Genomic DNA, 72,089 nt, shown 5'->3' with positions numbered 1-72,089 from the left:
CCAACAGAAGACAGCGAGTGGTAGTAGAAGGAAAATATTCTGCCTGGAAGTCAGTGGTGAGTGGGGTTCCACAGGGCTCTGTCCTTGGGCCTCTACTGTTTGTAATTTTTATTAATGACTTGGATGAGGGGATTGAAGGATGCGTCAGCAAGTTTGCAGACGACACAAAGGTCGGAGGTGTCGTTGACAGTATAAAGGGCTGTTGTAGGCTGCAGCGGGACATTGACAGGATGCAGAGATGGGCTGAGAGGTGGCAGATGGAGTTCAACCTGGATAAATGCGAGGTGATGCATTTTGGAAGGTCGAATTTGAAAGCTGAGTACAGGATTAAGGATAGGATTCTTGGCAGTGTGGAGGAACAGAGGGATCTTGGTGTGCAGATACATAGATCCCTTAAAATGGCCACCCAAGTGGACAGGGTTGTTAAGAAAGCAGATGGTGTTTTGGCTTTCATTAACAGGGGGATTGAGTTTAAGAGTCGTGAGATCTTGTTGCAGCTCTATAAAACTTTGGTTAGACCGCACTTGGAATACTGTGTCCAGTTCTGGTCGCCCTATTATAGGAAAGATGTGGATGCTTTGGAGAGGGTTCAGAGGAGGTTTACCAGGATGCTGCCTGGACTGGAGGGTTTATCTTATGAAGAGAGGTTGACTGAGCTCGGTCTCTTTTCATTGGAGAAAAGGAGGAGGAGAGGGACCTAATTGAGGTATACAAGATAATGAGAGGCATAGATAGAGTTGATAGCCAGAGACTATTTCCCAGGGCAGAAATGGCTAGCACGAGGGGTCATAGTTTTAAGCTGGTTGGAGGAAAGTATAGAGGGGATGTCAGAGGTGGGTTCTTTACACAGAGAGTTGTGAGAGCATGGAATGCATTGCCAGCAGCAGTTGTGGAAGCAAGGTCATTGGGGTCATTTAAGAGACTGCTGGACATGCATATGGTCACAGAAATTTGAGGGTGCATACATGAGGATCAATGGTCGGCAAAACATTGTGGGCTGAAGGGCCTGTTCTGTGCTGTACTGTTCTATGTTCTATGTTCTAAGTTCCACACAGACAGTTGCCCGAGGCTGGAATCGAACCTGGGTCCCTGGTGCTGTGAGGCTGCCGTGCTAACCACTGAGCCACCGTGCTGCCCGAGTTTAGAAGAATGAGGAAAGATTTCACAGAAGCCAATAAAATTCTAACAAGCCTAAATACAGGAAGGATGTTGTCAGTGACCAGGTAGTCAGAGCTGAGGGGCATGGGCTAAGCTGTTAAGGACTGAAATGAGGAAACCTTTTCAAAAAAAAAAGAGACTGGGGACCCTGTGAAATTTGCTGCCACAGAAATCAGTTAAGGCCAAACACTGATACTGATAATGATGATGATGATATGTATAGTTGTGAGGGCTTAAGGGATCAAAGGGTATGAATCTCAAGTGGGAAGAATATGAGTAGAATGATCAGCCATGATCAAAGTGGCTATCAGAGAAGGATCGAAAGCTACAATGGCCTGCGCCTGTTCCTATTTTCTATGTTTCTAATATGGTGAAGGTGGAATAAGAACAAAATGATTACAACTGACACAAATATCAGCACAACCTTATCACCACTGGATGAAAATCCTGTAACTCCTTACCAAACAGCAACATGGGAGCTACTTCACCATGTGGATTGCAGCAGATCAAGAAGGTGCAGCGCAATTTTGAAAGCTTCTGGAGTGGCTGCTCTGTCTATCATTTTCAATCCAATTTTCAAGTTGTTGAATGCTGTGAGAAAAGTAATAGAGTATGAAGCTGCCCTCCCCTTTAACCTGTACTCACTGCTTGTGGCTCTCATGGAGGACCATTTCATTCCGGATATCCTTCCCAGTACGCATGCTCGGTGGCTGAACGACGTTGAATGACCAATAGCAAGCAAGAGGCGGAACAGGAAGAAGGCACCGGACATGCTTGTTCTCAAACCAATTAGAGGACGAGGCCACAATTCTGAGGGAGGATCACCGGGCCCGAAACGTTAAACTCTGCCTGATCCTTCACAGATGCTGCAGACAGGCTGAGCTTTTCCAGCAAAACAAAGTGTGGGGCTGGATGGACACAGCAGGACAAGCAGCATCTCAGGGGCACAAAAGCTGGTGTTTCGGGCAATTTTAATGCAGTTCCCATGATCTCGGAGCTTTTCCAACAGAGATAGTAGGAACTGCAGATGTTGGAGGATCTGAGATAACAAGGTGTGGAGCTGGATGGACACAGCAGGACAAGCAGCATCAGAGGAGCAGGAAGGCCAACGTTTGGGGCCTAGGCCCTTCATCAGAAATGGGGGAGGGAAAGGGGGCTCAAATAAATAGGGAGAGAGAGGGAGGTGGATAGAAGTTTTATTTGTTCTGGTGAGGTGAGTTTCATTGACAAGACCAGCATTTATTGCCTCTGTCTAATTCCCATTCAGAATATGATGGTGAAACCCAGGGGCACTAACAGATATGTTTCATGGAGAAGTACAGGATTCTGAGCAAGTGACAGTGAATGGACAATGATAAATATCCAAACCAGGATGCTGTGTGGCCTTGGACAGCGTAATCCTCAACATTTGATGCTCACAACATATGGAAATTGTAACACTGCATTTTCTGTTTTCAAAAATTAAGATCAGAGAGTCATTCAGTAAACAAACAGGACCTTCAGCTCAGCATGCCAATTCCAGTCAAACAAACAAAACTAAATTAATCACACTTACCTTGAAGCCTACAGCCACTAGGCTCTGGCATTTTGAATGCTCCTCCAGCTGCTTCTCAAATGCTGAGTTATCTTGAATTATCTGTGACCTGAGATTTTGTTTTTTTTTAATGCATGAACTGCGTTTTGCAAATATATCCCACAACATCAAAGACAGTGATTAGCTCGATAGATCATTACAAATGTCTACATTACTTTATAATCTTCGGGAAAATCAGACTTTCTTTTGAATCCATTTGGGATTTTAATGTAGCTAGATCAGCCCTAATTGACCTTGAAACCTTCCAGCCCGAATTTCACCAAATTGGAAATGTCGTGGACACTGAAAAAGGTTACTTCAGAGTACAATGGGATCTTGATCAGATGGGCCACTGGGCCAAGAAGTGGTAGATAGAGTTTAATTTGAATAAATGTGATGTGCTGTGTTTTGGAATTCAAATCAGGGCAGGACTTATACTCTAAATGGTAAGCCCTTGGGGAGTATTGCTGGAAAATGTGTCCTGTTAGTGGGCGCATAGTTCCTTGAAAGTGGATTCAGAGGCAGCTAGGATAGTAAAGAAAGAATTTGGTGCACTTCCCTTTATTGGTCAGTACATTGTGTATCGTAGTTGGGAGGTCCTGTTGCAGCTGTACACTGGTTAGGCCACTTTTGGAATATTGCATGCTATTCTCTCTCCCTGCTATCGGAAGGATGTTGTGAAACTTGAAAGGGTTCAGAAAAGATTTTTAAGGGTGTTGCCAGCGTTGGAAGTTTTTAGCTGTAAGGTGAAACTGAATGAACATTTACCTGGAGATTCGGAGGCTGAGGGGTGACCTCACTGATGTTTGTAAATTCAGGAGGGGAATAGATAGGGCATCCAGACAAGGTGTTTTCACTGGGGTCGGGGAGTCCAAAATTAGACGGTGTGGGTTTAAGGTGAGCTGGAAAATATTTAGAAGGGACCTCAGGTGTAACTTTTTCACACAGAGGCTGGTGTGTGTGTGGAATGAGTTGCAAGGGGAAGTGCTAGATTTTGGTACAATTACAAGATATGAAAGGATGGGTATGTGATTCGGAAGGGTTTAGAGGGATATGGGCCAAATGCTGGCAAATCGGACAAGATTTATTTGGGATATGTAGTTGGCACGGACGAAGTGAAACTGAAGCCTGTGTTTCCGTTCTTCACAACTTTATGACTCTATGATTTGGTGAATTTCTGATGAATAGTTACATGCAGGATATTTGTTGCTGGAAGTTGATTATCTCATTGAATATCAAGGGAGGGCTTTTGGATTGCCTCCTGTTGGAGATAATTCCTGCCCGGCAACATTGAAGAACTGTTCTTGTTAGCCATTCATCAGCTAAACCTGAATGGTGCCACATCTTTTGGAATAACGACATAGACGACTGCAGTAACTGAGGACCATGAAATGGTGCTGAGGACTCGTTTCAGTACAGTTGGGATGCAGATGTTGTAATCTCCTGTCAATATGGTCTATTAGTTTGTGAGCATTCACAATCCTGGCTCAAACAGAAACATTTTCTTTGGCAATGCATATTCGAGTGACACAAACATGGAACCGGATCATGGAAACAGCACCGGAAGGGAGTGGAGGTTAAGAACTGGCAGGAAAATGAATACATCATCAAAATATGCACAAGGGAAGAAGGAGTTTATTGTTCTTTTGAGGAATGACACTATAACAGCTAAAATACATTATTCTAATGAAGGGAAAGCTGTATCCATTTTATTGGTTTCATTAAAATAATGGTGATAAAAAGCTGGAATAATCTGGCACTGACCATTTGAAAAAAGCTGGATGTTTTCCGAGATAGCTGGGCTGTCCCAGGTTGAGTAAGTGCTGATACTTTATGAGAGATGCGGTTTTGAAAAACTTTCTGAACACAGTTGATGGAACAGACAAACAAGTGCCATTGGCTAGTACTTCGGAATATATCAGACCTTTCAATGGCTGCTACCACATCGAATCAGACAATTGAGAAAAGACTCATTGAGACTGCACCGCCTGGTGCTGATCCAAATGCTTTTTATAGTTTGGCATGTTACCTGCCTCAGCCATCCTCCTAAGCAGTGCATTTCAGACACCAAATAGCCTCATCACAATCGGACAAATATCTCCTGACAGAATTGGAAGTCCATACTGAAAATTCTTCGGAATTTTGTGAGGACAGTGAGCACAGTGTTCTGTACTTTCGCTCTTTATTGTTTCAGCAGGTGTTCCAATATCATTTGAAGTGAGATCAGAGTAACTTCCCATGCCGACCATGCTACTTCACTCATTATGGCATCATGGACCCAAAGCAAAAATGTGATCAATGCAAATTGGAGACAATCCTGCACAATCTTGGAACCACTTATAAACAGCTCTGTGTGTACTTCTGCACCACTTGGATTGGAAGCGTTTCAGGAAGGCAGCTTCATGTTACGTTCTCCAGAGCCACTGGTGATGAAAAATAAACATAGCCTTTGCTCGTGCCTGCTAAAATCCATGGATGAGTGTGTCTTATTAAGAATATCAAGATACTTTATGGTTTCAAAGTTGAGTCTAAAGTCTTGGAAGGTAAGACTTTGCCAAATGAGTGTAAGCCCAGCAACATCAGAAGCATGGCATGACATTGAGGTAAGGATCCTCATCATTTTCAATCAGAGGACTGATCATGCGATATCAGTGCCACTGAGGTCAAACCATTCTTGGCAATTTGTCTCAATGCGACATGGCATCAATATTAGGGATCTTTAATATAGAAACTTTGCAATGTCTCCTTTAATGATCATTGACAAATACTTGAAGGCCAACTCAAATGGCAGCTTTGTTGTTCTGGTCCAGATCAGACAAATTGTGACAGTCCAAAAGAAAGAAAAGAAATTCTGGAATGTCACTTATCCAGTCCAGCAGCATCTGTAATATGACTTTTTCAGAACAGTTTCATAACAGACTAGATATGTTAACTCAAAACCTGTCTCCAGATGTTGCCTCATCTGTGGTGTTTCTCCACCAATTTCTGTTTCTGTTTCAAATTTCCATAATCTCCAGCATTTTGCTTTTCTGGAGGGGCCCAGCTTGGTGAGATTTTGACAGTATCATCCATTTCTGTTTCCGTTAGTGTCATTGTGCCGATTACACTCATCATGCCCCAGTGTCTGTTTCTTCTTTTAAGTTCCAAAAAAATTGCGAATATCATCCTAAATGCATGAATATCTGGATATCAATTTTGATTAAAAGTAATTTTAGAGGCAGCTGCACTTCATGAGACAAGAGAAATAGATTACTCATGACGGCACAATCCGTGCCCTTCACTGAAAGCATCTCCCCTCAGGCTCTGAAAACTTTTCATACAAATCTCAGAATATTTACAGCAAAGCTGTGGTCACTCAGCCCATCATCTCTGTACCGGCTGGGGATGAACTATATTCCTAATATTATTATTATGTCATCTCGCGATACACCTAACATTTTGAAATCTTGATCTGCTCTTAATTTTGAATATCCTGGGCATACCCCATGATTAAAAAGTGTACACATAATACATAATTTCCTCCATCACATTTAAAGTTATCGTACTATGATCATATTGTTGTTTGGCACTCCGTCTCCCAAGTATAATGTATTGACTTGCTCTGCTTTGCATTTCATTCTGTCTGTCAGAATAAGTGCTAGTTAAATACTGGTGACATTGGGATATCACTGTCCTCCTCTCCAGTCTCTACAGCCACTGCCCCCATTCCTCTCTGTCTCTGAACCATTGTCACATTCATTCTGTCCCTGACTATTTAGTCCATGCTCTTTAATGAACAACATCATTGTACACGCTGCATTTGATTTTAGTTTTGGTCAATTGAATCAAGAAATGTAAGTGTTACTGCTTTAAAGCACATAACTTGCAATGAAGAACTTTGCATGTTGAAGATACATTGTTGTTTTACTACAGCAGCGAGAAAACCACACTTACTCTGCAAGATCAGCCTGACTATGCCCAGCAATTTTTTTTGTTGTTGTTGGCTGTGTCAGAGTAATCAGCACAGTAATAACATTTTGATTGTGTTTTTTTTTGGAGGGGGAGGGTGTTGGTGCAGGTGGTTACAGCATTGCACATGGACAACAGGGCAGAGCCATTTAGCCTAAAAAATGAAAACATCCATCATTCTCCCTCACGACAGACGTCGTTAGAGCAATTGCTCATGGTATATAAGACCTATCGCCAACGATATTAACATGCAATCCAGTCCAGTTTTAATTGTGAACTGAAGGCTCACTGAAGGTGTATTGAAAGGGGTTAACTGGAACTGTTTGTTCGGTGACTGTGATTGATGTCAGTCTCCATGGATTCGAACTGTGTCACAGGAGGCTTTCCCTCTCCTATTACTCAGGGGCTCCATTCAGTGTGTTATCCCATAGTATAAGTGAGACATCAGCGACAGCACTAACAGGGATCAGCAGCTGCAGAGAGAGGGGGCGGACAGATCAGAATCTGAGAACAATGGACTGGAATGTTACAACAATGGATCAGAATCTGAGAACAATAGACGGGAATGTTACAACCTTGGATCAGAATCTGAGAAAAATAGACTGGGATGTTAGAACAATGGATCAGAATCTGAGAACAATGGACTGGAATGTTACAACAATGGATCAGAATCTGAGAACAATAGACTGGAATGTTACAACAATGGATCAGAATATGAGAACAATAGACTGGAATGTTACAACAATGGATCAGAATCTGAGAACAATAGACTGGAATGTTACAACAATGGATCAGGATCTGACAACAATAGACTGGGATGTTACAACAATGGACAGGAGTTTATCCTCGGGTCTTTACTTTCTTACCAACTATAGGACAACATTACCATATCGGATACTAGGTCTACTGTGGGTTATTCAGGCTGGTTACTATCCCATTCTTGCTATTATTGGTGTTCCTGGTAAGTCTCTCTATCTCTGTCCAGTCATTACTTCCATAAAGTATATTCAACTTTATTGTTGTTTCTGTTGCCTACATTTGGAAAAGATGGAATCTATTATCTTCAGTTTAATTAAAACCTCACTTCATTGTCCATGAATTTCAGACTCATCCTTCACAAGCATCTGAGAACAAGAATTGTTCGCATCATTGAAGGCCTTTATTGATTTATGTTTCGCTATTGTCTCCATCGCCAAACCTGTCCAACACCAGCTCCATAAAACCCCCACTCTCCCCCTCTGCCTCTGTACTGTTACTGAATAAACCATTATCTATGACGTGGTAAAATTCAGACTTTATAGTTCCAGCTCTTTTCTGACCAGTCTTCTAAGTTATAAATAATTTGATCACACCCTTTGTTCTTGTTTCTGAAGTAATTAACGATAAGAACATCATGTCAGAGCAGTTAAGTCACTCAGCAGGTAATTCCAGAGACACAGGTTATTATTCTAAAGATACTGTTTCAAATCACACCACAGTTGGTGGTAGAACTTAAATTCTAATGATAAGAATTGTAAGGAAAGTGAATTTCAGTAATAACAACCATAAAATCACCAGCATTTTGACTAAAAAACCGATCTCATTCCACTGATCTCCTCTGATAAAGAAATTTTGGTCTGAATTCAAACCCACAACAATGTGTTTGGCTCCAAACTGCCTTGTGGAATGGTCACAGTTAAAGGTAATTAACGATGGTTAACATACGCTGCTCTTGCCAGTGATTCTGACATCCCATGAAAAAAAAAACGTTGAAATCAAAGAAAGAAAGATGTCAGAGATCTGAAACAAAAAGAACCAAAGTGCTGACAGAAATGAACAGGTTTGACAGGCTTTGATGAAATGTAAACAGAGTTAGCATTTCAAGTTCACTGAACAGACATCAGAACTGAAATCAGTTGGTAACTATTGTGATTTATTTTGTTGACAGGGATGTTTGTTTTGAAGGGGAGAAGGAATGAGTTGAATAAATGCTGAAAGATAGAGCTAGAGGAAAACAAGAAACAAAGAAAGGGATTGTTGATGATCAGGTGGGATGGAAATAAAATGTGAAATAAATTACATTTATTTTTCACCTTTTCCCATATTCCTGAATGTCGTGCCCATGTAGATATACTTCGAAGTCCCTGTCTGAAATAATTAATGTCCCCTCAGTCTGTCTTCCCTAAGTGTGGTCATTTTCACTTATTCATTAATGGGATGTGGGTGTGACTGGCTGCGCCAGCATTTATTTCCCTTTCCTCGTTGCCCTTGAAAAGATATCTGTGAGCTGCTTTCTTGAATCACTATAGAGCACGTGCTGTACATTGCTGGTAAATAGGTCTGTCCTGTGTCATTTCTTTGAGACTTTGTGGTGATTGATACAAGTGAGTGGCTGGCTTGGCCATTCCAAAAGGCAGTTGAGAGGTAACCACATTGCTGTTGGTCTTGAGTCACATGTAGGCCAGACCAGTTGAGGGTGGCAGATTTCCTCCCTTGAAGGCCAGGTGGGTTTTTCCCAATGATCAATGATGGCTTAATAGTTTCATCATTCCATGTAGTTCATTGAATTCAAATTCCACAATTTGCTGTGGTGGGATTTGAATCAGGGTGTGGGTCATTACCTGGATCCTTGGATTAATAGACTAGAAAGAATACCACAAGGTCATCTCATCCCCAGTCACCTCCAGCAGCAATAGTGGTGTTGCTGCTATCACGACTGTGGTACAGAAAATTGTGCAATTATATTATCAACAGCTTCTATTAAGAGCAGACTCATTAATATTTCAGGCCACTGCGACTGTGTAGAGATATGACGTTTATCAGCCAGGAAAATAAACTCAGGAGAGGAAGGCATTTCCAACACTGAGAGAGTACACGATGTATGCATCAGGGAGAGGGCAGTACTGACAAAGGGCATCAAGGGAACTGGTTTCATTCTAGAACTTACTCAGAGATAGTAGGAACTGCCGATGCTGGAATATGAGATTAGGTATAGAGCTGGATGAACACAGTTGGCCAGGCAGCATCAGAGAAGCAGGGAAGCTGATGTTTCGGGTCTGGGCACTTCATCCAGCTCTTCACATTGTTATCTCATTCTAGAAATTTCTTTGCAGCAGTGGGTGACTTATCCATCATGTGCCAGAGTGCCGACCTCCAATATATTCACGACATGACAAATGCCAGCCCTGCCTGGTGTAGTGAATGTGATGTTCTGTTTCCATGAAGGGAGGAACAGAAACACTTGCAGAAATAGCAGGGAACACGGTGAATAGTGAAAATGAGGAACTGTGGGAAATTCAAATCAAATTTTACTCTGAGATAACTTGCTTCATTGTTCATTACATCACCAATTTTAGTGTCATCTGCAAACTTACCAACTATACGTCCTGTTTTAAAAGTGAAATCATTCGAGAATGACAAAAACAATGGCCCAGCACTGGTCCTTGTAGCACACCATTGGTCACAGGTTTGCATTTTGAAAAGCACTCTGTCACTGTGCTTTGTCTTCTTCTTTTGAGCCAATTTTTATTCAAATTGTTCATTCTCCCTGTATTCCATGTGATGTGACATTGCTAACCAGTCCACCATGTGGAACCTTGTTGAATGTTTGACTGAAACTGATATAGACAACATCTAACACTCTGCCTCCAGCAACCCTTCTCGTCATTTCTTCAAATTTAATCAAGTTATTGAGACACAATTTCCCAGGCGCAAAGCCATGTTGACTGTCCTCAATCAGCCCTTCCCTTTCCAAATACATGTAAATCCTGTCCTGAAAATCCCCTCCAACAATGTGCCCATCACTGATGTCATCCTCACCAGTCTGCAGTTCCCTAGCTTTCCCTGATCACCTTTCTTAAATAGTAGGACCATGTCAGCCAACTTTCAGCCTTCCATCACCTCATCAGTGGCTATCGATGATACAAATATCTCAGCAAGGGGCCCATAAGTCAGTTCCTTAGGTTCCCATAAATGCCGAGGATATACTTGATCAGATCCTCATGATTTATTCATCTTTATGCATTTTAAGGGTCAAGCACCACTACCTCCGTAACGTGGACACTTCTTACTGTTTATTCCCGAGTTCCCTCAGGTTCATATGCTTTGAACAGAAAGCACAGATACAAATTGTTCATTTTAGTAACTCACTCATCTCCTGCGGTTCCACACAGAGGCAACCTTGCTGATTTTTAAGGGGCCCCATTCTCTCCTTATATACTCTTTTCTCCAAAATGTATTTGCATAAATCCTTTGACTTCTCCTTAACCCTATTTACTGAAACTCTCTCATGACCACTTTTTGCCCTCATGATTCCCTTCTTAAGTATACTCCAACTGTCCTTTGCCTCCTGTAGGGATTCATGCAATCCCCGCTGTCAATACCTGATACATGCCTCCTTCTTTTTCTTGATCCGAACCTCAATTTCTCGAGTCATCCAGCATTCCCTGCACCTATCAGCCTTGCCTTTCATCCTAACCAAGTGTACTGTCTCTGGAATTTCGTTATAAATTTGTGACGATTTCCCATTGCAAGCCATCCCTTTACTTGCGAATATCACTCAGACCAACTTTTGAAAGTTCACGGCTAATATCGTTCAAAATGACCTTGCTGAAGTTTAGAACTTTAGCATTTAGATCAGGTCAATTATTTTTCATACTTATTTTAAAATGAATAAAATTATGGATTTTTTTTGCCCCAGAGTGCTACCCCACTGACAACTCAGTTACTTTCCCTGCCTTATTCTCCAAGAGTACGTCTAATTCTTTCTTTAACCTTCTCTTGGAAGTACCTCCATATGCTGAACAAAAAAAATTTCATGAACATACACAAAAAACCCTCTTTCTATCCAATTCTTTCACACTATGGCAGGCTCAGTCTATTTTTGGAAAGTTAAAATCTCCTACCGTGGCCACCTTATTATTTTTACAGACAACTGTCATATCCTTACAAATTTGCTTCTCAATTGAACCACTGACTGTTTATTTTTGTGGTGGGGAGTACAATTCCAACAATGTGGTCAACACTTTCTTATTTCTCAATTGCACCCAAATAACTTCATTGATCACACTCATAGGAATATCCTCCCTAAGTACAGCCAGAATGTTATCCCAAATCAAAAATGCCATCGCCCTTCTTCCCCACCTCCTTTGCAACCTTTTCTACCTGTCTGATAGCAGCTATCCGTTTGAACATTAAGCTGCCATGACTGTCCATCCAGGAGCCACATTTCTGATAGCTATGTTATCCCAGTCTCATGTCACTAACCTTGCCCTGAGATAACCTGCAATACTGTCAGACCACGTGCATTGATATAAATGCACTTTAACTTATCAGACCAACCTCATTCTCTGCTTTGCTCCAGCCTGCCTTGCCTATTTGACTTGCTTTTTTTAAAAAAAACTCCTGCACCAGACTCGGACTGCTCCCTTTTCTCACAATGTCGCTTGATCCCTCCAGCATATCCATCTGCACCAACCCTGCATCCCACCCTCATCATCTTGCCAGTTTAAATCCTCCTGGATGGCTATAACAATTCTCACTGCTAGAATATTAGGCCACTTCCCATTCAACTACAATCCATCCTCCTTGTAAAGTTCACTTCAACCCGGAAGAGATTCCAAATATCCAGAAATGTGTATCCTTTCCCCCATATCAACTCCTCAGCCCCGAGTCCATCTGCTCAATCTTCTCTATTCCAAACCTCACTAGTTCGTGGCACCAGAAGTAATCCAGTTATTACTGTACTCACCAACCAACTTTCATACATCCTTCCCTAATTTCCCACGTTCTACCCTCAAAATCTCATCCATTTTCTCGTCCTATGTTGTTAGTTCCAAAGTGTACAACAATCTCCTGTTTGTCTGTCGAGCCATTGAGAATATTATATACCCTGTCCAAGACATCCTTAACCCTCACACTGTAGGCAACACACTATCCTGCTGTCTTGCAGTTGGCTGCAGAAACGTCTGCCTGTGTTTCTGCCTTGACAGTTCCCTGAAATCAATCACTTGGAACCTGATGTAACCCTCATTACAGTAGAGACAGTATGGCTACCAGAAACTTGGCTCTGAGTGCTATATTCCTCCGAGAGTCTGTCACGCCCGAATTCCCCAAAACAGCATAATCGTTTGAGATGGAGATGGCTACAGGAGATTCCTGCATTGCCTGTCTACCCATCCTACATTTCCTACAAGTAACCCATCAACCTCACTGTATCTGCAGTTTTTCTACCCCTGGAACAGATATTCATAAATAGAAAGCGGGACATAACACCAGCGCTTCGTCGGAGGCTCACTGATGATGTTACCTAGAATGGTGACAAAATATCTGAAAAACTAACCTTCCAGCTCAGCGAGCAAACTCACATCCAGAACCTCAACCTGAGCTACAGATATTCATCACATTCCCTCGTTTATGTAAATTCCTCTTTGCCTCCAGCTACTGCTGTAACTGATCCATGCAATCTGGTATCATTCACAGAACATTACAGTGCGGTTCAGAGCCTTCAGTCCTCGATGTTGCACCAACCTGTGAAACCAAACTGAAGCCCATCTAACCTACACTATTCCCTTATCATCCACTGTCCCTCCTAACCATCAGCAAGTGACATTAAAGTAACCGTTCTGAGGAATGGTCACCGGACCCTAAACATTAACTCTGTTTTCTCCTTCACAGATGCTGCCAGAGATGCTGAGTTTTTCCAGTGACTTTGTTTTTGTTCTGACGTTAAAGTCACATGTGTGTACCATTAGCAATGGCACCAGGAGAAACCACATGGAGCAGTCTGTCTGTGCATTCTCTGCTTCATTGGTTTGTCATGTTGGACCATCAATGACATCCTTCTGTTTCTGTTTATGTGGCTTGAGGGTCGGAATGGCCGACTCCTGGTCCCACGGAAAAGGTTTCAGGACCTGATTGGATGACCCCGGTACCTGTTTAACAGCTCGATGTGCTGATTAGACTCCTTGTCTTCCTGTGTAATAGGCAGGAGAGTGTGAATGGGCTGTGCCTCTTATTTCCCAATAGTTTATTGGGAGTAAAGGGTCAGAGACAATATCTATGTGAATGATTAAGGAACAGTAAGGAAGAGGGGACAGTGGCTGTGCAGACTGGACAGGACTAATGTGATATCGCCCAGTAGGTAATTTCTTCTTCATAGACGGAATAAAACAAAACGCAGAGAAAGAAACTGAATAACTTTTGCTGAAGGAATGGAGAGTGACAATGTCAACTAAACACGATAGTTTGAAATGGATTGGAGGAGAAATGATTTTATATACTGTTTAATCTGTGTGTGTGTGCAGATAGGTAAGATTGTTGAAATCTCATTAATTAAAAGCTCATTTGTATTTTGCACTGCACCCCCACACCCTATGTTTTCTGTCACCGCTCCTCCACTTCTTTCAAGATATTCAAAAGATAATTTTCCAATAGTTTTCAGTTCTGAAGAAGGATATCGCTGGACTTGAAACCTTAGCTCTGTTTCTCTGTCTCCACTGATGCATCCAGGCCTGCTGAGTTTCTCCAGAAATTAATCAGCGCTCATTGAATTTTCAACAAAACAAAGAACTGTGCATGTTGGAAATCTGAAACAAGAAGAAAAAATGCTCGAGAAACTGAGAGCTTTAAAAAGGCATCACTGGATCCAACAGCTTGACTTTGATTTCACTCTGTGGACACTGCCAGACCTGCTGAGTTTCTTAAGCAATTTGTGTTTTCGAATAAATTCTAAAAACATGTGTCAATGTTACTCAAACACCCTGTCCAACATGGACCACCATTCACTGAGAGGTGAGTGGCAGTGCAAAGTGCACAAATGCATTGGTTCCAAACGACATAACGCTGGCATCACTGACACTGCAGAGCTCTTAATCATGGTCAGGGAGAGAAACATTCTCTTTAAAAACCTTCCTACAGTGTGGAAACAAGTCCTCCAGCCTAACAAGTCCACACTGACCCTCAGAGCATCCTATCCAGACCCAACCCCCTATTGCCCAGCTAATCTACACATCCCTCAACACTATGGGCAATTTGGCATGGCCAATTCACCTAGCCTGCACATCTTTATTCTGTGGGTGGAAACCAGACCACTTGGAGGAAACCGGCACAGACACGGGGAGAACATGCAAACTCCACACAGACAGTCGCCTGAGGGTGGATTCAAACCGACATCCCGGGTGCTGTGAAGCAGCAGTGCTAACCACTGAGCCACCCTGCCACCCGAAGATACTGGAAGGGAAAAGGCTCACGTGAATATAGAACATAGAACATAGAACATAGAACAGTACAGCACAGAACAGGCCCTTCAGCCCACAATGTTGTGCCGACCATTGATCCTCATGGATGCACCCTCAAATTTCTGTGACCATATGCATGTCCAGCAGTCTCTTAAATGACCCCAATGACCTTGCTTCCACAACTGCTGCTGGCAACGCATTCCATGCTCTCACAACTCTCTGCGTAAAGAACCTGCCTCTGACATCCCCTCTATACTTTCCACCAACCAGCTTAAAACTATGACCCCTCGTGCTAGCCATTTCTGCCCTGGGAAATAGTCTCTGGCTATCGACTCTATCTATGCCTCTCATTATCTTGTATACCTCAATTAGGTCCCCTCTCCTCCTCCTTTTCTCCAATGAAAAGAGACCGAGCTCAGTCAACCTCTCTTCATAAGATAAGCCCTCCAGTCCAGGCAGCATCCTGGTAAACCTCCTCTGAACCCTCTCCAAAGCATCCACATCTTTCCTATAATAGGGCGCCCAGAACTGGACGCAGTATTCCAAGTGCGTTCTAACCAAAGTTTTATAGAGCTGCAACAAGATCTCACGACTCTTAAACTCAATCCCCCTGTTAATGAAAGCCAAAACACCATATGCTTTCTTAACAACCCTGTCCACTTGGGTGGCCATTTTAAGGGATCTATGTATCTGCACACCAAGATCCCTCTGTTCCTCCACGCTGCCAAGAATCCTATCCTTAATCCTGTACTCAGCTTTCAAATTCGACCTTCCAAAATGCATCACCTCGCATTTATCCAGGTTGAACTCCATCTGCCACCTCTCAGCCCATCTCTGCATCCTGTCAATGTCCCGCTGCAGCCTACAACAGCCCTCTACACTGTCAACGACACCTCCGACCTTTGTGTCATCGGCAAACTTGCTGACCCATCCTTCAATTCCCTCGTCCAAGTCATTAATAAAAATTACAAACAGTAGAGGCCCAAGGACAGAGCCCTGTGGAACCCCACTCACCACTGACTTCCAGGCAGAATATTTTCCTTCTACTACCACTCGCTGTCTTCTGTTGGCCAGCCAATTCTGTATCCAAGCAGCTAAGTTCCCCTGTATCCCATTCCTCCTGACCTTCTGAATGAGCCTTCCATGGGGAACCTTATCAAATGCCTTACTGAAGTCCATATACACCACATCCACAGCTCGACCCTCATCAACCTTACTAGTCACATCCTCAAAAAACTCGATAAGGTTTGTAAGGCATGACCTACCCCTCACAAATATGTTAAAGGGTTTTGAGGAATGTGACAAATTGGACGCGTGACACCATGGAAAGACCCTCAGATGAATGAGAATATTAAAATGGAAGTGTTACCACATCAGAAATCAGAGTAGGTCACTGCGTACCAGGGCGATGGGAACTCAGTCTGAACCGGGGGACATTACATTGCACTTATTGCAGCTCAAAACTGGGCATTTATGTGGTGATGTAAACCACAGCAGCAGCAGCAGAAGCAGAATTGTATTCCACCAGAATCTGTGACTCTTTGTCCCGGATAATCCCTCAGTCTATGGTTCCCATGAAGCTGGTCAATGGTTCAGTGACAAGTGCAGGCAAACACGCCGGGGTCAGAACCATGTGTACCTGAAACTGATGCCAGTCCATTATAAATGCCAGATCTGGCTGCTTGCATTCCAAACAGCAGAACTAATGCATTACAGAGAGGGTGAAATGGTTGCAAGATCAACAGACCCAACTATCCTGCTAGAGCCAGTCATAAATGGTGATGGGGGCAGTAGGAGCTGCCGATGCTGGATTCTGAGAGAACAAGGTGTGGAGCTGTAGGAACACAGGAGGCCAGGCAGCATTGGAGGAGCAGGAAAGCTGACCTTTCAGGTCTGGATTCTTCTTCAGAAATGGGGGAGGGGAAGCGGATACTGAAATAAATAGGGGGGGCGGCGGATGGAAGGTAGATAGTGGAGCAGACTGGTGGAGAGAATTTGGACAGGCCAAGGATGCTAGGATGAAGCCAGGAAAGGTGAGTATAGGTAGGGAGATGTGATGAGGGTTGGTCAGTGAGGAGGGAGGGGTGAGTGAGTGGGAGGAAAAAGGACAGGTCAAGGAGGTGAGTGGGAGGCCTGGTTTTGGGATGACGTTGGGGTGGGGTGATTCTGAATCTTGCACAGTCCACATTGATACCAGTGCGTAGTAGGATTCCCGGGGTGCTGTTCCTCCAGTTTTCGTTGTGGCACTGGAGGAGGCCCAGGATGGACATGTCGTCCAAGGAGTGGGAGAGGGAGTTGATGTGATTCGCAACTGGGAGGTGTTGTTGTTTGTCATGAACCGAGCGTACATGCTCCACAAAGCTGTCTCTGAACCTCCGCTTGGTTTCTCCAATGTCCAGGAGGCCACATCAGGAACAGCAGATACAGTATATCACATTAGTGGATGTGAAGGTGAGCATCAGTTTAATGTGGAAGGTTTTCTTGGGGCCTGGGATGGGGGTGAGGTGGGAGGTGTAGGGGCAGGTGTAGCACCTTCTGCGCTTTCAGGCAAAAGTGCTGGGTGTGGTGCGACTGGTAGAGAGTGTTGAGCGAACAAGTGAGTCATGGAGAGACTGATCCCTCCAAAAGTAGGATAAGGGTGGGGGTGGTTAATATATCCTTGGTAGTGGAGTCAGATTGCAGCCGGTGGAAATGGTGGAGAATGATGCATTGAATCTGCAGGTTGATCTGGTGATACGTGAGGACAATGGGAATTCTGTCTTTGTTTTTATTGCAGGGATGGAGTGTGAGGGCCAAGGTGCGGGAAACGCAAGAGATGCAGTTGAGGGTGTTTTGACTACTGTTGGGGGAAAATTACTACTCTTGAAAAACGAGGACATCTGGGATGTCTGGCAGTGGAATGCTTCTTCTTGGGGGCAAATGCGGCAGAGGTGAAGGAATTGGGAATAGGGAGTCACATTCTTGCAGGAAGGTAAGTGAGAGGAGGTGTCGTCGAAGTAGCTGGGGGAATCGGTGGGCTTTAAATAGATATTAGTTTCCAGATGGTTAACAGAGATGGAGACAGAGAGGTCCACGAAGGAGAGAGAGGGGTCAGAGATGGTTCAGGTGAACTTAAGTTTGAGTTGGAAGGTGTGAGTAAAGTGGATGAACTGTTCAGTCTCCTTGTGGGAGCACAAGGCAGCACTGATACAGTTATCGATGAAATGCAGGAAGAGGCATCGGATTTTGCAGTGTAGCTGTGGAAGAGGTACTGTTCCACGGAACCTACAAAGAGACAGGTATATCTTGGGCCCATGCGGGTCCCTCTGGCCACCCCTTTCGTCCGTAGGATGTGTGAGGAGTTGAAGAAGTTGTTAAGGGTAAGGCCGAGTTTGGTTCGGTGGACAAGGGTATCAGTGGAGGGCAACAGGTCGGCCCTCGGGAGAGGATGAAGTGGAGAGCTTTTTGGCCATCTGCATGGTCAGTTAAACAGCTCCCGAGAGGAGAGGGTTCCAGAAATATCCCCATTCTAACTAATGGAACAGCCCTGCACATCAGTGCAACCTCAAAGATGTAGTGTCCGCACCATCTTCAGCCAGAAGTATCGAGTTGATGATTCACCTCACCGTCCAAAAATCAGATATGAAAAAGATAACTGGCCCTGATGCCATTCCTAAAATAGGACTGAAGGCTTGTGCTGCACAACAAGCTGTGCCCCTGGGGAAGCTGTTTCGTTCCAGCTCCAGCTCTGACACCTACCTGGCAATGTGGACAATTTAGCAGCTATGAGCAGTTTCCTAAGAGGAGCATAATTGCAATCTGACCAATTGTCATGCCCTTAGTCTCTATCTATTCTCCTCCTGACTTTATAAATCTCAGTAAGGTCACCCTTCAGCCTCCGAATCTCCAGTCAAAAGCCTATTCAGTTTCTCCCTGCAGCTCAAACCGTCCAACATTCTTATAAATCTTTTCTGAACCTTTTCAAGTTTCACAAAATCCTTCCGATAGCAGGGAGACGAGAATTGCATGCAATATTCCAAAAGTGGCCTAACCAGTGTACAGCCGCAACAGGACCTCCCAACAACTACATGCAATGCACTGGCCAATAAAGGCAAGTTGTACCAAATGCAACAGGAGTAGGCTCCCAACTTTAAGGGCATTTAAATGGTCATTGGATAAACATGTGGATGATAATGGAATAGTGTAGTTTAGATGGACTTCAGATTGTTTCACATTTTGGCACAACATCGAGGGCCTAACGGCCTATACTACACTGTAATATTCTATGTTCTATGTTAAATGCTTTCTTTACTATCCTATCTATCTCTGAATCCACTTTCAAGGAACCAAGCGCCTGCACACCAGGACTCATTGCTCAGCAATACTCCCCAGGGCCTTACCATTTAGAGTACAAGTTCTGCCCTAATTTGATTTCCAAAATGCAACACCTCAGATTTACTCAAATTAAACTACCTACCATTCCTCGGTCCATTGTCTGGAGAATTGACTTGTGGTCCATCCCGTGCGCTCTCCGGTCCCCAGTCCCTCGCACCCTCCCTCCCCGTTCCTCACTCCCTCGCTCGCTCCCTCCCTCCCCAACACTCCCTCCCTCCCACCTCACCATCCGACATCCCACTGCCCAGTTCCTCCCTCCTTCACCTTGTCTTGTGCTCCCTCCTCCTTGCCCGTCTCTCTGTCCCTCCCTGTCCATCGCTCCCTCCCTCCCCAGCCTTGGTCCCTCCCTCCCGTTGGTTGATCATTCCCTCCCCGTCCCTCACTCCCTCCGTCTCCCTGTCCCTCGCTCCCTATCCCTCGCTTCCCATCCCTCACTCCCGGTTCCTCACTTACTTGCTTCTCATCCCTCCCTCTACGCTCTCTGAACCTCCCCCATGTCCATCGCTCCCCTTCCCTTGCTCTTGCTCCCGCCCCCTCCAACCCTGTAACCTTTTTCAGTGTCCACTACATTTCCAATTTGGTGAACTTCTAGCTGGAAGTTTTCAAGGTCAATTAATGCCGGTCCAGCTACACTAAAATCCCAAACGAATTAAAAAGAAAGTCTGATTTTCCAGAAAAAAATATTGATTTATAGAGCTAATTGCTGTCATTGATATTGTGGGATATATTTGCAAAATGCAGTTCATGCATAATATGAAAGAAAAAGACAAATCACAGCTCACATCACAGATAATTAAAGATAACGCAGCATTTTTTGAAGCAGCTGGAAGAGCACTCAAAATGCCATACTCAGTGGCTGTAGACTTCAAGATAAGTGTGATTAATGTAGTTTTGTTTTTTTGATTGCAATAGACATGTTGAGCTGAAGGTCCTGTTTTTATGCTGAATGGATCTCTGACCTTAATTTTTGAAAACAGAAAAAGCAGTCTCACAATTTCCATGTCAGCTTTTGTGCTCCTGAGATGCTGTTTGGCCTGATGTGTTCATCCAGCTTCACACTTTGTTATCTTGGATTCTCCAGCATCTGCAATTCCCATTATCTCTGATCACAATTTCCATATATTGTGAGCGTCAAGTGATGAGGATTACAATCTCCAAGACCACACAGCATCCTGGCTTGAATCTATATCATTGTCCATTCACTGACACTTCTTCAGAATCCCGAACATCTCCATGAAACATATGTTGGTGAAACCCAGGGACACTAACACATTCTGAATGGAAATTAGACAGAGGCAATAAATGCTGGTCTTGCCAACAAAAGTCATCTCAACAGTACAAGTAAAAGTAATCTGTACTATTAAAGACATATATTCAGCCCAATCTGTTTACTAAAGTCGTTTTATTGAGATTTTAACTTTGTTCTATGTCTCTGATCTTGCTGAAAAACCATGAAACTTTCCTGAGTATTTTCATAGTGTCGTTTAAAAATCGTATTTGGAAGTTCTACCCATCGTTCTGAAAGGCAGAGCCTTCGTGGCCATTTGAAAACTTGGATCAGGAGTAAGTGATTAGAAAAATCAAACCATGCCAGCCATGTGGTGAGCTCTTGAATGATGTGGCCTCAAATAAATGTTCCTCTCCACCCCTTATAACATTGGTGTGTTATTCTTAGTCAAGAATCTGTCTGACTCTCCGTTAAGAATATTCAATGATTTATCCTCCATCTCTCTCTGGAAAGACTTCCATAAACACACAATCCTTTGAAAGGGTAAAAGAAATAAGTCGCCATTGTCTACCTGAGATATTCTCCAGTTTACAGTCCATCCACTGGTGGTAATCTCTTGACAAATGGAAATATTGTTTCAGCATTCAACTTGAAAAGACTGCTCGGAATATTTTGTGTTTAAACAAGGTCATGTGTCATTTGCCTAAAGTCCAATAAATCCAGGGTCGGTCTGGTCATGATTTCCTCTGAAGATAAATACTTCTCACAGGAATCACTTCAGTCAATCATCTCTGGATGGCTTCTGATTTCATCATGCACACAGCCTAATGCAGTCTCACAATTACCCTGAAAATGTGTCCAGAAACTGCCCTCTTCGGCCTTGAGACTGCTTGACCATGTCCTGCAGCAAATCAGGTACTAAAGCCACATTACCTTCCTTAGTACCAGCCTACGGAAGTAGATCATCCCCATGGGACTACAGTCCACATTCAAGCCTTCCCAATTTGTCCCCAAGCGTGACAATGTCTACATCCAGAACATGAAGACACTTCAGAAGCATCTTTCCCTGCGACTCCTGAAACACACACTCGCAGGAATGTGACGACAACTCCAGGCACTGCAATCCAGCCTACCCCAGCTCACAGCCTCCCTCTCTCAGACATGCAAAGGACCTCTCCTGTTTTTTATTCTTTGTGGCATCCAGAACCTGAACTCACAATTCTACTCAGCTTTAGTGGCACAAAAAACCGTAAGTACAGTAAACCTCCTGGTGCCTACAACCCAAAACGGGCTTCCTCCACCTCCCAAAACCCCAACCCTACCTAAGAACTGCCCCACAATGTGCCCGCCAACATTGGCCATGTGGCCACTCTTGTAGCAACCAGGGATGACGTCACATCCTCCGCTGCAGGATACACCGTTTCCGGGACAGCGAATGCCACCGCCGCCACTTCCGAGTCCAACACTCCGACCGTCACCGCTGCTGCCTCCTCCTACGCCGCTCCGCCCACCACCAACGCAAATGGCGCTCCACCCACCACCGATGCAACTCCGCCCATGCCAATGCAACTCTGCCCACAGCCGACGCAACTCCACCCACAACCATCTGCGATGTCACTCTGCCCACAGCCTCCACAGCCAGCAGCTCCAGAGGAGACAGAAACACTGAGCCCTGTCGAGTCTTCACCATCCCCACAGACCTCCCCCTTACTGAGGACAAACGGTCAGTCCTCAGTAAGGAGCTCACCTTTGTCCCCCTCCACCCACACATCAATCAGTACCGGTCACGCTTGGATGTTGAGTAGTTTTTCTGCCGCCTCTGCCTCCATGCTTACTTCTCTAACCGTGAGCCTAACCCTCCCTCTACTGATGTCTTCATTCACCTCCAATGCACCCCCTCCTCCTGGGCACCATCCGAAGGTCCTCTACCCTCCCTTGATCTCTTCATCGCCAACTGCCATCGTGACATCAAACGCCTCAACCTCTCCATCCCTCACACTCACTCCAACCTCTTCCCTGCAGAACGTGCAGCCCTCCACTCCAATCCCAAACTCACCATAAAACGCATGGACAAGGGAGGCGCAGTTGTAGTATGGCGCACTGACCTCTACATCGCTGAGGTTACACGCCAACTCTCCAACACCACCTCCTACTGTCCCCTTAATCATGACCCCACACCCGACCACCAAACAATCATGTCCCAAACCATCCACAACCTCATCACCTCAGGTGACCTCCCACACACAGCCTCCAACCTCATCATTCCCCAACCCTGCAAGGGCTGCTTCTATCTCCTTCCCAAAATCCACAAACCTGCCTGCCCTGGTTGACCCATTATCTCTGCCTGCTCCTGCCCCACCGAACGTATCTCCACCTACCTGGAATTCATTTTATCACCCTTAGCCCAGGAACTCCCTACCGATGTCTGTGACATCACCCACACTCTCCATGTCCTACAAAACTTACAATTCCCCAGTCCCCAACACCTCATTGTTGCCATGGACGTCCAGTCCCTATACACCCGCACTCCCCATACAGATGGCCGAAAGGCCATCGGCTTCTTCCTATCCCGCAGTCCCAACCAGTTCCCCTCCGCTGACACCCTCATCCGCCTTGCTGAAACCGTCCTCACCCTCAACTTCTCGTTCAATTCCTTCCACTACCTACACACAAGGGGCGTGGCCATGGGTACCTGCAAGGACCAAAACTGTACCTGCATGGACCCAAGCTGTGCCTGCCTCTTTGTAGGTTATGTGGAACAATCCCTCTTCCATACTTACACGGGCCCTAAACTCCACCTCTTCCTCCATTACAGTGATGACTACATCGATGCCACCTCATGCATCCACGAGGAGCTCAAACAGTTCATCCTATTCACTGACACCTTCCACCACACCCTTAGGTTCACCTGGACCATCTCTAATGCCACTCCCTCCTTCCTGGGCCTCTCTGTCTCCATCGCCGGCAACCACCGAGAAACCAATATCCATTTCAAGCTCACTGACTCCCACAGCTATCTGGAATACACCTCCTCCCACCCACCTTCCTGCAAAAATGCCATCCCCTATTCCCAATTCTGCCACATCTGCTCTGAGAATGAGGAATTCCAACCCCTGTACATCTCAGATGTCCTCGTTTTTCAAGGACCGCAACCTCCCCGACTCAGTGGTCGAGAACTCCCTCGACCGTGTCTCCCACATTTTGCACAACTCATCCCTCACACCCCGTCCCCACCCTTATCTGCTTTCCGGATAGACTGCTCTCTCCGTGACTCTCTTATCCGCTCCACACTCTCCTCCAGCTCCACCACACCCGGCACTTTTCCCTGCAACCGCAGAAAGTGCTCCACCTGCCCCTACACCTCCCTGCTCACCTCGATCCCAAGCCGTACATCTGCTAACGTGGTATACTGCATCCGCTGTTCCCGTTAATGGCTCCGCTACATCGGAGAAACCAAGCAGAGGCTTGGGGACAACTTTGCAGATCACCCATGCTCGGTTCACACTCAACAACTCCACCTCCCATTCTGCAAATGACATGTCCATCCTGGGCCTCTTGCAGTGCCACAACGATGCCACCTGAAGGTTGCAGGAACAGCAACTCATATTCCGCATGGAAACACTGCAGCCCAATGGTATCAATGTGGATTTCACAAGCTTCAAAATCTCCCCTTCCCCACTGCATCCCAAAACCAGCCCAGCTCGTCCCCGCCTCCCTAACCAGTTCTTCCTCTCACCTGTCCCCTCCTCCCACCTCAAACCACATCCCCATCTCATACCTACTAACCTCATCCTGACCGCTTGACCAGTCCCTCCTTCCCGACTGACCTATCCCCTCCCTACCTCCCCACCTACACTCACCTTTACTGGCTCCATCCCCGCCTCTTTGACCTGCCTGCCTCCTCTCCACCTATCTTCTCCTGCGCAGCAGCAGCTACGCACTGATGATGTCTTCTCGACTGGAGACGAAACGTTTGCAATTCATTTGCCAAACTCGGGGAACAAACCAACAGCCAACTACCTTCTCCTCTCTCCATCTTCAGTCCGCCTCCCCCTCTCTCCCTATTTATTCCGGAGCCCTCTCCCCATCCCCCTTTTCTGATGAAGGGTCTAGGCCCGAAACACCAGCTTTTGTGCCCCTGAGATGCTGCTTGTCCTGCTGTGTCCATCCAGCTCCACAGCTTGTTATCTCACACTCTCCAGCATCCGCAGTTCCCATTGTCTCCCCCTGATTGGTGGAAGAATAACCCCGCCCACCCGACGCACGAATGACGTGACCAAAAACAAAGCCCAGCGGGGCCGGCAGCTTCTGTGACGGAGTAAACAGAGTTTACGTTTCCGGTCTGGTAACTACTTCGAACTGGGCCCTGCCCTTGTCCTCTGATTGGTTGGAGGAGAAGCATTTCCAGTGCCTTTTCTGTCCCGCCTCTTGCTTGCTATTGGTCGTTCGATGTCAAACCGGCGTATTCTGCTATGGAGCATGCGCACAGCTCATTGTGATTGTGAGCATGCGTGGTGGGTGCGATATCCGGAATGAAACGTTCCTCCATGAGAGCCACAAGCGGTGAGTCCAGGTTAAAGGGGAGGGCAGCTTCGGTGTTGTATTCCAGCAAGAGGGCTGCATGATTGCTCAGTTTAGGTCTCAGGTCCCAAACAGGGGTTTTCTGGTGCTGCGTGTCGGTTGCAGAGAGCCTCAGGCTCCCTCCCTGAAACAGGCCTAGACTGTCCTGTGAGAGGGAAGGTCCTGTCAGCTTTTACCCTGTCAAGCCACTTCAGAATGTGATTACAACGATGAGAGGTGTTCTCAGTAAAGCAGTACTCCAATGTGCACTCACTGGTTAGAGGTCTTTCCACTGCGTCCTGTGTTAGCCCCCTCGCTGAGTTTTTAAAAAATCATTTTAGTTTAAATCTGAGAGTTGAACGGTGACGTCTGGGCTGTGAGCAGCAGTTGTGCAAAAAAAAGTACAAAATCAATTATTGGTTCCTGAGGCCAGGCCTGGAAGTTAATTGCAGGATGTTTCTTATTCAAAAACTGTGTCAACTCTTTTGGCCATTAATAAGGTCAGCATCTGAGAACTGGTGCCAGCAAGTCTGGGAGAGAATGTGGTCAAACAGAAGGACTTTAAAACTGGGCCAAATGCACATCTTTGACGCTGAGCTGGCTGCTGGTGTGACAGAGGCTCAGAGAAAGACCACAGAGTGGAGGGAGAGAGCTGAACAGGGTGGGACCGTGTGGTTTGGATATTGGGGTTATTCTTCGCCCATCACCCCACCACAAAATCCAGCCAGTTGTTTCTCTCATTGCCACTCTTCCCCGACTTTACCCACTTCTGTACCTCCAGCCCCTATCCCAGCCCTTGCTTCCCCCAGTATCAGCAAACTTCCAAAGATATTTCTGACATACTATGTTCCTTTTCTCAGGGCATTTAACAACTTGAAAACTGGATTGAAAGGAAGAGACAGAGCAGCCACTGCAGAAGCTTCCAAAATCACTCTGCACCTTCTTGAACTGCTGCAATCTGCATAGTGAAGCAGCTCCCATGTTGCAAATTGGTAAGGAGTTATAGGATCGTCATCCAGTGGTGATAAGGCCGTGCTGTTTTTTGTGTCTGTTGTCATCATTTTGTTCTTATTCCACCTTCAACAGAATAGAAACAGGCGCAGGCCTTTGTAGCTTTTGATCCTTCTCCGCTAGTCACTTTGATCATTGTTGATCATTCTGTTCAGCCTCTTCCCACTTTAGAGCCAGACCCTTTGATCCCTTAAGCCCTGACAACTATACATATCATCATCTTCTTGGAAACATCCAGTGTTCGGCCTTAACTGCTTTCTGTGGCAGCAAATTTCACAGGGTCACAGACTATTTTTTTTTATTTCCTCATTTCAATCCTTAACAGCCTAGCCCATGCGCCTAAGCTCCGACTCCCTGGTCATTGACAACATCCTTCCTGTATTTACCTAGGATTTTATTGGTTTTTAAACACTGATTCACCCTTTATCACAACTGGCTGGTGCCTCATACCATTTTAACTTCTTTCATTTAATTACATGACCCAAGTCTCAGAAACAACAATATCACCCTTCAGCTTTGGTGAAGAATTCTATACTATTGTGGTCACTCATCCTTAAGGGCCCGTACTCAACTCGATTGTCAGTTATTCCATCCTCATTGTACAAAACCCATCTGCTTCTTCAACATGTTGATTCATAAAATTGTACCATATAGACACTAAGGATCCCTCCTGCACTGTACTGCAACAGTTGTGATTTGGGCAATTTATAAGTAGGTTGCAGTCACCTGTAATTAAAGCCATACCTTTATGCCTTATATCTCTCAATTCCACCCTAATGCCTTCCCTAATATTACTGCAGCTTGGGGTCCATATGCAGCACTAAGGTCATTTTCTGTCCATTGGTGTTTCCCAGCTGAACCCAAACAGACTCTACTTCAATGCACCCTATATCCTGGCTCACATCAGTTTCCTGTTTTAATCAGCAGCTCCTGACAAATCCTTTTCCCTCTTTCCTGCCCAATCCATCTTCCTCAGACAACCCACTGATTCCAGGTTTCAATCTTGTAAACCTCCTCTGAGCCACTTTGAATAAACGAACAGAAGACCAAAACCTGCATGTGGTATTCGAGATTTGGTCGGACCCCTTCCTTGTACAAATGAAGCTGAACATCTTTTCATTGATGATTATTTGTTGTCATAATAAGGGAGATGGCCTAGTGGCTTTCTGGATTTCAGAGAGATCTTGATCAATTGGGGCAATGGGCTGAGGAATGGGAGATTGAATTTTATTTGGATAAATGTTTGTTCTATCAAAACGCAACACTCCACAAGGGCAGGACTTGCACAATTAATGGTTGGGCTCTGGGTAGTGTTGCAGATCAGGAAAAAACCTCGGGTTTCAGGTACATCATTCTTTGAAATTTGCATCACAGGTAGACAGGGTGGTTCGGAAGGCATTTAGCGCACTTGTCTTCATTGCTCAGGAGTTGGGAAGTGATGATGGCGAGTCCTCTTCTGGAGGACTGTGTGCTGCTCTGGTCATCCTGTTGTGGGAAGAATATTGTTAAACTGGAGAGGGTTTGGAAAAACTTACCAGGATATTGCCAGGAATGGAAGGGGTGAGTTATAAAAATACGCTGAATTGGCGGGAACTTCTTTCACGGGAAGGTAAGAGGTTGAGGGATGACCTTATGTAGGTTTAATAAAATAATGAGACACACAGATAAGGAATAACAAAGGTCTTCTCTCTCAGGTGGGGGATTTCAAAACCAGGGGCATATTTTTAAAATGAGAGGAGAAAGATTTTAGAAAAGGCATGACGGGCATCTTTTCGTTTTATAGAGTGTTCAGTGTGTGGAATGAACTGCCAGAGGAAGTGATGGATGTGGGTAGTTATGATGTTTGAAAAACATTCAGATAAGGACATGAATTTGAATGGTTTAGAGCGAATATGGGCCAATTGCAGGAATTTTTTTAAATAAGGAAAACATTGCTGCTATCACTAGAAGAGATGTTTCTGAAAAATCATCCCATGAAAACATATGTTGAAATTAGAAATAAGATATAAGAAAGGAACAATCATCTGATGGGATGGTACCATATGCTTCCTAATAGTCAGAGGGAAATTGAGGAACAAATATGCAGAGAGATCTCAGATATGTGTAAGAATAAGGTTATAATAGTTGGTAATTTTCAGTTTCCAAACATTTACTGGGGCTGCCATAGTGTTAAAGGTTTAGATGGTGAGTATTTTCTGAAATGCGTTAAAGAATTTTCTCTTTATCCATAAAATCGATGTTCCTATGAAAGGAAAAGGCGTAGCAAGTGACTGAAGTGACAGTACAGGGAAACTTTGAGTCTTGTGACGGAATTACTGTCAGTTTTAAAACAATTATGGAACAGGATATGCCTTCCAGAAAAAGAAAAAGCTTTAACAGGAGTAAGGCAAATTTTAATGCTGTAAGAAAAGAACTTTCAACACTTCTGAGGAAGGATTAACAGACCCACAACATTAACTCTGATTTGTCCTTCACAGATGCTGCCAGACCTGCTAAGCTTTGCCAGCAGCTTCTGTTTTTATAATTTTCAAAAGTTGACATGAGTAGACGGCAGGTATAAGGATGTCTGATAAGTGGGGGGGCTTTCAAAAATGTGACAATTCAGAGTCATTATGTCCCTGTTAGAGTGAAAGGTAAGGCTGGTAGGATTAGAGAACAATGGGTGAAAAAAGATACTCAGGTTTTAGTCACGAATAAAAAATATATAAATTAGTAGATATAAATAAAAACTCGGCTCAAATGAATCTCTTGAAAGTGTAAACAGTGTCAGGGGCATTCTTAAACAGGAGATCAGGATGGCAAAAAGGCAACATGAAATTGCCTTGGTTGATAAGCTTAAGAATAATTCCAAGAGTTTCTGCAAGTGCATTAAGAGCAAGAGAGCACCGAGAGAGCAAGCAGGGCTCCATAAAGATAAAAGAGGTCAACTCTGTGTTTAGCATCAGGGGAGGAGAGAGATTTGAATGGAATATATTGCATCAGGTTTTACTGTTGAGAAAGAAATGGAGGGGGGACAAGTCAGGGGTAGAAATATTTTGGTTTGAAAACAGTTCACGGAGATGGGGGAGATTTTTAATGAATATTTCTCCTCAGTGTTTACTAAGCAGAGAATCATGGCTGCTAAGGAAACAAGGGAAGCAAGTGGGGATGTTTTGGACCATTGAGGTGGCGTTTGCAGCCTTAAAGCACGTTAAGGTTGATAAGTCCACTGGATCTGAAGAAGTCCATCTTTGGACACTGTGGGAGGCTGGGGAAGAAATTGCAGAGACCGTTGCAGAGATTTTTCCCTTCATCTTTTCTCATGACTGAAATTCCAGAAGACTGGAGGGTGGCTAATATTGCCCCATTGGTTAAGAAAGGTAGCAAAGACCAGCCAGGGAACTACAGGCCAGTGAACCAGTGGTAGACAAGGTATTGAAGATGATATTCAGGGAGTCCATCAACCAAAGCTGGGATATTCAAGATATGATGAGGGATAGTCAGCATGGATTTGTGCACAGGAATCATGTCTGACAAATCTGTTCAAGTTTTTTGAGGAGGTAAGCAAGAGGATTGATGAGGTTAGGGCAGCGAATGCTGTCTATATGGACTCTAGTAAGGCCCTTAACAAGGTCCCATACGGCAGCCTAGTCATGAAGGTTCGGTTGTGTGGGATCCAGGGAGAGCTAGCTCATGGGATTCGAAATTGGGTCGATGGTAGGAAGCAAAGCGTGATGGCTGAAGGTTGGTTCTCGGACTGGAGGCCTGTGGCTAATGGTGTGCCACGGGGGTCAATACTGGGATCTTTGTTATTTGTCCCGAACATAAATGATCTGGATGTGAACGTATATGGCATGATTAGTAATTTTGTATCATCTGCAAACTTAAGAGGAATCGCTGAGGTATCAAAAATTACAGGCGGATTGTGATCAGATGGGGAAGTGGGCTGAGGATTGCCAAATGAAATTCAATACAGCTAAGCGTGAGGTGTTGGCCTTTGGAAAGTTAAGCCAAGGTAGGAGTTAAACAGTGAATGGTAAGGTTCTGAGGAATATTGTGGAGCAGAGAGACCAAGAAGCACAAGTACATAGTTGGTGGAAAGCACCATCACAGGTAGACAGGGTGGTGAAGAAGGCATTTAGCATGCTGGCCTTCTTCGGTCGATGCATTGCATATAAGAGTTGGGATGTTATGTTAAAGATGTGCAGGTCATTGGTGAGGCCACACTTGCAGTGTGGTGTACAGTTTTGGTCACCCTGTTACAGGAAAGGCATAGTTAAACTGGAAAATGTGCAAAGAGGAGTTACAAGGATGTTGCTAGGAATAGTATGCAAGTTCTAAGGAGAGGTTGGCCAGGATTGGACTTCATTCCTTGGAATGGAGGAGAATGAGGGCTGACCTTACTGAGGTGAATTAAAATCATGAGGGGCATAGATAGGATGAATGCATATAGCCTTTTTCCCAGGGATTGGGAATGGAAACCTGGAGTGTATAGATTGAGAGGGGGCAGATTTCAGAAGGACGTGAGGGGCAACTTCTTCACACAGACAGTGGTGCATATTGGGAATGGGTTGCCAGAGAAAGTGGTTGAGACAGGCACAATAGAAACGTTTAAAACACATTTGGGTAGGTACATGGATGGAAAGTGTTTAGAGGTGGACATGGACCAAATGCAGGCAGTTAGAAATTGCTGAGTGGGCACCATAGTCAGCACAGACCAGTTTGGGCCGAAGGGCCTGTTTCCATTCTGTATTACACTCTGACTTTAAACCTCCAGGTCCTGCTCTAGTGCATCAAACCATGTTGTGGGAAGTTAAAGAGAAAACATGGGGCCCCTTTGCAGAAATATTTGTGTCATCTATAATTACGGGTGAGGTGCCAGATGACTGGAGAGTGACTAAAATTGTGCCTTCGTTTAAGGGATATAAGCAGAAGCCTGGGAAATACAGACCTGTGAGCCTGACTTCAGTTTTGGGTGCGTAGTTGAAGGTAATTGTGAAAGGTAGGATTTATGTATTTGGAGAGTCAAGGAATGATTAGTTGATTGAGTTTTTTGGAGAAGGAGCAAAGAAGATGATTGCGGGCGGAGTGGTTGATGTAGTTTATTTTGACAAGAGTAAAGCCTTTGACAAGGTTCCACAAGGTGGACTAAGTAGGAAGTTAGATCGTATGGGACTCGGGGGGAGCTTGTCAACTGGATACAAATATGGCTTCGTGACCGGACACAGGGACTGGTGGTGGAGGGTTGTTTATCAGACCTGAGGCCTGTTCCCAGAAGTGTTCCACAGGGATCAGTGCTCGCTCCAATTTTGTTTGACTTTATATAAAAAAGCGATTTAGATGAGAATAGTAGAGACATGGTCAGTAAGTTTGCAGATGACACCAAAATAGGCAGGATAGTGGACAGCGAAGTAGGCTGTCCAAGATTACAAGGAGATCTTGATTTATAGGGTTAAGAGGCTGATGAATGGCAGGTGGCGTTTAATTTGGATAAAGGCGAGGTATTTCATTTTGGTAAAACAAACATTATCTGTACTCGTACAATTAAAAGTAGGGCCTTGGGGTTAGTGTTGTCGAACAGAGAGACCTCAGGGTTCAGGCCCTTAATTCAGTGAGGTTGGCGTCACATGTAGAAAGGGTGGTTAAGTCGGTGTTTAGCCTGCTTGCCTTCACTGCTCAGACCTTTTGAGTACAGGAGTTAGGATGTTATGTTGAAATCGTGCAGAACATCAGTGAGGCCTCTTCAGGAGTAATGTGTCCACTTCAGATCTCCTGTTCTTCGAAGGATATCATCAACCTGGGGAGGATTCAGCAAAGATTTAGCAGGAAGTTGCCAGGAATGGAGGTTGAGAATCATGAGGAGAGGCATGATCGGTTGAGGCATTTTTCCACTGCAGTCTAAGAATGGAGGGGTGATTTATATGTTTATAAAATCATGAAGAGTACTGATAAGGTGAATGGAAGGTCCCTTTTCATTTGGGATGGTGATTTCAGGACTAGGGGGGCTGGAGAAAGCCAGCTGAAATGTTCACTCTCCATGTCTGAATCTTGACGGTTCTTATTGCCAGACTATTTGACGTAGGGCCAAAGAGGTGGAGGTTAGGTGATGCTTCTCGTGGCTGGGTTAACTTTCTACTCTGGGTGGCTTCATGCTACACTTACAATCTATAGGTTGCCAGTACTGGAGGGTATGAGTTATGAGGAGAGACTGGGACTTCACTGGAAAATAGGAGGTTGAGCAGTGACTTTCGAGAGGTTTATAAAATCGTGAGGGGTATAATGTGAACAGCAAGGGTCTTCTCCCTTGGATAGGGGAGTCCAAAACTAGAGGGTATTTTTTAAAGGGAGAGGAGAAAGATTTAAAGGGCAGGAAGGGGGAGCTGTTTCAAACAGAGGGTCGTTTCTATGTGGAATGAACTGCCAAAGGAAGTGAAAGATGCAGGTATACTTCCAATATTTAAAAGACATTTGTACAGGTACGTGAATAGGAAAGGCTGAGAGGGATATGGACCCAACTCAAGCAAGTGGGACTCGTTCAGTTTGGGAAGCCTGGTCGACATGGACAAGTTGTAACGAAGGAGGCTAAAGAACTCAGAAATAAATTTTTGATATTTTGAAAGTAGTTCATATTAGATGAGATGAAGTGCAAAATGTCTCAGAAAATATAAAGGTGGATAAATCTCCAGTACCTGATCTAGTGTATTCCAGGACATTGTGGGAAGTAAGGGAGGAAATTGCAGAAATATTCGTATCATCTATAAATATGGGTGGGTGTGAGATGACTGGAGAGTGGCTGATATTATCCCTTTGTTTTAGAAGGGATGTGGGAGAAGCCTGAGAACTATAAACCTTAGCCTAACACTGGAAAACAGGGACAGAGTTAGAGTAGGTATGGATTTAAGAAAGGGAAATCATGTTGGACAAAACTGCCGGAATGTTTCAAGAATGCGCCATTTAGAGTTGAAAAGGCAGTGGATGTTGCTTATGTTGGCTTTGAGAAGGCATTCAAAAAGTATTCAACAGAAGAGATTAGCACGTCAATTTAAAGCATGAGAGATTGGGTATTCACAGGGATACAGAACTGTTTGGCACACAGAAACAGTCAGAATAAACAGTCACTTCTTGTATACCAACCAGTGACCAGTGTGTAACTGTGGCCCATGGTGGATCCCAGGTATTCATACAATCAATTAGTTATTTAAATGAGGAATGTGTCTCAGTTTGAGATTATCCAGTTGGATTACAAAACTAGGAACACACAATTCACTGACAGTAAGGATACAGGTGTAGCAGGGGGTGAAGAAGGCAAATGGTATTTTGACCTGCAGAGTTAGAGCATTTGAGTACTGGAGCAGGGATGTCTTACTGAAATTGTACAGGATCTTAATGAGACCACACCTGGGATGCTATGTGTAAATTTGGAATTTTTATCTGAGGAAGGAACTTCTGGCTATGGAGGCTGTTCACAACAGTTGATCAAACTGATTCCTGGGATGGCAAGACTTACATATAAGGATAGGATGGATTGGTTAGGATGACATTCACTGGAGTTTAGAAGAACAAGGAAAGATTTCACAGAAACCAATAAAATTCTAGGTAAATACAGGAAGGATGTTGTCAATGACCAGGGAGTCGGAGCTTAGGGGCATGGACTAGGCTGTTAAAGGATTGAAATGAGGAAACAAAAAAAAAATACGGGGACTGGTGACCCTGTGAAATTTGCTGCCACAGAAAGCAGTTAAGGCCGAACGCTGGATGTTTCCAAGAAGATGATGATATGTGTAGTTGTTGGGGCTTAAGGGATCAAAGGGTCTGGCTCTAAAGTGGGAAGAGGCTGAGTAGAATGATCAGTCGTGATCAAAGTGACTAGCGGAGAAGGATCGAAAGCTACAATGGCCTGCACCTGTTCCTATTTTCTATGTTTCTATTCTGTTGAAGGTGGAATAAGAACAAAATGATGACAACAGACACAAAAAACAGCACGGCCTTATCACCACTGGATGACGATCCTATAACTCCTTATCAATTTGCAACATGGGAGCTGCTTCACTATGCAGATTGCAGCAGTTCAAGAAGGTGCAGAGTGATTTTGGAAGCTTCTGCAGTGGCTGCTCTGTCTCTCATTTTCAATCCAGTTTTCAAGTTGTTGAATGCCCTGAGAAAAGGAACATAGTATGTCAGAAATATCTTTGGAAGTTTGCTGATACTCGGGGAAGCGAGGGGTGGGATAGGGGCTGGAGGTACAGAAGTGGGTAGTGTTGGGGAAGAGTGACAATGAGAGAAACAACTGGCTGGATTTTGTGGTGGGGTGATGGGCGAAGAATAACCCCAATATCCAAACCGCACGGTCCCACCCTGTTCAGTGCTCTCCCTCCACTCTGTGGTCTTTCTCTGAGCCTCTGTCACACCAGCAGCCAGCTCAGCGTCAAAGATGTGCATTTGGCCCAGTTTTAAAGTCCTTCTGTTTGACCACATGCTCTCCCAAACTTGCTGGCACCAGTTCTCAGACGCTGACCTTATTAATGGCCAAAAGAGTTGACACAGTTTTTGAATAAGGAACAACCTGCAATTAACTTCCAGGCCTGGCCTCAGAAACCAATAATTGATTTTGTATTTTTTTTAGCAGAACTGCTGCTCACAGTCCAGACGTCACCGTTCAACTCTCAGATTCAAGCCAAAAATTATTTTTAAAAACTCAGCGAGGGGGCTAACACAGGACACAGTGGAAAGACCAGTGAGTGCACATTGGAGTTCTGCTTTACTGAGAACACCTCTCATTGCTGTAATCACATTCTGAAGTGGCTTGACAGGGTAAAAGCTGACAGGACTTTCCCTCTCACAGGACAGTCTAGGCCTGTTTCAGGGAGGAAGCCTGAGGCTCTCTGCAACCTACACGCGCACCAGAAGACCCCTGTTTGAGACCTGAGACCTAAACTGAGCAATCACGCAGCCCTCTTACTGGAATACAGCACCGAAGCTGCCCGCCCCTTTAACCTGTACTCACCGCTTGTGGCTCTCATGGAGGAACGTTTCATTCCGGATATCCCTCCCAGTACGCATGCTCCATAGCTGAATCCGCCGGTTTGACATCGAACGACCAATAGCAAGCAAGAGGCGGGACAGAAAAGGCACCGGAAATGCTTCTCCAACCAATCAGAGGACAAGGGCGGGGCCCATTTCGAAGTAGGATCACCGGACCCGAAACGTCAACTGTGTTTACTCCGTCAGAAGGGGGAGGCGGACTGAAGATAGAGAGAGGAGAAGGTAGTTGGCTGTTGGTTTGTTCGCCGAGTTTGGCAAAAGAATTGCAAACGTTTCGTCTCCAGTCGAGAAGTCATCATCAGTGCGTAGCTGCTACTGCGGAGAAGAAGATACGTGGGGAGGAGGCAGGGATGGAGCCTGTTAAGGTGAGTGTAGGTGGGGGGGCAGGTAGGGGATAGGTCAGTCGGGAAGGATGGACTGGTCAAGCGGTCAGGATGAGGTTAGTAGTTAAGAAATGGGGGTGTAGCTTGAGGTGGGAGGAGGGGACGGGTGAGTGGAAGAACAGGTTAGGGAGGTGGGGACAAGCTGGTCTGGTTTTGGGATGCAGTGGGGAAGGGGAGATTTTGAAGCTTGTGAAATCCACATTGATACCATTGAGCTGCAGGGTTCCCAAGCAGAATATGAGTTGCTGTTCCTGCAACCTTCAGGGGGCCCACGATGGACATGTCATTTGCAGAATGGGAGGTGAAGTTGTTGAGTGTGAACCGAGCATGGGTGATCTGCAAAGCTGTCCCCAAGCCTCCGCTTGGTTTCTCCGATGTAGCAGAGCCACAACGGGAACAGCGGATGCAGTCTACCACATTAGCAGATGTGCAGCCTGGGATCGAGGTGAGGGGGGAGGGTTAGGGGCAGCTGGAGCACGTTCTGCAGTTCCAGGGAAAAGTGCCGCGTGTGGTGGGGCTCGAGGAGCGTGTGGAACAGACAAGAGAGTCACAGAGAGAGTAGTCCATCCGGAAAGCAGATAAGGGTGGGGACGGGGTGTGAGGGATGAGTTGTGCAAAATGTGGGAGACACGGTTGAGGGAGTTTTTGACCACTGAGTCGGGGGAGGTTGCGGTCCTTGAAAAACGAGGACATCTGAGATGCACAGGGGGTGGAATTCCTCATCCTGGGAGCAGATGCGGCGGAATTGGGAAGAGGGGATGGCATTTTTGTAGGAAGGTGGGTGGGAGGATGTGTATCCCAGGTAGCTGTGGGAGTCAGTGGACTTCAAATCGATATTGGTTTCTGGGTGCGTGCCGGAGATGGAGACAGAGAGATTCAGGAAGGAGGGAGAGGCATTAGAGATGGTCCAGGTGAACTTAAACGTGGGATGGAAGGTGTCAGTGAAGTATATGAACTGTTTGAGCTCCTCGTGGATGCATGAGGTGGCGTCGATATAGTCATCTTTGTAATGGAGGAAGAGGTAGAGTTTAGGGCCTTTGTAAGTATGGAAGAGAGATTGTTCCACATAACCTGCAAAGAGGCAGGCACAGCTTGGGTCCTTGCAGGTACCCATGGCCACCCCCTTTGTCTGTAGGTAGTGGGAGGAATTGAAAGAGAAGTTGTTGAGGGTGAGGATGAGTTTGGCAAGGCGGATGAGGGTGTCAGCGGAGGGTCACTGGTTGGGTCTGCGGGATAGAAAGAAGCGGATGGCCGTTCGGCCATCTGTATGGGGAATGCGGGTGTATAGGGACTGGATGTCCATGGTAAAGATGAGGTGTTGGGGATTGGGGAATTGTAAGTTTTGTAGGAGACGGAGAGCGTGGGTGGTGTCACAGACGTAGGTAGGGAGTTCCTCGGCTAAGGGTGATAAAATGAATTCCAGTTAGATGGAGATACGTTCGGTGGGGCAGGAGCAGGCAGAGATAATGGGTCGAGCAGGGCAGGCAGGTTTGTGGATTTTGGGAAGGAGATAGAAGCGGCCGTTGCAGGGTTGGGGAATGATGAGGTTGGAGGCTGTGGGTGGGAGGTCACCTGAGGTGATGAGGTTGTGGATGGTTTGGGCGATGATGGTTTGGTGGTTGGGCGTGGGGTCATGATTAAGGGGTCAGTAGGAGGTGGTGTTGGAGAGTTGGCGTGTAAGTTCAGCGATGTAGAGGTCAGTGTGCCATACTACAACTTCGCCTCCCTTGTCCATGGGTTTTATGGTGAGGTTGGTATTGGAGCAGAGGGCTGCACGTTCTGCAGGGAAGAGGTTGGAGTGAGTGTGAGGGATGGAGAGGTTGAGGCGTTTGATGTCACGATGGCAGTTGGCGATGAAGAGGTCGAGGGAGGGTAGGGGACCTTGGGATGGTGCCCAGGAGGAGGGGGTGCATTGGAGGTGAATGAAGGGATCAGCAGAGGGAGGGTTAGGCTCACGGTTAGAGAAGTAAGCATGGAGGCAGTGGCAGCGGAAAAACTACTCAATGTCCAAGCGTGACCTAATTGATTGATGTGTGGGTGGAGGGGGACAAGGGTGAGCCCTTTACTGGGGACTGATCGTTTGCCCTAAGTACGGGGGAGGTCTGTGGGGATGGTGAAGACTCGACAGGGCTCAGTGTTTCTGTCTCCTCTGGAGCTGCTGCCTGTGAGTGGAGTGACGTTGGAGATGGTTGTGTGTGGAGTTGCGTCGGCAGTGGGCAGAGTTGCATTGGCATGGGCGGAGTTGCATCGGTGGTGGGTGGAGCACCGTTTGCGTTGGTGGTGGGAGGAGCGGCGTAGGAGGAGGCGGCAGCAGCAGTGACGGTAGGAGTATCCTCAGTGTCTGTGGTGTTGGACTCGGAAATGGCGGCGGTGGCATTCGCTGTCCCGGAAACCGTGTATCCGACGGCGGAGGATGTGACGTCATCCCTGGTTGCTCTGAGAGTGGCCACATGGCCAATGTTGGCGGGCACATTGTGGGGGAGTTCCTGGGCAGGGTTGGGGTTTTGGGAGATGTAGGTTGCCCGTTTTGGATGGTAGGCACCAGTAAGTTCACTGTACTTATGGTTTTTTGTGCCCACTAAAGCTGAGTAGAATTGTGAGTTCAGGTTCTGGATGCCACAAAGAATAAAAAACAGGAGAGTTCCTTTGCATGCCTGAGAGAGGGAGGCTGTGAGCTGAGTTGGGCTGGATTGCAGTGCATGGAGTTGCCGTCACATTGCTGCGAGTGTGTGTTTCAGGAGTCGTAGGGAGAAACACTTCTGAAGAGTCTTAATGTTCTGGATGTAGACATTGTCACGTTTGGGGCCAAATTGGGAAGGCTTGAATGTGGACTGTAGTCCATCGGGGATGATCTGGTTCCGTAGGCATGTACTAAGAAAGGTGATGTGGCTGGAGTACCTGGTTTGCTGCAGGACATGGTCGAGCAGTTTCAAGGCTGAAGAGGGCAGTTTTTGGACACTTTTCCAGGGTAATGGTGAGACTGTATTAGTCTGTGTGCATGATGAAATCCAAAGCCATCCAGAGATGATTGACTGAAGTGATTCCTTTGAGAAGTATTTATCTTCAGAGGAAATCATGACCAGACTGTCCCTGGATTTATTGAACTTTCGGCGAATGAAACATGATCTTGTTTAAATGCAAAATATTCCGAGCAGTCTTTTCAAGTTGAATGCTGAAACGTTATTTCTATTTGTGCAAGAGATTACCACCAGTGGATGGACTATAAACTGGAGAATATCTCAGTTAGACAATGGTGACTGATTTCTTTTACCCTTTCAAAGGATTGTGTGCTTATGGAAGTCTTTCCAGAGAGAGATGGAGGATAAATCATTGAATATTCTTAAGGGAAAGGCAGACAGATTCTTGACTAAGAATAACATACCAATGTTATAAGGGGTGGAGAGGAACGTTTATTTGAGGCCACATCATTCAAGAGCTCACCGCATGGCGGACTTGGTTTGATTTTTCTAATCACTTACTCCTGATCCAAGTTTTCACATGGCCACGAAGGCTCTGCCTTTCAGAACGATGGGTAGAACTTCCAAATACGGTTTTTAAACGACACTATGAAAATGCTCAGGAAAGCTTCATGGTTTTTCAGAAAGATCAGAGACATAGAACAAAGCTAAAATCTCAATAAAACTGCTTTAGTAAACAGATTGGGCTGAATATATGTCTTTAATAGTATAGATTACTTTTATTTGTACTGTTGAGATGACTTTTGTTGGCAAGACCAGCATTTATTGCCTCTGTCTAATTTCCATTCAGAATATGATGGTGAAACCCAGGGACACTAACATATGTTTCATGGAGATGTTCAGGATTCTGAAGAAGTGTCAGTGAATGGACAATGATATAGATTCAAGCCAGGATGCTGTGTGGTCTTGGAGATTGTAATCCTCATCACTTGATGCTCACAACATATGGAAATTGTGATCAGAGATAATGGGAACTGCAGATGCTGGAGAATCCAAGATAACAAAGTGTGAAGCTGGATGAACACATCAGGCCAAACAGCATCTCAGGAGCACAAAAGCTGACATGTTATGGAAATTGTGAGACTGCTTTTTCTGTTTTCAAAAATTAAGGTGAGAGAGCCATTCAGCATAAAAACAGGACCTTCAGCTCAACATGTCTATTCCAATCAAAAAAACAAAACTACATTAATCACACTTACCTTGAAGTCGACACCCACCAGGCATGGCATTTTGAGTGCTCCTCCAGCTGCTTCAAAAAATGCTGCGTTATCTTTAATTATCTGTGATGTGAGCTGTGATTTGTCTTTTTCTTTCACATTATGCATGAACTGCATTTTGCAAATATATCCCACAGCATCAAAGACAGCAATTAGCTCTATAGATCAATATTTTTTTCTGGTAAATCAGACTTTCTTTTTAATTCGTTTGGGATTTTAGTGTAGCTGGACCGGCGTTATTTGACCTTGAAAACTTGCAGCTCGAAGTTCACCAAATTGGAAATGTAGTGGACACTGAAAAAGGTTACTTCAGAGTACAATGGGATCTTGATCATATGGGACAATGGACCAAGGAATGGTAGGTAGCTTTAATTTGAATGAATCTGAGGTGTTGCATTTTGGAAATCAAATTAGGGCAGAATTTGTACTCTCAATGGTAAGGCCCTGGGGAGTATTGCTGAGCAATGAGTCCTGGTGTGCAGGTGCTTGGTTCCTTGAAAGTGGATTCAGAGATAGATAGGATAGTAAAGAAAGCATTTAACATAGAACATGGAATATTACAGTGCAGTACAGGCCCTTCGGCCCTCGTTGTTGAGCTGAAATGTGAAACAATCTGAAGTCCATCTAAACTACACTATTCCATTATCATCCACATGTTTATCCAATGACCATTTAAATGCCCTTAAAGTTGGGAGTCTACTCCTGTTGCATTTGGTACAACTTGCCTTTCTTGGCCAGTGCATTGCGTGTAGTTGTTGGGAGGTCCTGTTGCGGCTGTACACTGGTTAGGCCACTTTTGGAATATTGCATGCAATTCTCGTCTCCCTGCTATCGGAAGGATGTTGTGAAACTTGAAAAGGTTCAGAAAAGATTTATAAGAATGTTGCCAGGGTTGGAAAGTTTGAGCTGCAGGGAGAAACTGAATAGGCTTTTGCCTGGAGATTCGGAGGCTGAGGGGTGACGTTACTGAGATTTATAAAATCAGGAGGAGAATAGATAGGGTATCTAGACAAGGTGTTTTCAGCGGGGTGGGGGAGTCCAAAATTAGAGAGTGCATGTTTAAGGTGAGCTGGAAAAGATTTAGAAGGAACATGAGGGGTAACTTTTTCTCACAGAGGGAGGTGAGAGTTTGGAATGAGCTGCAAGTGGAAGTAATGGAGTTTGGTACAATTACAACGTTTGAAAAGATGGATATATGATTAGGAAATGTTTAGAAGGATACACGTCAAAAGTTAGCAAATGGGACAAGATTTATTGGGGATATGTAATTGGTATGAATGAAGTGAGCTGACGCCTCTTTCCATTCTTCACAACTTTCTGACTCTATGATTTGATGAATTTCTGATGAATAGTTACACACAGGATATTTGTCACTGGAAGTTGATTGTCTCATTGAATATCAAGGTGGTGCTTTTGGATTTCCTCCTGTTGGAGATAACTCCTGCCGGACAACGTTGAAGAACTATTCTTGTTAGCCATTCATCATCTAAACCTGAATGGTGCCACATTTTGGATTAACGACATAGACTTTTGCACGAACTGAGGACTGTGAAACGGTGCTGAGGAATCGGTTTCAGTACAGTTGGATCAGTAATATTTTAGCCCCCTGTCAATATGGCCTGATTGTTTGTGAGCATTCACAATCCTGGTTCAAACAGAAACATTCTCTTTGGAAATGCATATTCGAGTGGCACAAACATGGAACCAGATCATGGAAACAGCATTGGAGGGGAGTGGGGATTAAGAACTGGCAGGAAAACAAATACATTCTCAAAGTGTGTACATGGGAAGAAGGAGTTTATTCTTCTTTTGAGGAATGACACCATAACAGCTAAAATACTTTATTCTAATGAAGAGAAAGCTGTATCCATTTTATTGGTTTTGTTAAAATAATGGCGATAAACAGCTGGAATAATCTTGCACTGACCATGTGAAAAATCCTGGATGTTTTCAGAGACAGCTGGGCTGTCCAACGCTGAGTAAGTGCTCATACTGTGTGAGTGATGCTATTTTGAAAAACTTTCTGAACACAGTTGATGGAACAGACAAACAAGTGCCATTGGCTCGTACTTTGGAATATATCAGACCTTTCATGGCTGCTCCCGCATAGAATCATTTAATTGAGAAAAGGCCCATTGAGACTGCACCACCAGGTGCTGATCCAAATGCTTTGAAAGTTTGGGATGTTACCTGCCTCAATCACCCTCCTAAGCAGTGCATTCCAACATCAGTTGAAGTGAGATCAGAGTAACTTACCATGCCAACCATGTTACTTCACTCATTGTGGCATCAAGGACCCTGAACAAAAATGTGATCAATGTAAATTGGAGACAATCCTGCACTGGTAATGTCCTCGACTGGACAATGGGAAAATCAATCTCTGAAAGTTGTCATTCAAGCCACTTGTCATCCTGGATAGGCACTAAATTGCTGTTCCTTGACTGTAATGTATTGAAAAAAAAATCCTGGAATCCCTAACAAACAGCTCTGTGTGCACGGCTGCAGCATTTGGATTGGAAGTGTTTCAGGAAGGTAGCTTGCTGTTACTTTCTCCAGAGCTATTGGTGACGACAAATAAACTCAGCCTTTGCTAGTGCCTGTTAAAACCCATGGTTGAGTGTGTCCTATTAAAAATATCAAGGTTTGTTATGTTTTCAAAGTTGAGCCCAAAGTCTCAGAAAGGAAAGACTTTTCTGTTTGAGTGTAACCCCAGCGACATCAGGAGCATGGTATGACATTGAGTTCAGGATCCTCATCGTTTCCAATAAGAAGACTGATTGTGCGATATCAGTGCCACTGAGTTCAAACTTTTCATGGCAATTTATCTCAATGTAACATGCCATCGATACTTGGGAACATTATTAAAGAAACTTTGCAATGTCTCCTTTAATGACCTTTCACAAATACTTGAAGGTCAACTCAAATGGCGGCTTCACTGTTCTGATTCAGATCAGACAAATTGTGACAGTCCAAAAGAAAGAAAAGAAATGCTGGAATAAAAATTATCATGTCTAGCAGCATCTGCAATATGACTTTTTCAGAACAGATTCATAACAGACCAGATCTGTTAACTCAAAATCTGTCTCCAGATGTTGCCTCATATATTGCGTTTCTCCACTAACTTCTCTTTCAGGTTTCCTTAATCTCCGGAATGTTGCTTTTCTTGATGATAGGTCCAGATGTTGAACTTGGTTATATTTGGACAATATCGTCCATCCCTGATTCTGAGAGAGCCATTGGACTGGCTACAGGTGTATTACACCAGTGTCTGTTTCTTTATTAAAAACATTCTGTGAATGTCGTCCTCAATGCAGCAATTTCAGGAAATCGATTTTGATTGAAAATAAATTTCCAAGGCAGCTGCACTTCATGAGATAACAGAAATAGATTATTCATGACGGCACAATCCGTGCCCTTCACTGAAAGTGTTTCCCCTCAGGCTCTGAAAACTTTTCATACAAATCTCAGAATAATTACAGCAAAGATGGAGGTCACTCAGCCCATCATCTCTGCACCAGCTGGGGGTGAACTATATCTCTACTATAATTATCCTGTAAAATCCCGATACACCTAACATTTTGAAGTCCCAAAATGTCAGCTTTTCTGCTCCTAAGATGCTGCTTGGCCTGTTGTGTTCATCCAGCTCGAAACCTTGTTATTTTGAAATCTTTGTCGGCTTTTATTTCTGAATATCCTGTGCGTATATGAACAATTTTATCATTCTGCATACACCATGATTAAACAGTGTTTACAAAAAATATAGTTTCCTATTACATTTAAAATTATCATGGTGTGTTCAGATTGTTGTTTGGCATTCCATCTCTCAAATATAATCTGTTTTCTTGCTCTGCATTACATTTCATTCCATCTGTCAGAATAAGTGCTAGCTAAATACTGGTGACATTGCGATATCACTGTCCTCCTCTCCAGTCTCTACAGCCACTGCCCCCATTCCTCTCTGTCTCCGAACCAATGTCACATTCATTCTGTCCCTGGCTCTTTAGTCCATGGGCTTTAATGAACAGCATCATTGTACACACCACATTTGATTTTAGTTTTGGTCAATTGAATCAAGAAATGTAAATGTTACTGCTTTGAAGCACATAAACTGCAATGAAGAACTTTGTATCTTCAACAATACAATGTTGTTTTATTACAGCAGTGAAAAATCCACACTTTCTCTGCAAGGCCAACCCAATTTTGCTCAGCATTTTTTTTGTACAATCAGCACAGTAATGACATTTTTTTTGTGGGCAGGTAGTGTATTGATGCAGGTGGTTACAGCATTGCACGTGGACAGCAAGGCAGAGCCACTTAACCTGCAAAATGAAAACATCCATCATTCTCCCTCACCACTACATCTTTAGAGCAATTGGTGATGGAATATACGACAAATAGCCAATGATGTTAACATCCGATCCAGCCCAGTTTCAATTGTGAACCAAAGGTTCACTGAAGGTGTATTGAAAGGGGTTAACTGGAACTATTTGTTCAGTGACTATGATTGATGTCAGTCTCTATGGATTCTAACTGCGTCACAGGAAGCTTTCCCTCTCCTATAACTAAGGCGCTCTATTCAATGACTTATCCCATAGTATAAGCGGGAGCATCAGCGACAGCACTAACAGGGATCGGCAGCTGCAGAGAGAGGGGGTGGAGAGATCAGAATCTGAGGACAATAGACTGGAATGTTACAACAATGGATCAGAATCTGAGAACAATAGACTGGAATGTTACAACAATGGATCAGAATCTGAGAACAATAGACTGGAATGTTACAACAATGGGCAGGGGTTTATCCTCGGGTCTTTATTATCTTACCGCATCTTGGTCAACGTTACCACTTCGAATACTAGGTGTACTGATGATTATTCAGGCTGGTTACTATCCCATTCTCGCTGTTGTTGGTGTTCCTGGTAAGCCTTTCTATCTCTGTCCTGTCACTACTGCTGAAAGGCATATACAACTTTGTTGCCGTTTCTGTTACCTGTATTTGGAAAAGCTGCCAACAACTATCTTCAGTTTCAATTAAAACCTCGCTTTATTGTCCATGAATTTTCGACTCATCCTTCACAAGCATCTGAGAACAAGGCTTGTTCACAACATTGAGGGCGTTTTTTGATTTATGTTTTACTATTGTATCCATCAACAAATTTGTCAAACACCAGCTCCATAATATCTGCACTCTCCCCCTCTGCCTCTGCGCTGTGGCTGGATAAAACGTTATCTATGCCTTGGTAAAATTAAGACTTTATGGTTCCAGCTGTCTTCTGACCAGTCTTCCAAGTTACAAATAATTTGATCACACCCTTGTTCTTGTTTTCAAAGTAACTAGCGATAGGGACACCATGTTAGAGTAGTTAAATCACTCAGCAGGTAATGCAGAGACACTGGTTATTACATGATAGATACTGTTTCAAATCCTACCACAATTGGTGGTAGGACTTTCATTCTAATGATAAGAATTGTAACCAAGGCCAAATTCACTAATAGCAACCATAAAACCAGCAGCAATTTGTCAAAAAAACCTATCTCATTTCACTGATCTCCTCTGGTAAAGAAATCTAACGTTACTACCCGGGCTGGATTAAGGGTGAATTCAGACCCACAAAATGTTTCTGGCTTCAAACTGTCGTGTAGAATGGTCACAGCTAAAGGTAATTAATGATTGGCAAAAGAAGCATTTGATGACCATGATTTCGTCATCCCGTGAAATTTATTTAAAAAAAAGTAAAACCAAAGAAAGAAATATGTTAGAGATCTGAAACAAAAATAAATCAAAGTGCTGAGGAGAGTGAACAGTTTGGCAGGCTCTGATGAAATAAAAGCGAAGTTAACATTTCAAGTCGACTGAACAAACATCAGAACTGAAATCTGCTGGCAAATATTGTGATTTATGGTGGTGACAGGGATATTTGTTTTGAAGGGGGAAGAAATGAGTTGAATAAATTGAGAAAGAGACAGCGAGAGAAAAATATTAGCAAAAAAAGGGATTGTTGATGATCAGGTGGGATGGAAATAAAATGTGAAATTAATTACTTTTGTTTGCCTTTTCCCATATTCCTGAATATTATGCCCATGTAGATATACTTCTAAGTCCCTGCTTAAAGTAAGCTGTGTCACCTCAGTCTGTCTTTCCTGAATGTGGGCATCTTCTTTATGCATTAATGGTTTGTGGGTGTGACTGGCTGGGCCAGCATTTACTTCCCTTTCCTCGTTGCCCTTGAGAAGGTGTTTATGAGCTTTTTTCTTGCATCTCTACCGTACACATGCTGTATATTGCTGTCAATAGGTCTGTCCTGTGTCATTTCTGTGAGACTTTGTGGTGATTGATATAACTGAGTGGCTGGTTTGGTCATTCCAAATGGCAGTTGAGAGTCAACCACATTGCTGTTTTTCTGGAGTCACATGTAGGCCAGGCCAGGTAAGGACAGCAGATTTCCTTCCCTGAAGGCCATTAGTGTGCCAGGTGTTTTTTTTTCCCCAATGATCAATGATGGCGTCATAGTTTCATCATTCCAGGTATTTCAATGAATTCAAATTCCACAATCTGCCACGGCGGGATTTGAATTGTGGTGTGGGTCATTACCTTGGTCTTTGGATTAATAGTCTAGAAATAATTCCACAAGGCCATCTCATCCCCAACATCCCCTGTCAACTCCAGCAGCAATAGTGGTGTTGCTGTTACTGTGACTGTGGTACAGAAAATTGTGCAATTACAATGTCAACTGCTTCTATTCAATGTGGGCACATTAAAATTTCAGTTCATTGTGACCGCGCAGAGATATAACGGTTTATCAGCCAGGAAAATCAACTAAGGAGAGGAAGGCATTTTCAACACTGAGAGAGTGCGCCATGTATGCACCAGGGAGAGGGCAGTACTGACAATGGTCATCAAGTGAACTGGCTTCATTCCAGAACTTCCTCAGAGATAGTAGGAACAGCCGATGCTGGAATCTGAGATAACAAGGTGGAGAGTTGGATGATCACAACAGGCCAGGCAGCATCAGAGGTTCAGGAAAGCTGATGTTTCGGGATTTGAAAATGTTAGGTGTATATTCTGGCTGGGAGGTTTGCTGGTGTCACTCAGGAGGATTGAAATTAGCTTGGCAGGGGTGTGGGAATCAATGCAAAGTGAATGGACTGAAAGGGAACTGGAGAATAGGGCCAGTAAGACTCAGAGAAAGAACAGTCTGGGAATGGTTGCTGATCAAAGCGGATCTAGTAGACTGAAGTTCACCTGTTTCAATGCAAGAAGTGTAGGACAGGTAGGGCAGAAGAACTTGGAACTTGGATTAGTACTTAGAGCTACGATGTTGTTGCTATTACAGAGACTTGGTTAAGGGAGGGACAGGATTGATCGCTTAACGTTCTAGGATACAGGTGTTTCAGGCAGGATTGAGGCAGGTAGATAATGGGTGGGGGAGTTGCACTACTTGCTAAGGTGAATATCGCAGCTGTACCATGGGAGGACACCTCGGATGGCTCACACAGCGAGGCAATATGGGTAGAACTCAGGAACAGGAAGGGTGCAGTCACAATGTTTGGGGTTTACTATAGGCCTCCATACAGTCAGCAGGAGATAGAAGAACAGGTTTGTAGCCAGACTTTGGCAAAATGTAAAAGTAACAAGTTTGTTGTTGTGGGTGATTTTAACTTCCCATACGTTGACTGGGACTCACTTGGTGCTTGGGGCTCGGATGGGACAGAGTTTGTAAAGACCATCCAGGAGGGCTTTTTAAATCACGATGTAGACAGTCCATCTTGGAAGGGGGCCGTACTGGACCTAGTATTGGGGAATGAACCCGCCCAGGTGGTTGATGTCTCAATAAGGGAATAGCTCAAAGACTGTGATCACAATTCAGTAAGCTTCGGGTCCTGATGGATAATGATAGTTGTAGTTATCGAATGAAGGTGTTAAATTGGGGAAAGGCTAATTATAACAATATTAGGCAGGAACTGAAGAATGTAGATTGGGACAGATGTTTGAGGGCAAATTCATATATGGTATGTGGGAGGCTTTCAAGTGTAAGTTGCTGGGAACTCAGGACAAGTACGTTACTGTAAGGATGAGGAAAAGTACAGCAAGTTTAGGAAACCTTGGATAATGGGAGATATTGTGAGCCTAATTAAAAAGAAAAAGGAAGAATTTATTAAGGCCAGGAGGCTGGGAATATACGAAGCAGAGGTGGAATATAAGGAAAGATGAAAGAAATTTAAACGAGGAGCCAGGGCGGCTATAAAGGGGTCATGAAAAGTCATTGACCAACAAGATTAAGGAAAATCCCATATATACATACAAAGACCAAGAGGGTAGCCAGGCAGAGGGATGGCCCACTCAAGGACAGGGAAGGAAATTTATATGTGGAGCCAGAGGAATATGGCGAGGTATTAAATGAGCACTTTGTGTCAGTATTTACCATAGAGAAGGACGTGGTGGATGATGAGTCTGGGGAAGGGTGTGGAGATAGTTTGGGTCATATTGAGATCAAAAGTGTGGCGTTCCTCAGGAATCAGTGTTGGGACCTTTGTTATCTGTTATATTTGTAGATGATTTGGAGGAGAATGTAACTGGTCTGATTAGTAAGTTTGGTGATGACACAAAGGTTGTTGGAATTGCAGACAGCGATGAGGACCAGCAAAGGACAAAGCTGAATATCGATAGGTTGGTGACTTGGGCAGAGAGATGGCAGATGGAGTTCAATCTGGAAACATGTGAGAATGCATTTTGGAAGGTCTAATCCAGCTGGAAAATATCCAGTAAATGGCAGAACCCTGAAGAGCACTCATAGGCAGTGGGATCTGGGTGTCCAGGTACACAGGTCACTGAAAGTGGCTACGCAGGTGAAAAAGGTAGTCAACAAGGCATATGGCATGCCGACCTTCATTGGCCTGGGCATTGAGTATAAAAAATGGCAGGTAATGTTGCAGCCTGTCCTGTCTCAGAGACCATTGAAGAGTTCAACACGGGTCTGGAGTCACTTTTAGGACATACCGGGAAAGCACAGTAGATTTGCATCCTGACAGTACATTGTTGAAGCACATTGGTGTTTACAATTGATATTGGTTTCAAGGCCCACTTTTACTGACACCAGATTTGAAATTTTGGTATTTTGTAAATTGTCTGAACATTCCTTGGCTGCCAAACCATAGGCCTGGTCTGGATTAGTAATCTAATGATATATCCACAACAGCACCATCTCCACATGGGGACCCATCAGAAACCACACTGAGCAGGTTATTTCTAAGCTGCCTGACAGCTCTGTCAAAAACAACTTCCAACAATTCGATGATCTTGATGAGACTGAGGGTGTGGCAGTTGGTCAGATTGTAACTATTCTCCTCTTAAGGGACTGGGCACAGCTGAGTGAATGTCCACATTGCCAGGTAGGTGTCAGAGTTGTGGCTGGAATGAAACAGCTTCCCCAGGGGCACGGCTTGTTGTGCAGCACAAGCCTTCAGTCCCATTGCAGGAATGGCGACAGGGCCAGTTATCTTCTTCGTGTCTTTAGTTTATCATCTTTTTCTTGGTATCATGTACAGTGAATTGAATTTGTTTTAGACTGGCATCTGTGATTTTGTAGGGGATCATGACAGGGCCAGTTATCTTCTTCGTGTCTTTAGTTTATCATCTTTTTCTTGGTATCATGTGCAGTGAATTGAATTTGTTGAAGACTGGCATCTGTGATTTTGTAGGAGATCATGTCGAGGGTGAGCTAAGTCATCCACTCAATACTTCTGGCTGAGGATGGCGCAGATACTACATCCTTGACTTTTGTACTGATGTGGAGGGCTGTTCCGTTGTTTCGGTTGGGGATATTTGTGGAGCCCTCTCCTCCAGTGTGTTGTTTAACTATCAATCACCGTTTATGACTGGTTGTGGCAGGACTTCTGGTCTGTTGGTCTTGCAATCACTTTGCCCTGTCTGTAATGTGTTAGTTCTGCAGTTTGGAATGCAAGCAGCCAAATCTGGCATTTATAATGGGCTGGCATCAGTTTTTGGTTCAGATGGTTCTGACCCCAGCGTGTTTGCCTGCGCTCGTCACTGAACATTGATCAGCTTCATGGTAACCATAGACTGAGGGATTCTCTGGGACAAAAAGATACAGATTGTGGTTGAACACAATTCTGCTTCTGCTGCTGCTGTGGTTTACACCACCACATGAATGCCCAGTTTTGAGCTGCAATATGTTCAATGTCATTTGTGCTGCCTGAAGTTTGGTACTTTGCTCTGGTACGTCCCAGCGAATACATGGAGGTGGGAATAGAGCGAGTGAAAGAGTTACAGGGTCAGTCAGCTCGTCAGTCCAACCAGTCCATGTCAAACATAATCCCAAACTATCCTAGTCACACCTGCCTGGGCTTGACCAGGCTTGGAGGGCCGAATTTTCTTTGTTCTTTGATCTTTGTAAGTTCCCTTCTAAGTTGTTCCCCTCTCAGCTTTGAACTTAGCTCTTGACTTTTGGCCTCCCCTCCCCCTGAGAAATGGACCTTGGTTCTTCAGAATATTCATGGAATTGAAATTTTATAAACCTCTGTCATGTCACCCCTCAGCCTCTGACACTCCAGGGGAAAACCTTTCAAACTCTTCGGCCTCTCCCTACAGTTCAAACCCTCCAGTCGAGGAACATCCTTGTCAATCTTTTTTCTGCACCCTCTCAAAAATAACAACTTTCTTCCTTTAGCAGAGCCAACCGATATGTGCGTAGTATTCTTAAAGTGGCCTCATCAATGTCCTGTACAGGAGCAACATGCCATCCCAACCCCTATACCCAATGCTCTGACTGATTAGGGCAATCATGACAAATGTGTCCTTCCCTACCCTGTCTCACATGCTCCTCCACTTTCAAGGAACTATGTGTGTGCACCCAAGGTCTCTTTATGCAGCAACTTTCCCCAGCGCCCCAGCAATAACTGTATAAGACCATAAGACGATAAGACATAGGAGTGTAAGTAAGGCCATTCGGCCCATCAAGTCCACTCTGCCTTTTAAATCATGGCTGATGGGCATTTCAACTCCACTTCCCTGCACTCTCCCTGTAGCCCTTGATTCCTTGTGAGATCAAGAATTTGTCGATCTCTGCCTTGAAGGCATCCAACGTCCTGGCCTCCACTGCACTCCGTTGCAATGAATTCCACAAGCCCACCACTCTCTGGCGGAAGAAAGTTCGTCTCATTTCAGTTTTAAATTTATCGCCTCTAATTTTAAGGCAGTGCCACGGGCAAAGAACAAAGAGCGAAGAAAATTACAGCACAGGAACAGGCCCTTCGGCCCTCCAAGCCTACGCCAATCAAGATCCTCTGTCAGTGAGTTTTGAGAAGATTTGTAGCTCAAGTTGAGTTTCTGGATGTGAGTTTGCTCGCTGAGCTGGAAGGTTAGTTTTCAGACATTTCGTCACCATTTGAGGTAACATCATCAGTGAGCCTCCGATGAAGCGCTGGTGTTATGTCCCGCTTTATATTTATCTGTTTAGGTTTCCTTGGGTTGGTGATGTCATTTCCTGTTCTTTTTCTCAGAGGATGGTAGATGGGCTCCAAATCAATGTGTTTGTTGATGGAATGCCATGCTTCTAGGAATTCTCGTGCGTGTCTCTGTTTGGCTTGTCCTAGGATGGATGTGTTGTCCCAATCAAAGTGGTGCCCTTCCTCATCTGTATGTAAGGATACGAGTGATAGTGGGTCATGTTGTTTTGTGGCTAGTTGATGTTCATGTATCCTGGTGGCTAGATTTCTGCCTGTTTGTCCATTTGATTGCCTGCCTATTTGTCCTGTTTGATTGGGACAACACATCCATCCTGGGACAAGCCAAACAGAGACACGCACGAGAATTCCTCGAAGCATGACATTCCAACCGGAACTCCATCAACAAACACATTGATTTGGAGCCAAACTACCATCCTCTGAGAAAAAGAACAGGAAATGACATCACCAACACAGGAAATGACATCACCAACCCAAAGAAACCTAAACAGATCAATAGAAAGTGGGACATAACACCAGCGCTTCACCAGAGGCTCACTGATGATGTTACCTAGAATTGTGATGAAACGTCTGAAAACTAACCTTCCAGCTCAGCGAGCAAACTCACATCCAGAAGATCCTCTGTCTAACCTGTCATCTATTTTCTAACGATCTGGGTCCATTTTCTCCCTGCCCATCCATATACCTGTCCAAATATATCTTAAAGGATGCTAACTTGTCTGCATCTACCACCTCCACTGGCAACGCGTTCCAAGCACCCACCACCCTCTGTGTAAAGAACTTTCCACGCATATCTCCCTTAAACCTTCCTCCTCTCACTTTGAACTCATGACCCTTCATAATTGAATCTCCCACTCTGGGAAAAAGCTTTTTGCTATCCACCCTGTCTATACCCCTCATGATTTTGTAGACCTCAATCAGGTCCCCCCTCAATCTCTGTCTTGCTAATGAAAATAATCCTAATCTATTCAACCTCTCTTCATAGCACCCTCCATACCAGGCAACATCCTGGTGAACCTACTCTGCACCCTCTCCAAAGCATCTACATCCTTTTGGTAATATGGCGAACAGAGCTGTACACAGTACTCCAAATGTGGCCAAACCAAAGTCCTATACAACTGCAACATGACCTGCCAACTCTTGTACTCAATACCCCATCCAATGAAGGAAAGCATGCCATTTGCCTTCTTGACCACCCTACTGACCTGCGTTGTCACCTTCAGGGAACAATGGACCTGAAACCCAGGTCTCTCTGTTCATCAATTTTCCCTCGGACTTTTCCATTTACTGTATAGTTCACACTTGAATTCGATCTTCCAAAATGCATCACCTCGCATTTGCCCGGATTGAACTCCATCTGTCATTTATCTGCCCAACTCTCCAATCTATCTATATTCTGCTGTAATCTTTGACAGTTCCCTTCACTATCTGCTACTCCACCAACCTTAGTGTCATCTGAAAACTTGCTGATCAGACTACCTACACCTTCCTCCAAATCATTTACATATATCACAAACAACAGTGGTCCCAGCACAGATCCCTGTGGAACACTACTGGTCGCAGGTCTCCAATTTGAGAAACTCCCTTCCACTACAACTCTCTGTCTCCTGTTGCCTAGCCTGTTTTTTATCCATCTAGCTAGCACACCCTGGACCCCATGTGACTTCACATTCTCCATCAGCCTGCCATGGGGAACCTTATCAAACACCTGACTGAAGTCCATGTAGATGATATCTACTGCCTTTCCCTCATCAATCAACTTTGTCACGTCCTCAAAGAATACTATTCAGTTAGTAAGACATGACGTTCCCTGCACAAAACCATGTTGCCTGTCACTGATATGCCCATTTTCTTCCAAATGGGAATAGATCCTATCCCTCAGAATCTTCTCCAGTAGCTTCCCTACCACTGAAGTCAGGCTCACCGGTCGATAATTACCTGGATTATCCTTGCTGCCCTTCTTAAACAAGGGGACAACATTACCACGTCTCAAGTCCTCCGGGACCTCACCCGTGTCTAAGGATGCTGCAAAGATATCTGTTAAGGCCCCGGCTATTTCCTCTCTCGCTTTCCTCAGCAACCTGGGATAGATACCATCCAGGCCAGGGGACTTGTCCACCTTAATGACTTTTAGGATACCCAACACTTCCTCCTTTCTTATGTCAACTCGACCGAGAGTAAGCAAACATCTATCCCTAACCTGAACATCTGTCATGTCCCTCTCCTTGGTGAATACTGATGCAAAATACTCATTAAGAATGTCACCCATTTTCACTGAATCAGCACGTAACTTTCCTTCTTTGTCCTTAAGTGGGCTAATCCTTTCTCTAGTTACCCTCTTGCTCTTTATTTATGAATAAAAGGCTTTGGGATTTTCCTTAACCATGTTTGCCAGCAATATCTCATGTCCTCTCTTAGCCCTCTTAATCCTTCATTTCAGTTTCGCTCTGCATTCCCGATATTCTTGCAAAGCTTCGTCTGTCTTCAGTCGCCTTGACCTCATGTATGCTTCCTTTTTCCTCTTGGCTAGTCTCACAATTTCAACTGTCATCATTGGTTCCTTCATCTTGCCATTTCTATTCCTCATTTTCACAGGAACATGTCTCTCCTGCACACTAATCAACCTCTCCTTAAAAGCCTCCCACACACCAAATGTGGATTTACCTTCAAACAGTTTCTCCCAATCTACATTCCTCACATCCTGCGGAAACTTGGTATAGTCAGTTTAGTACTCTTCCTTTCGGACCACTCCCATCCTTGTCCATGAGTAGTGTAAAACTTACAGAATTGTGGTCGCTATTTCCAATGTAGTCCCCCACTGTAATATCAACCACCTGGCCAGGTTCATTCCCCAGCACCAGGTCCGGTATGGCACCTTCCCGAGTTGGACTACATACGTACTGCTTTAGAAAACCTTCCTGGATACACCTTACAAATTCTGCTCCATCTTGAACCCGAACACTGAGTGAATCCCAGTCAATGTTGGGAAAATTAAAATCTCCCATCACCACCACCCTGTTTCTCCAACACGTTTCCATTATCTGTTTACATATTTGTACCTCTATCTCACGCTCGATGTTGGGAGACCTGTAGTACAGCCCCAACATTGTTACTGCCTCCCTCCTATTTCTGAGTTCTACCCATATTGCTTCATTGCTTGAGTCCTCCATGGGCCCCTCCTTCAGTACGGCTGTGTTATCATCTTTGACAAGTACTGCAACTCCTCCACCCCTTTTACCTCCCTCTCTAACCCCACTGAAGCATTGATATCCTGGGACAACTAGTTGCCAATCATACTCTTCCCTCAACCAAGCCTCAGTAATAGCAATAACATCATACTTCCAGGTACTGATCCAAGCCCTAAGCTCATCTGCCTTATCAACTACACTTCTCGCATTAAAACAAATGCATCTCAGACCACCTGTCCCTTTGTGTTCATCATCTGCTTCTCGACTACTATTCCCTTTAGCCACACTGACTCCATTAACTAGTTCCCTACTGGCTTTCATTTCTACCTCTTTTCTGTCCAATATTTGGTTCCCATCCCCCTGCCACATCAGTTTAAACCCTCCCCCACAGCATTAGCAAAAGTACCCCCAAAGACATTGGTTCCAGTCCAGCTCAGGTGTAGACCATCCAATTTGTAATTGTCCCACGTTCCCCAGAACCGGTTCCAAAGTCCCAAAAATCTGAACCCCTCCCTCCTACAGCATCTCTCAAGCCACGCATCCATCCTAGCTATTCTTTCATTTCTGCACTGACTAGCACGTGGCACTGGTAGCAATCCTGAGATTACTACCTTTGAGGTCCTACTTTTTAACTTGGCTCCTCACTCCCTAAATTCTGCTTGTAGGACCTCATCCCGTTTTCCGCCTATATCGTTGGTGCCTATACGCACCACGACAACTGGCTGTTCGCCCTTCCTCTTCAGAATGTTCTGCAGCCGATCGGAGACATCCCTGGCCCATGCACCTGGGAGGCAACATACCATTCAGGAGTCCCGTTTTCAACCGCAGAACCGCCTATCTATTCCCCTTACAATTGAATCTCCAGTGACTATCGCCCTTCCACTCTTTTTTCTGCCCAGATAGATGAAGACGGCCCCCGCTCGAGGTAAGCTTTTTAAAGTGGGAATAAAAAACGTTACCTTCCCGGCAGCCCCCTGGCGCTCTCTCTGTCTGGCTCTCGCTCTCCTCCTGCCTAACAGAAACAACTTAGTCTCTCCTAGTCTCCCGCCTAACAGAAACAACTTCCTAGCGTCCACCCCTTCTTAACCATCCATTATTTTGTAAGTTTCTATTGGGTCTCCCCTCAACCTTCTAAACTCTAATGAGTACAATCCCAGGATCCTTAGCCGTTCATCATACGTTAAACCTACCATTCCAGGGATCATCCGTGTGAATCTCCGCTGGACACGCTCCAGGGCGAGTATGTTCTTCCTGAGGTGTGGGGCCCAAAGTCCTGTCCTGCTCTACTCTACCAAACGCAAAACCTCTCATTTATCTAAATTAAACTCCATCAGCCACACCTTGGCCCATTGGCTCGTCTGATCAATGTCGCTTTGCACTCTGAGATAAACTTCACCACTGTCCACCGCACCACTTTTTAATATCATCTGTAAACTTACTAACCATGTCTCTGATATTCACATCCAAATCCTTTATATTAATGATGGAAAGCAGGCAACTCAGCACTGATAATTGTGGCACACCGCTGGTCACTTGTCTCCGGTCTGTAAAACAATCCTCTGCCTTCAAGCCAAGTTTGAAGTCATTTGACTAGCTCCCCCTGGATCCCATGTGATTACCCATTACTAATCTGTCTCCCATTCAGAACGTTATGCAACACCTTTCTGAAGCCGATTTGGAAAATGTCTGCCACACTGCCTTCATCAACCTTCTTTATCACCTCTTCAAAATAATCAAGTTAGTGAGACATGATTTACACTGCAAAAAGCAACGTTTACTGTCCCTATTCACTTCTTGCCTTTCCAAATGCATGTAAATCCGATAGCTCAGAATCCCCCCACCCACAACACTTTCCCCAGCACTCATGTCAGGCTCACTGGTCTATGGTTCCTTGGCCTGGCTTATAATATAGGTCTCAGACTGGGTCAGGGTCAGTGTAAGGAAAGAGTCAGACAGTTTTCTTTAATCTGCTAAAATGACACATTTATGACCAAACCAATTTTACTCAAACTATGATGCAAAGAAGAAACACACACACGCACGCGCGCGCGCGCGCGCGCGCGCGCACACACACACACACACACACACACATACGTATATTTGTGACAAGCTGAAATATTAATTTGAAAGAACTTTGTCCACGTAACAGTTGAACTCATGATAAAAGGAAAAATGTGAGAGATTGTCCCAAATGTTATTCTGCTTCCAAATTTATTCTGCTCGCACAAGTTGTTGGCAATGGGATTATTTCCTGGAACTATTAGATTTGGCTGAATTCCCTTTGCTACAGGCAGTGGGAGATTCCAATTAATCCTCATCATGAATCCTCCATGAGTGGTAAAGATGATTGGTGCGCTTTCAGCTCTCATACATTGATGCGATGAGGAACAAGGAAATAGAGAGGGAGAGATACGCTGTTGCTTTTCAGGCACGTTGCGTTTCTTTTCCCCTCTCTGAGTTGAATCACGCAATAATGCTATCCAACCCCCAAACATGAACATGTGAGGTCCTCTTGAACATTGCCCGAGCTATTTGTTTCCATCACATTCCCTGCTCCATGTTGATGCATCATTGCTGCTGACATACACAGAGTCATTTCCTGAGCAACGAAAGGGCCTACTTGATTTAAAGACATGTTTATATGTGCCTGCATAATTTAAAAATAACAAGCCTTGATGTCTTCACAACATCTATATTAAAATGATTGTGTCTTACTCATAAAGAAATAGAGAAAATAGTGGAAAAGGTCAGCAGTCTGGCAGCATCTATGAAGAGAAATTAGAATTAATGTTTCAGGTTAAGTGAACCTTCCTCAGAATCTGTTTTATTTTTAAAATTATTTCCCCAGTTGTATTCTCCCAATCAAGACAAATTATCCGTCAGGTATTCACCATTTACACTCTCCTCAAGTTCTTATATAGTCAAGAATATTTTTGGTTCTCAGAACTAAACTGTTAATCCTCCATAACATAATGCCTTCATCACAGGACAGTGTATAGAGAACCATCTTTGAAAAGTGTCAAAGGCCATTGTGATTTTTTTCAGTTTTGGGCATCATACCTACAGACAGAACATGAGATGGATTCTCAGCAACGCCCTGTACAGAAGCAGGGAAACATGCCTAACATCATACCCAGCACCCTTTTCAAGAAACAGCACTATTCCATTTACTTTCCAAATCACTTGCGACATCTTCAGACTAACTTTGTATGATTTCTGTACCAGGACACACAAATCACTCAGTAGCACCGATCTCTGTGTTACTTCTCCAGTCATATAATTTATTGCTGTTTTATCCTTTCCCCAAAACACAAATGTCCCATAACCCACACTGTACTGTTTTATTTGCATTGCCGGAAGTTTGCTCCCAAACACCCACTGTCTACACACCAGTGTAGATCGCCTCCCTCCACTTGTCATCTTATTGGGTGACTATAATGTTGTACTAGCACATTGAGCTCCAATCCTATCAGCCCTTCATCAACATCATTAATCTGGATTGTAAACTGTTGATGAACTCACAACATTTCTTGAGGAATTCCATTAGTCGCTGCTTTCCAACCTGAAACTAAATAATTATCTATACTCTGCATTTCTTGTTGGTGAACCAGGACTCGCTGTGAAGCAGCTGGGAAAGGTTGCAGGGCCTCTCCTGTGGTGCGTAGCTGGTTGTCGAGAAGTATCTGAGCTCAGCAACACACCATTAGGGCCATTTGTTGTCAGATCATCAGGTAGAGGTTGTACTGTCAATGATTCTGATCCTTGAGTGTTTAAAAAACAAGCACAGAATATAGACTGACATTTGAGTAGAATGCTGTAAGGTCAGAAATGCTGTCTTTTAGATGCAGCAATAAATCTAGTCTGCCCTCTCAATCAGGTGTTCAATTTTCACCGGAAATGTATCGAGGAGAAGGGGAGGTTTCCTATCAGTCTGGTTAACATCTGTCCCTTTAAGAACATCACAAATATAGATGAGCTTATGGTTAATTTCATTTTTGGCTGTGGGTGTTGTGTGGAAAAATTGTCAGTATTGGTACACAATAAAATAAAATTTCGTTGACGAGTGACCTTACAGACATTTGCAAAGTCATAAGGGACACAGCCAACTGTAAACAGCCAAGGTCTTTTCCCCAGGGTGGGGGAGTCCAAAACGAGAGGTCACAGCTTTAAGGGGAGAGGGGGAAGGTTTAAAAGGGACTTAAGGGGCAACATTTTCATGCAGAGGGTGGTGTGTTTATGGAATGAGCTGCCAGAGGAAGTGGTGGAGGCTGGTACAATTACAACATTTAAATGGCATCAGGATGGGTATATGTTTCGGAATGGTTTAGAGAGGAATGGACCAAATGCTGGCAAATGGACCCAGATTTATTTCGGATATCTGGATGGTGTGGATGAGTTGGACCGAAGGGTCTGTTTCCATGCTGTATATCTCAGTGTCTCTATGAGAGCAACCATGACTGTTTGAATGGGGACATCCTTTTCCTCTGTAACAGCTTTGAAGGGTGGAGTGAGACAACAACAAACAGGATACGAGCTGCCGTCGGCCAATTGGACCCTCGAGACTGCTGGTTAACTCCCCACCCATGTCCATGATTCCACCCACGCCCTCCAACTCCTCCAGAACTTTCAATTTCCTGGTCCCTAACACCTCATCGTCACCATGGACCTCCAATCCCTGTATACTTGTAATGGCCATACAGATGACCTAAAGGACCTCTGCTTCTTCCTGTCCCCCAGGCCCGACCGGTCCCCCTTCACTGACACCCTTGTCCGCTCAGCTGAACTCGTCTTCATCATTAATAACTTCTCCTTCAAGTCCTTCCACTTCCTACAGACAAAGGGGTTGGCCGTAGGACCCGCATGGGCCCAAGTTATGCCTGCCTCTTTGTAGGTTACTTTGAACAATCCCTTTTCCGAAGCTACGCTGGCCTTAAACCCCACCTCTTCCTCCGTTATATTGATAACTGTATTGGTGCCGCCTCGTGCTCCCACAAGGAGCGCAAACAGTTCATCCACTTCACCAACGCCATCCATCCCAACCTTAAGTTTCTCCGGACCATTTGTGATACATCTCTCTCCTTCCTGGGCCTCTGTGTTTCCATCTCTGGAAACCACCTGGAAACCAATATCCATTTCAAGCCTACCAACTCCCACAGCTACCTAGAATACACTTCTTCCCACCCACCTTCCTGCAAAAATGTCATCCTCTATTCCCAATTCCTCCGCCTCCTCTGCATCTGTTCCTGAGATGAGGAATTCCACTACCAGTCATCCCAGATGTCTTCGTTTTTCAAGGGTTGCAACACCCCCTCCACAGTGTTTGAAAATACCCTCGAACGCATCTCTCATGTTTTCCGCAACTCATCCCTCACACCCCCTCCCCTCAATAAAACCAAAACAGAATCTTCTCGGCCTGAGGTACCCCACCTGCCCCGACCACCCCCACCAACCTCCGGATCCAACAGATCATCCTCCAGCACCTGCGCCTTCTGCAATCTGACCCCACCACCAAAGACATTTTTCCCTCGCCACTCTTCCCTGCTTTCCGGAGGGACCACTTTCTCCATGAATCTCTTGTCCGCTCCACACTCCCCTCCAGCTCCACGTCACCCGGCTCTTTTCCCTGCAACTGCGAGAAGTGCGGAACCTGCCCCGACCACACCACTCCGTACCCTCCATCCCAGGCCGCAGGAAACCTTTCCACATCAAACAGATGTTCACCTGCACATCTGCTGATGTATATTGTATCCCCTGTTCCTAATGTGGCCTCCTCTTCATTGGGGAAAACAAGCGGAGCCTTCGAGACTGCTTTGTGGAACATCTACGCTCCACACCCTGGATGACATGTCCATTCTGGACCTCATCCAATGCCACAACGATACCACCCGAAGGCTGCAGGAACAGGACCTCATATTTTGCTTGTGAACCCTGCAGCCTAATGGTATCAATGTGGACTTCACAAACTTCAAAATCTCCCGACCCCCACCTGCATCCCAAAACCAGCCCAGCTTGTCCCTGCCTCCCTGACCTGTCCATCCTTTCTCCCACTGATCCACTCCTCCCACCTCAACCCCCGCCCCTACCTCCTACCAACCAGTCTCATCCCTGTCTCCTTGACCTGTCCGTCTTCCCTTGACTGACCAACCTCCACCCTAACTCCCCACCTACACTCACCTTTACTGGCTCCATCCCAGCCTCCTTGACCTGTCTGTCTCCTCTCCACCTATCTGTTCGTTTATCCATCTTCCATCCACCTCCCCCTCTCTCTCTCTATTTATTCCAGAATCCCCTTGCCATCCCCCATTTCTGAAGAATGGTCCAGACCCAAAATGTCAGCTTTCCTGCTCCTCTGATGGTGCTTGGCCTGCTGTGTTCATCCAGCTCGATACTCTGTTATCTCAGATTCTCCAGCAGCAGCAGTTCCTACTATATCTGGAGACTGCAATGTGAGGGAAAGAAATTCTGCAGACATGTTCTGCACTATGAAGAATCTCGAGTAGACATTACTGAACACCAGACACAACAAAAGAGCATAATTTCCAACCCCAAAAGATCATATTGCAGATCACTATTTCCCACCTCTAAGGTGTGACTGCCCTCCTCCTAAAAGCCTTAAATGTGACACAGCAACAAATTATATTCTCGAATCAAAAACAAAGTTGCTGGAAAAGCTCAGCAGATCTGGCAGCATCTTTGAAGGAAAAAAAACAGAGTCAATGTTTGGGGTTCAGTGACCCTTCCTCAGAATTGATGGTGGCTGAGAAAATGTCAGTTCATATGCTGAGAATAGGGAGGTGGATGGGGTAGAGAGTAACCGAGATGCTAGGGCCCAAAGAGAGAGAAAGAAGTTGGACAGACAAAGGAGTTTATAACGATCAGACTGGAAGGGTGAGTAGTTGCTAATAGGGACTGTTAGTGACTAACAACAGGGAGTGTGTAATGGCAGGCTGTGTGGTAACAAGGCCTGGTGTGTGGGGTGAGGTGCTGGGACATGGGAGAGTTTAGGCCCTAAAATTATTGAACTCAATATTGAGTCCGGAGGGCTGCAGAGTCCCCAAGTGGAAAATGAGGTGTTGTTCCTCCAGCTTGCTTTGGGCTTCACTGTAACACTGCAGCAAGCCAGAGACAGAGATGTTGGCCAGGAGCAGGGTGGTGCATTAAAGTGGCAGGCAACAGGCAGCTCAGAGACTTTTTTTACAAGCCGAGCATAGATGTTCTACCTCGCGTTCACCAAGTCTTCACTTCATTTCCCAATGCAGAGGAGACCACATTGTGTGCAGCGAATGCAGTAGCCTAGATTCTGGGAAGTTCAGGTGAAGTGTTGCTTCACCTGGGAGGTATGTTTGGCGATACTGGGGAGGGAGGGGGTAAATGTGCAGGTGTTGCACCTTCACCGGTTACAGGGGACGGGCCGTAGGGCTGTGGGGAATTGTTGGGGGTGAAGGAAGTGTGTACCATGGTGTCCCAGAGAGAACGGTCCCTGCGGAAGGCAGGCCTGTGATGCTGCTTGGCCTACTGTGTTCATCCAGCTTCACACTTTGTTATCAAGGGAGAGGTGGTCTGGTGGTGGCATCTCACTGAAAGTGGCAGAAATGGCGTCTGATGATCTTCTGGATGTGGATGCTGTTGGGATGGTTGGTGAGGCTAAGGGGAACCCTATCGCTGTTGCGGGAGGAAGGGGAAGAAGTGAGGGCAGAAGTGTGGGAGATGGATTGGACCTGGTTGAGCGCCCTGTCAACAAAGGAGCTGGGGAATCCTTGGTTGAGGAGGAAGGTGGACATGTCGGAGACTCTCTTGTTGAAGTTCGCCTCATCTGAACATATGTGCTGGAAACAGAGGAACTGAGAGAATGGGATGGAGGGAGTCTTTGTGAAAATAAAGACCGGAGTTTGTAGGCCTTCTGGAGCTGGGAGGGTCTTTCAAAACATGTCAGGGTTGTGTGGCGGGGTGGGAATATCACTCACTGGGCTGTGGTGTGGCAGATTGTGTTTGATTTGCATAAATGCAAGACATTGCTTTTGGCAAAACAAACAAGGGCAGGACTTCTACAATTTAAATTAGGGCCTTTGGTAGTGTTGCAGAACAGAGACGAGGCCATCAGGTATAATCCTTCGAAGTCTGAGTCACATACAGACAGGCTGGTTAAGGAGGCATTTAATTCGTTACCTTCTTTGCTCAGACCTTTGAGTTTGGGAGTTGGGATGTCATTTTCATGTTGTGCAGGATGTAGGTGAGGCATCTTCTGAAGTACTGTGTCCAGTTCTGGTCGCACTGTTATTGTAAGGATAATATTAATCTGGAGAGGGAACAGCAGAGATTTACCAGGGTGTCGGTGGGAATGGATGGTTTGAGATATAAGGATTAGGTTAGATTCCCTACGGTGTGGAAACAGGCCCTTTGGCACAACAAGTCCACACCACCCCTTGAAGCATCCCACCCTGACCCATCCCCCTATAGCCCACACCCTCCTGAACACTACGGGCAATTTAGCATGGCCATTCCAACGAGCCTACACATCTTTGGACTGTGGGAGGAAACCGAAGCACCCGGAGGAAACCCATGCAGACACGTGGAGAACGTGCAAACTCCACACAGACAGTTGCCCGAGGCTGGAATTGAACCCAGGTCCCTGGTGCTGTGAGGCTGCAGTGCTAATCACTGAGCCACTGTGCTGCCTGTGCCAGGACAAGGGGTGCCATGGGTGCCAGAGAGAGATGGTCTGGAATCTGTTTAAATATGAACAAATGGGATGGGTTGGATATATAGATAGAGAGTGGGAGATAGAGAGACAGTGCCACGGAAGGATGTGTTCGCAAGTTTCAGAATGCTGACATGTAGACATACTCCCTTACACCGAGAACACTGCATGGGTCCGACACTGTCGCCTGATTCAATCCGGATACATCACCACTTCAGAGTGTTTTCAGAGGCTGGATAGGCTGGGACTTTACTGACTTGTGCACAGGAGGATGAGGGGTGACCTGATTGAGGCTTTTAAATGATGAGGTGCACAAATAAATTGAATGTCGGTTATCTTTTCTTGGGGATGGAGGATTTCAAGGCTGTGGGGATGTTTCAAATTTTGAGGATCAAACATTTTAAAAGAGACATGAGGGGCAATTATTATACAGAGAGTGGTTCGTGTATGGAATAAAATTCCAGATGAAATGGTGGAAGTGAGTACAGTTACAACATTTAAAAGACATTTAGATAAGTACATGGGGAAGAAATCAGTTTGGATGGTGTTGTGAGCTGCTACCGTCCCAGACCCTCTCTGAACAAATCCCTGATGGTTCCCATCCCCTCTTGCTGCCTGTGCAGTGGCGTGTGGAGACCAGCAGAGGGAGGCATTGCAGCACATCAAACAGCACAGAGACTGTCAGAGATAATAAAATGTGAGGCTGGATGAACACAGCAGGCCAAGCAGCATCTCGGGAGCACAGGAGCTGGTGTTTCGGGCCTAGACCCTTCATCAGAGAGGGGGATGGGGTGAGGGTTCTGGAATAAATAGGGAGAGAGGGGGAGGCGGAACGAAGATGGAGAGAAAAGAAGATAGGTGGAGAGGAGAGTATAGGTGGGGAGGTAGGGAGGGGATAGGTCAGTCCAGGGAAGATGGACAGGTCAACGAAGTGGGATGAGATTAGTAGGTCGGAGACGGAGGTGCGGCTTGAGGTGGGAGGAAGGGATGGGTGAGAGGAAGAACCTGTTGGGGAGGCAGAGACAGGCTGGTCTGGTTTTGGGATGCAGTGGGGAGCGGGGAAGAGCTGAGCTGGTTGTGTGATGCATTGGCGGGACGGGACGAACTGGGCTGGTTTTGGGATGCAGTTGGGGGGAGGGGAGATTTTGAAGCTGTTGAAATCCACATTGATACCATTGGGCTGCAGGGTTCCCAAGCGGAATGTGAGTTGCTGTTCCTGCAACCTTTGGGTGGCATCGTTGTAGTACTGCAGGAGGCCCATGATGGACATGTCATCTAAAGAATGGGAGGGGGAGTTGAAATGGTTGGCGACTGGGAGGTCCAGTTGTTTACTGCGAACCGAGCGGAGGTGTTCTGCAAAGCGGTCACCAAGCCTCCGCTTGGTTTCCCCAATGTAGAGGAAGCCACACCAAGTACAATGGATACAGTATACCACATTGGCAGATGTGCAAGTGAACCTCTGCTTAATATGGAAAGTCATCTTGGGGCCTGGGATAGGGTTGAGGGAGGAGGTGTGGGGGCAAGTGTAGCATTTCCTGCGGTTGCAGGTGAAGGTGCGGGGTGTGGTGGGGTTGGAGGGCAGTGTGGAGCGAAAAAGGGAGTCATGGAGAGAGTGGTCTCTCCGGAAAGCAGACAAGGGTGGGGATGGAAAAATGTCTTGGGTGGTGGGGTTGGATTGCAGATGGCGGAAGTGTTGGAGGATGATGCGTTGTATCCGGAGGTTGGTGGGGTGGTGTGAGAGAACGAGGGGGATCCTTTTTGGGCGGTTGTGTCTGGGGTGGGGTGTGAGGGATGTGTTGAGGGAAATGCAGGAGACGCGGTCAAGGGCGTTCTCGACCACTGTGGGGGGAAAGTTGCGGTCCTTGAAGAACTTGGACATCTGGGATGTGCGGGAGTGGAATGCCTCATCGTGGGACCAGATGCGGCGGAGGCGGAGGAATTGGGAATAGCGGATGGAATTTTTGCAGGAGGGCGGGTGGTTGGAGGTGTATTCTAGGTAGCTGTTGGAGTCGGTGGGCTTGAAATGGACATCAGTTACAAGCTGGTTGCCTGAGATGGAGACTGAGAGTTCCAGGAAGGTGAGGGATGTGCTGGAGATGGCCCAGGTGAACTGAAGGTTGGGGTGGAAGGTGTAGGTGAAGTGGATGAACTGTTCGAGCTCCTCTGGGGAGCAAGAGGTGGCACTGATGCAGTCATCAATGTAACACCGGAGGAAGAGGTGGGGTTTGGGGCCTGTGTAGGTGCGGAAGAGGGACTGTTCCACGTAACCTACAAAGAGGCAGGCATAGCTGGGGCCCATGCGGGTGCCCATGGCCACCCCCTTTGTCTGTAGGAAGTGGGAGGAATCGAAAGAGAAATTGTTGAGGGTGAGGACGAGTTCGGCGAGGCGGATGAGGGTGTCGGTGGAGGGGGACTGGTTGGGCCTGCAGGACAGGAAGAAGCGGAGAACCTTGAAGCCATCTGCATGCGGAATACAGGTGTATGGGGACTGGACATCCATGGTGAAAATGAGGTGTTTGGTGCCAGGGAATTGGAAGTTCTGGAGGAGGTGGAGGGCGTGGGTGGTGTCACGGACGTAGGTAGGGAGTTCCTGGACCAAACGGGAGAAAATGGAGTCCAGATAGGTAGAGATGAGTTTGATGGGGTAGGAACAGGCTGAGACAATGGGTCGACCAGGGCAGGCAGGTTTGTGGATCATTTGGACATAGAGCAGTTTTTCCGCCGCCTTCGCCTCCATGCTTACTTCTTCAACCGGGAACCTAACCCTCCCTCCACTGATTCCCTTCACCCGCTTCCAACACAAGTCCTCCTCCTGGACACCACCCCCAGGCCTCCTACACTCCCTTGACCTCTTCATCTCCAACTGCCGTCGAGACATTAACCGCCTCAACCTCTCCACCCTTCTCACATACTCCAACCTCTCCCCTACAGAACGGGCAGCCCTCCGTTCCCTCCGCTCCAACCCCAACCTCACCATCAAACCCGCAGACAAAGGTAGCGCAGTGGTAGTGTGGCACACTGACCTCTAGATCGCCAAGGCCAAACGCCAACTCTCCAACACCTCGTGCTACTGCCCCCTTCATCATGACCCCACCACCGAGCACCAAACCATCATCTCCAACACCATTCATGACCTCATCACCTCAGGGGACCTCCCACCCACAGCCTCCAAACTTATTATTCCCCAACCCCACATGGGCCATTTCTGTCTCCTTCCCAAAATCCACAAACCTGCCTGCCCTGGTCGACCCATTGTCTCAGCCTGTTCCTACCCCATCGAACTCATCTCCACCCATCTGGACTCCATTTTCTCCCCTTTTGTCCAGGAGCTCCGTACCTACATCCGTGACACCACCCACGCCCTCCACCTCCTTCAGAACTTACAATTCCCTGGCCCCCAACACCTCATTTTCATCATGGACTTCCAGTCCCTATACACTTGTATTCCGCATGTAGATGGCCTCAAGGCCCTCCGCTTCTTCCTGTCCTGCAGGCCCCACCAGTCCCCCTCCACCAACACCCTCATCCGCCTCGCCGAACTCGTCCTCACCCTCAACAACTTCTCTTTCGATTCCTCCCGCTTCCTACAGACAAAGAGGGTGACCATGGGCACCCGCATGGGACCCAGCTATGCCTGCCTCTTTGTAGGTTACGTGGAACAATCCCTCTTCCGCACCTACACAGGCCCCAAACCCCACCTCTTCCTCCGTTACATTGATGACTGTATCGGCGCCACCTCTTGCTCCTCAGAGGAGCTCGAACAGTTCATCCACTTCACCTACACCTTCCACCCCGACCTTCAGTTTACCTGGGCCATCTCCAGCACATCCCTCACCTTCCTGGAACTCTCAGTCTCCATCTCAGGCAACCAGCTTGTAACTGATGTCCATTTCAATCCCGCCGACTCCCACAGCTACCTAGAATACACCTCATCCCACCCACCCTCCTGCAAAAATTCCATCCCCTATTCACAATTCCTCCGCCTCCGCTGCATCTGCTCCCACAATAAGGCATTCCACTCCCGCACATCCCAGATGTCCAAGTTCTTCAAGGACCACAACTTTCCCCCCACAGTGGTCGAGAACGCCCTTGACCGCGTCTCCCGCATTTCCCGCAACACATCCCTCACACCCCGCCCCCGCCACAACTGCCCAACGAGGATCCCCCTCGTTCTCACCCCCCACCCCACCAACCTCCGGATACACCACATCATCCTCTGACACTTCCACCATCTACAATCCGACCCCACCACCCAAAGCATTTTTCCATCCCCACCCTTGTCTGCTTTCCGGAGAGACCACTCTCTCCGTGACTCCCTTGTTCACTCCACACTCCCCACCAACCCCACCACACCCGGCACCTTCCCCTGCAACTGCAGGAAATGCTACACTTGCCCCCACACCTCCTCCCTCACCCCCATCCCAGGCCCCAAGATGACTTTCCATATTCAGCAGAGGTTCACCTGCACATCTGCCAATGTGGTATACTGCATCCGCTGTACCCAGTGTGGCTTCCTCTACATTGGGGAAACCAAGCGGAGGCTTGGTGACCGCTTTGCAGAACACCTCCGGCTCGGTTCGCAACAAACAACTGCACCTCCCAGTCGCAAACGATTTCCACTCCCCCTCCCATTGTTTAGATGACATGTCCATCATGGGCCTCCTGCAGTGCCACAATGATGCCACCCGCAGGTTGCAGGAACAGCAACTCATATTCCGCTTGGGAACCCTGCAGCCCAATGGTATCAATGTGGACTTCACCAGCTTCAAAATCTCCCCTTCCCCCACCGCATCCCAAAACCAGCCCAGTTCGTCCCCTCCCGCCACTGCATCACACAACCAGCCCAGTTCGTCCCGTCCCCCGACTGCATCCCAAAACCAGTCCAACCTGTCTCTGCCTCCCTAACCTGTTCTTCTCTCACCCATCCCTTCCTCCCACCTCAAGCCGCACCTCCATCTCCGAACTACTAACCTCATCCCACCTTCTTGACCTGGCCATCTTCCCTGGACTGACCTATCCCCTCCCTACCTCTCCACCTATCTTCTTTTCTCTCCATCTTCGGTCCGCCTCCCCCTCTCTCCCTATTTATTCCAGAACCCTCTCCCCATCCCCGTCTCTGATGAAGGGTCTAGGCCCGAAACGTCAGCTTTTGTGCTCCTGAGATGCTGCTTGGTCTGCTGTGTTCATCCAGCTCCACACTTTATTATCTTGGATTCTCCAGCATCTGCAGTTCCCATTATCTCAGAGACTGTCAGACCTGCCCCACACAGAGACACACAGATACACACACAAATACACCGATACTTACACAAATAAGGGGAGCCTATCAGAATGTCTCTGTCTCTGTGGTTTGTCAATATTTCATTCATTCCATCTGGTGTGTGTCAGGATTTCTGTTATTCCATGGACAGCATTTCCTTATTTGAGTCACTCCATGCGAGTACAGCAGTATTTGCTCTCTCCAGTGAGTGTGTCAGTATTTCAGTTGTTCCATGGGGACTGTGACTCTGTGAGATTTTCAATGCTTGATTATTGAAGATGTTGGGAGACAAGTAAATATTACAGGTTAGTTTCAGTATCTGAGCTGTCTGAAGGAGGAGGTGTAGGAGGGAGACTCCGTGCTCCCTTCCTGGGAGCTGGTGGAGACGATGTGTTGTGAGCCCACCCTCCTGCCCACCGAGACCGTGGGGATTCCATTTGTACCGTCTCGATATAAAAGGGAGATGGCATCAGGGGCATGGTTTCTAAGCTATGCCAGGTGGGAATGGAACTGACAGTGGGGTTAAAGTGAGAATTACTCTTCACTGAACATTACTCCTTACTCAGTCGGTGGGATGTGTATATTTTGGAATCTCCACACAGGTCGTCCTGGTTCTCTCCAGCTCATTCCAGGGCCCTCCCCATGCGGCGGGGGAAGGTGGGTTCGGGAACTGATGTGGGGAACACCACCGCCCTGCTTGGCCTTTTCTGTCCTATTCCAGGCTGTTCCTCCTGGAATGAGGGAAAGGGAGGAAGGGAATGAACGTGAATGCGCATGGCCCTGCTGTTAGTGATGGTGTAGGTGAGGGGGAAGTGGTGAGGTGTCCGGATTGAATCAGTCGACAATGTTGGATCAATGCAGTGTCTTCAGTGTTGGGGAGTATGTCTACATGTCAGCATTCTAAAGTTGTGAACACATCCTTCCATGACACAGTCTCTCAATCTCCCCCTCTCTGTCTGTATATCCAACCCATCCCATTTGTTCGTATTTAAACTGATTCCCCACCATCTCTCTCTGGCAGTGATTTTCACACCCATGGCACCCCTTGTCATGGCACATTGGAGATATGGAGCTGTAAATGGATGGGAGCCTCACATCCTGTCACTTCCAGCATGGGCTGCAAGTTTCCCCAGGCTGGGAGGTGATTTAACACAGCGTTACCGAGCACTGCACTGGGGTGGTCTGTACAGATCTACACGCTGGGAGGGTAACTGCTCCAGGTTTGCAGATCAGTTCAGTGGTGTTCACCTCACTGCCCCCCCACCCCCCCGTGCTGGAGAGATACCTGGTCCGGATTTATATATTAATGCACTGGTGTGGTCTGCACAGCTCCCCGTGCTGGACTGATATCTATTTGGCTGGTGAGGCCTGCACAGTGTCCCACTCTGGACAGATTGCTGGGTTGTATTGAGCAGGACACTAGCCTGGTCTGCACAGTGCTCCATGCTGAACAGATATTCCATCTGGGTTTGTGGTGTCTGGGCTGATTCTGTGAGGTGGATTGAGAATGTGAGATAACTGACCACTTCAGCTGATCTGGCAATGCCTTTAATTTGTGTTTGCCAGTTGTGTTGAGTTTGGGGAGAGATTTCCACCGCGAGGCTGAGTGGGTCTCACCAAAACTGAAGGACAGAAGGGCCTTTGTGATGTGGATCTTTTATGACTCCATCACATTCTGTATCCGACATTCCCCGGAACATTCTGTAACCGACATTCCCCGGAACATTCTGTATCCGACATTATTTGTGAACAGTTGGATGCTAGTTAATTGAATAAAAGATAAGATCCCGAGGGAAAAGATCCCATTCCAGAGAGAAGGAGACTCTGTTTCAATTTCCCCTCAGGCGGTTAATGGGGTGAATACATTTTCCCTGTGTTCATGTTTCTTCACAAACAAAAATTGACCACAATGTGGACCAAAAGACTGAAATTTCCATCCTCCGTTTGTCTTCAGGGAACTGGGAGAGAATCCTTCAGGAGAGCAACGTCTTCACCCTCTATATCAGGAACTGTAAGGAAATGACCTGTGCCTGCTCTCGAGTGATCGAGTCTGTGGGAATGTTCTAGAAGCCATCTGTCCTTCTGGATGTGTGTTTGTGTCTTTCAGGAGGGAGAGTTTCTTGTATTTTATGTTAGCTTTTTTGTAAAATAAAACAAATTGAGACATTACTACGGGTTGTTTCAGCTTTTCTTTTCAGTAAATCAGCGATAAATTTGAAAATGCCACTGGGTCCTCAATCAAACTGGTAACTTTGCCTCCAGGCTGATATATATTTTATTTATTTTCCTTCCTCACAGTTAACGTAGTGACGATCTACGTCCTGCTTTATAAAGATTGTCGATTGTCTCCATATGTCAGACGTTACCTGGGGGCCATGGCAGTGGCGGATCTACTGGTCATTATCCTCGACCTGATATTGAGACACATTCCCACTGTTTATCTGGAACAGTTTTTATTCCTGTATTCCATCCCCGTGTGTAATATCCACGCCGTCCTGCTTTATGCAGCCACTGACTGTTCTGTCTGGTTCACCGTCACTTTCACCTTTGATCGATTTGTGGCCATTTGTTGCCAGAAGCTGAAAAGTAAATATTGCAGTGAGAAAACGGCGGCTGTGGTTCTGGGAACAGTGACTGTGCTGAGCTGTTTAAAGAACATTTTCTGGTACTTTATGTTCAAAGCTCGCTATTGGCTAAAGAACGCCCCCTGGTTTTGTGATGTAACAGACGATGTTCAATCCTCTCTTGCCTGGGTCACAATCGAGTTCCTCCACCACATTCTAACCCCGACTCTCCCATTTCTCCTGATTCTGCTGCTCAATGTTTTCACTGTCAGACACATTTTAGTGACCAGCAGAGCCAGCAGGAGACTCCGGGCTCACACCAATGGGGACAGTCAGTGTGACACAGAAATGAGAAATCGAAAAAAATCCATCATTTTACTGTTTGTGATCTCGGCCAATTTCATCCTGTTATGATCAATGTTAATGGTGTATTCCATATGGTTCCGGATGTGGTGGTTTGGGTATCAGTCTGTGCATCTAGCTCGCTTTGTGCTGGACCTGGGCTTCATGCTGCAGCTCCTCAGTTGCTGCACAAACACCGCGATTTATGCCGTGACCCAGACTAAGTTCAGGCAGCAGCTGAAGAATGTGCTGAAATATCCCTTTACCCAAATTCATCCATCAATCAAATTCACTCATTAATCAATCCATCCAGGATTTTCTCATTTCAGTTCAATGTTTCAGCAATGAAGCAGCCTGTCGCTATGGTAACAGACTGAGGGTAGTGCTGTTTTATCCAACCTTATCCCACAGGGGGTTACAGGGAAACATGTCAATGTTTCTCTCAACTCACAGGCCAAAGGGAAAAGGCACCATTCCACTGACTGTAACTACTACTTCACTGTGTAATTAAATAAACAGGAGCCAGGCTGCAGAGCAAAAATGTTGTCGTCTGTCTTTGTGCTGAAGAAGCTGAGTGGGGAGAGACAGACCCGGCCCCATGTCCTGTCCTCAGGGAAGGGGAGGGGACTGGGGACAAGCACAGGATATGGGTTTAAGTCCGTCTGTCCTTGCAGTCACCTGTGTGTCACCCATTCTGACCCGGCCTCGACAGAATTCATCTCTACCTCCGTTACATCTCCCTCCATATCTCCCTCCAAATCTCATCATGTCCCTCTCTCTCCTCATTCTTTTTACTCCCCTCTTTTATTTGCAGACCCTCTCTCCCACATTCTCCTTCACACTCTCGACTTTCCAACCTCCGTCTCTTTCTGGTTTTTGACAGCCCCCA

At 45.7% G+C, this 72,089-nt stretch overlaps 1 long non-coding RNA gene across 5 annotated transcripts; it reads left to right on the top strand.

Moving 5' to 3' along the window:
• The first annotated feature begins 24,991 nt into the window (after nucleotides 1–24,991).
• Nucleotides 24,992–70,463, top strand: LOC132210165 (uncharacterized). 5 transcript variants are annotated; one of them, XR_009446400.1, is made up of 5 exons: nucleotides 24,992–25,060; nucleotides 25,918–26,049; nucleotides 34,671–34,781; nucleotides 34,890–35,454; nucleotides 39,241–44,722. It is a non-coding gene; the product is annotated as an uncharacterized LOC132210165 (long non-coding RNA). The 5 variants fall into 5 exon arrangements; XR_009446402.1 differs by having other exon boundaries at nucleotides 34,671–35,454; nucleotides 39,241–39,560; nucleotides 41,072–44,722; XR_009446399.1 differs by lacking the exon at nucleotides 39,241–44,722 and adding an exon at nucleotides 70,249–70,463 and having other exon boundaries at nucleotides 34,671–35,454.
• Nucleotides 70,464–72,089: the final 1,626 nt, after the last annotated feature.

This window comes from Stegostoma tigrinum, chromosome 11, assembly GCF_030684315.1.
Source record: "Stegostoma tigrinum isolate sSteTig4 chromosome 11, sSteTig4.hap1, whole genome shotgun sequence".
NCBI lineage: Eukaryota > Metazoa > Chordata > Chondrichthyes > Orectolobiformes > Stegostomatidae > Stegostoma > Stegostoma tigrinum.
Note: the sequence above shows the minus strand (reverse complement) of the source record. Positions and strands in the feature narration are given on the sequence as shown.